Here is a 72,089-nt window from a genome sequence, read left to right on the forward strand (position 1 = left end):
CTATACATCCTTAACATGGCAAGCATAATATTCTAGTGCTAATCTGTTGTTGTAACTAAGCATTCAAAATGGAGAAATGGTAATTTTTGACCAAGTTAAAGTGAAATATTTTGGCTCCCCATAAAAATCACATGGGATACAGTGCATGAACTCATCCAGAAACTGCAAGATACCCTACAAATATGCAGCTCTACTCCAAAATAGCCTCTGCTATTTGTAATTTGACTATGTGATTGCCTAAGACATTTTGTAGTGTGCCTCAGAGCATCATCAGATGTTTAAAATCTACTTTGTTTGATGTGTATTTTGAGGTGCTTAACCCCTACAATTTGATGGCATGTATTAAATATGTTTATGCTGTCTCTTGGATGATTTTAGATCTGCACCATAGGATAATATTTTCAAACTGCAGCTTCATTAACCCCATCACTACCACAAAACATGATCTGAAAAGTTGTCTAAATTCATCTATTGATTGCAAGCAAACCATAAAAGATGTCACCATTATGAAAAAGATAACAGCACTACCAAAAACCCACAAATAATGAACCTACCAATATGGAGGACCAGGCTGTATGACAGAGAAGCACAGACTCTTTTGTGATGAACACTGATTACTGAAGAACTGACCTGAGCAAAAGGCCGTTGTCATGACAACAACAGTTTTGACCCAGAAAGTGGGATGAACCAGGCCAGCCCCTGCAGGTTTTTACGCAGAGCGACGGTCAATCATCTGGTAACACCTCTGGCAACAACAATAACAAGAATGATAATAATAATAATAAAAATTATAATTATAATAATAATAATAATATAATGAAAATGATGATAATACTAATAATAATAATACTGATAATAATAATAGTAATAATAATAATATTTTAATAATAATCATCATTGAAGTCTGTGACGCAGATAGCTTAAGTGGTCACAAACAAATCGCCTCCATTTCATCCTGTTCTCTACCATCAAGCTTCCCTCTCTCCAACTCACACCCCTCACCACATGTAACTCTCCACTTCGTCTCCACCATCTCATCCCAGTTTCCCTTTTCTCCTCCTCTTCCCTCTCTCCAACCTTCACACACTCACCTAGTCAGTCTCTCATTTCTCCTTTTTTTCTTAACACTTGGCCACACCATTTCCAGATACTTATAATGCTTTCCAGCACATCCAAAATCAACATGACAATGCTACTTAAAGTCAACAGTAGTCTCTCTCTCTCTCTTATGCCACATATTTCTCTCAAATATATCACTTCCACTCCTCTCACACTTGACTTGTTTCCTCAGACTATTAAAAAGCATTGATATACTGTATTGTAGAGGTTAATAATTTATCTGTGTCTATCTAGGTATCTGCAACTAAATGCCTTGGTCCCAGAATGGAGGCTGCTACTGTTTAATCATCCACATGTCACTGTATCCTCCCCCATCAGCCCCTGCCACTCTCTCCAGTTCACACCACTGTTATTCAAAGAAACTTGGTTTGTTGTACAAGTCTGTAACTTCTTCACCTATAAAACAGTCTAGCTATATCTATCTATTGCCATAAGAGTCATGTGCACTGTCAGTAGAATATTGCTCACCCTTGTGGAATGGATGTGGAGAGGTTGCACTAAAACAACTAGTCAAAGTTCAGAACAATGCTGTTGGAATTATTAATAACCCTGCTATTATAAATAAACTGCCTCTCCTACATGTAAGAAGGAATGTTGCATCCCATGCATTATTTTACAGGAACTTTTATGGCAAATGCTCAGATGAAGTTGCATCCATTGTGCCACCTCTCAATGCCTTCCGTCATGCTATACAGGCATCTGGTAGCGCGCATGACTGGAATGTCACACTGCCATGTTGTAGAACTTCTGCCTATCAGAATTCATCCATTTCCTGAACTGCATGTCTCTGGAACTCGCTTCCCTGGAGTTGTTTCCCCCCAGACTTCAACCTACAGCCGTTCAAGTCCAACTGTTACAGATATTTTATGAATGGAGGACACCAGTAGTCTGGCGTATGGATTGTTTTTTTTGGTTATTTACTTGTTTTTCCTTCCTCTGTTCTTTAGTTAAATCTATCTATCTATCTATCTATAGCCTGACGCCCTAATCCCGCAAAGGGTGGCCGTAGACAAAACGCCTCCAAGTCACTCTGTCACCCACCATTTGACTACCCTCCCCCCAACTCACCCCCCCTCCCTCATATACCTCTCAACTCCATCCCTCCACCTCATCCTCGGTCTACACCTCCCTCTCCCTCCCTCCACCTCACCTACATACATCCTCTTAGTCAGTCTTTCATTCTCCATTCTCTCCACATGTCCAAACCACCTCAGTGTATTTCTCCTAATCTTCTCAACCACATCCACATCCACCCCACAACGTTCCTTCACTTCTTCATTCGTCAACCTGTCCCACCATGTCACTCCACATGCTCCTCTCAAGTAACTCATTTCCACTGCTCCCACTCTTGACTTGTTCCCCTCTTGCAAGGTCCACGCCTCGCTTCCATACATCAGGGTAGGGATCACAATACTATCATGCAGTGACTTCTTAACTTCCATACTCACCTCCCTATTTCTCATCACTGCTTTCAGTGAACCAACAACCTTCCTTCCCTGCTGTACCCTTTCACGCACTTCATCCCCCAAAGTTCCATCCTTACTCAAGACACTACCCAAGTAATTGAATATATATATATATACCTCTCCAGTCCTTCCTTCCATCTCATCCTCAGCCTCCTCCATCCCCTTCCACCTCACCTACACTCTGCTAGTCAGTGTCTCTTCTCCATTCCCTCCAAATGGCCAGACCTTCTCAAGGTATTTCTCATAATACTTTCCATCACATGATACATTGCATAATAATTACCTTAAGCCATGCAAAGGAAGGCATGTTGCCTTGTGTTGTGGCCCCGTGTAGATAGATTAGTATGTAGTCCTCTGCAATTAACTGGTCTAGTGTTGTCAGCACATACCTGTACAAGTAATATATAAGTTTCATATACCTTTGTGCCATTAATGTATTAGGTGGTCCATCTATTGTGCTCTCCAGTCTTGTCTGTTGCAGGAAGGACTGTCTACTAATGTGAGGAACAAAGTCATTTTGGCTGCCTCATGAAATTATTAATTAACTGTACAGTCAGTGAACATAATAGAATAAACAGTAAAAGGCATGAAAAAGGCTATGGGAAGTAGAAAATGATGCAGGGTATGCACTATACTATTTTTACTATAACATGGCTCAGATTTTTGTCCTTTAGTGACTTATTTCATGTTGCTAGTGGGAGAAAAAGACAATACTACACCTGAACATCCTTTTCATAGCATATCTTTATAGGTGACATCATATTCTAGTGTTAATTTATTGTTACAACTCATCATTAATGATGTTGACATGGTAGTTTTAGGCCAAGTTAGAGTAAAAAGGATATAGTATTGCTGACTGAGCTGTCCCAGCAACACATGAACTTTGGTTGCATAATACATGGATCACCCTTGATAAGTTTCACTTATGTATTTTATTAAGACTTTATACAAGTTTCATATACTGTACTTGTATTTCCATTGTGTAAGTTAGCAGTACCAGTCATATAAAAGTAGCTGATACTTCATTTATATTTCCATATAAATCACTGTTCCAGCATTAGGCCTACATTATTTTAAAATACAGTAATTTCATTCAAGCTGGAAGAAAACCTACATGAAGAGGTTGTCCATGACATAATCATAGTCTTTGCGTGACCTGTCAGGGAGGAAGCAGGCAGAAAAGACGATGATGGCCTCATTAGCCCCTGGATAGTAACCCCCGTGGCTCAACACTTTCTTGTACGGCTCAATCACCTGCAACATTATCATCACCAGCATCATCATCATCATCATCATCATCCCAACCTCTTTTCCCATACAAGGGTGGGGTGAGGTAGGGTTAAGAGAGCAATAAAAAACACTAATAAACTAGAGGGAGAACTATCTAATTTCTGCCTAGTTAACTAGGCTGCACTCTCATTCACTCACCATTCATGCTCCTGGGATTCTGACTCCACCTTGCAGTCACAATCCTTACAGAGAGAGTGATGGCCTTGGGAGAGGGGGGGAGAACCAACAAATCATCCATTTTGGGACAAGATACTCTAGAAAATATGAGTATGAAACGTATTGAAGACGAGGAAAATTTATATAATTAATGCTGAACGTAGGAAAGCTAAAGCGACATACAGTTAACAAATTAGAAAATTGCCAAATTTCGCAACATCAAAAGCAGTGTTTTGGTGATGAGACTTACGGCAGTGTCTGAGGGGCAGGACTCCCATTGGATGGCATGGATTTCTAATTTTGAGCATCCTGTAAGTTTTTCAAAATTTCCCTCCATTTGCTGTGACAGATAATGATGCATTCTAGAAGATGTGGCAGCACATACAAGAGAGTTTGCTGCATATGCACAATATATATATATATATATATATATATAGAGAGAGAGAGAGAGAGAGAGAGAGAGAGAGAGGAAGTGAGGAGTGTGTGCTGCAGCACAAGCTATTGATTTGTGATATGGTGTTTAAAGAACAAGTGATGAAAAAGAGGACTTATGTACCTAGGAGGAAAATATGGAAGCTGGAAAATCAAGTAGTAAGGGATGTCTTCTATAGCGAGATGAGGAGAGTGGTGGCTGAACAAGGAGTCGTAGACCGAGGCGTTAATGAACAGTACAGAGCCCTTAAGAACAATCTCTTGAGAGTTACTGATGTAATGTGTGGTTGGACAAGAGGACCACCAAGACATAAAGTAGCTTGGTGGTGGGATGAGGGTGTAGAAGCTGCAATTAAGATGAAAAGAAGGCTTTTCTGGGAATGGAAGAAGGATGGTAGCAAGGAGGAATACTTGGCTGCCAAGCATAGGGCTAGAAGAGAGGTATACAGGGTGAAGTCTGAGTCACAGAGACTTTTTCTTGATAACCTAAACCAAGGGTCTATCATTAATTTTAGTATTTGCCCCAAGTAACTGTACTCCTTGACTACTTCAAGAATTTCTTCTGGTATACTGATGATGCTCTTTGGTGTGTGAAGATTACACATTACAGTAGTTTTAGTCCAGTTCATCTTTAGCCCTACTTTGAGCCTTTCTCTGTTCGGGTCATTTAACTTTTCTTGCAATAAATGTACCATCATGCAATCCCATTTTGCCCATATAAAAAGGAGCCCTGAGGCCCAGGCATAGGCTACCCATTCCTAATATTTATAGGCAATGGTGACCAGCCCCACTTTCCCGTGAGTGGCATTGTGCAAGCAAAGAGCCCCCAACTTCCTCCTCAGATGAAACCCATAGAGGCTCCATCTGGTCACAGTGCCTTAACCCACTAAACCACCAAAAACCATTTGGTTATACAGATATACTGACTGAAAGTATCCAAGCAGATGTTGCTCATAAAGGTGTACAGTACGTACTATGGGTGGATGGGGTTTACTGCTCACACAATACCATTCTGGGACAATAGATTGGTCATTCTCACTTCAAAAATCAGGAATTAAGTAGACCAACCCAGGGTCCCTATGTTCCTGGTGGGGCAATAAAAGATTGGATGATGGATAAATGATGATGTACTGACCTTCATGTCAATCCTCCGTTCAATTCCAGATATGACAACTGATCGCCATGACCGTTCCTCACTGGTTTCCTGCACTGCTGTGTACTCAGGTAGTGGCTCTATCCTTGGCTGAGGACCCAGACCTGAATCAAGATAGAAGGTTCTTGTTATCTATTCTTTTTTCTTCTTCTTTTTTTTGAGAAGGGATGTCTTCATGTTGTGTCACTGATATAACCAGGCAACTCCACTGCCTGATAATGCTAATGCCCCTGAACTCTCATCCTATCCCCTGAAAAGAGGTTGATGGACTGCAGGGGAAGGACAATGTACACCTGCAGTCCACTGGGTTCATGTTTCAGATGAGCATGATGGCACAACAACAGCAGTTTTTTTTTTTTTTTTTTTTTTCCCCCCCCCAAATAAAGCCACTGTAAGTTACAGAAAGATTGAGTGTTAAAGTTCTTTTGTCACCTGTAAAGCTCACTTGCCAATTTCCCTGTTTCGGTAGTAGATGGATGGCTATCATCAACTCGGGAGATACTACCATGAGAGTGGTATGTGATTACAAGCTCTGTAACAAGGCACATAATCATCACTCTCAGGCATGAAACTTTGACAAATTGTTAGAGTCCAGGATGAGACATTTATATTGTTACAAAGCTTACCGAACATCTCTGATATCTTTTTTCAGCAGTTATCAGCAACTGTAGGAAAGTAATTAGCTAGTTTTGGCACTTAATTTAGTTGCCAGTTCATATAAAACATAAGTAATACCATGATCAACCCTGTATAGTATGACGATTCCACGAGAGGAAACATGGCATCATTTTGCTTGTGCATGTACCTTATATATCCTACTGGCTGCATGGAAAAAACTGTGATATTATGGAACTTATCACTGTAGTGCATTTATTTTAGGTGAATAACCAAGGGGACGCATTCCTGCCTAATAACTATAGATTCATGAAATTCATGCAAGGTCACATGCTATAAAACTGCTTCAAAGAAACTTGGATTTTCATACAAAATCCATAATGTCTACCCTAATGAGCAGTTAGCTGTAATTTGCAAGTCATGTGCAGTCTCAGCATAAATAATGCTTTCCCATGTGGAGTGGATGTGGAGATGTTCCACTAAAACAACTGGACAAAATTCAGAGCAAAGCTATAAGAATAATTAATAATCCTGCAATTATAAATTAACTACCTCTCTTACAAGTCAGACAAAGTATTGCCTCCCTTGAATTATTTTACAGATACTTTTATGGCAAATTCTCAGACAAAGTTGCATCCATTGTGCCACCTCTCCATACATTCCCCTGTGCTACATGGGCATCTGGTAGCACCATGACTTGACTGTCACACTGCCATATTGTAGAACTTCTGCATATCAGAATTCCTTTATTCTCCAAACTACTTCTCTCTGGAACTTGATTCCCCAGATTTTTCCCCAAAACTTCAGCCTTCAGCAGTTTAAGTCAAACTGTTGCAGAGTTTTTATGAATGGAGGATACCTGTAATTTGGTGTATGATATTTTGTTTTGTTTGGTTTTTCCTTCCTCTGTTTGTCTTTTGTTTAGAAAAAAAAAAAAAAAAAAGGACAAGAACCCAGTAAATTGCAGGTTGAAGTTGCCCTTGCATTCAATCATCCTCCTTTCAGGGGATAGGAAGACTGGGAGGGCTTGTACAACTGGGCAGTAGTATCACCCCATTACACTGGTGTCACCTTGTGAAGTCATCCCTATCCAGAACCATGCAACCTTTTGATACAGCCAGACCAATTGTCAGTCAGCAATACTCACACTCCATGATGGATTTCACCATGGGTGTCTGGAGAGGGGGGCAAGGGGGGGCAGTTGCCCCACCTTAGAATTCCAAAGTGTGTCTGGAACTTTTCCGGACGTCACGTATATTTCCATTCCTTTGAGTTATAGCACATCAGCATATGAAGACTTTTCGCCTGCAATTTAAGTACATCTTGATACTATATTTTATAGTGAATTATATGTTCGGTCGGCACATATATGTATAATTTCTTTTATTTTGCCCCCCCTTACAAAAAATCCTGCAGATGCCCCTGGATTTCACAGTTCATCCAGTGTATCTGTGTCAACACGGGTGAGCACATTGGTGAACGCGCCACATGAAAGCATCTGTGTATCATCTTCATCATTGTCACATAGGTTCTTTTCATGTAACCTTTTGTTGTAACCAAACAGCTCTTAGCAATACTTACATTCCATAATGGATTCCTGCCGTACATCTAGTGTGTCTGCATCATCAATGAACTTGTCTTGTGAAAGCACCTGTGCGTGATTGTCATTATTTCATATAACCCTTTGATATATTCAGACCAGGTGATGACATAATTATGGAGGTATGCAAAATGTAGGAGGACTGCTTGATGTAACAGAATGGGTTAAGGTAAGCCTGTGCCCATGGTCAGACACGATGAAATGGCTGTTAATCCTTTGCCCAGAGTTAACACATAAAGAAAAAGAGAAAAAAACTCACGCTCCATGATGGATTCCTCTAGTTCATCCGGTGTGTCTATGTCATCTGGCGTAAGCATATCAGTGAACTCATCATGTGAGAGCATCTGTGCGTCATCGTCGTCGTCGTCATCATCGTCATTGGTGTGTTGGCTGAGGGAGGAGAGGGAGTGTTGGTCGTCCTCCACTGCCACTGTCAGAAGCTCCTCTGTCACTGTCAAACGTTTCTTCCGGGTCACCTCCAAGCTTGACGGACGCTCTGTAGAAGAGATGCTCAAAAATAAGAAACTGGGAGTGAGATTCTTGAACATAACTGTATTTATGATCAAGGCCCTGTTGTAACTGTGATATGTATTCCCAGGAAGGACAAAGAAAGGACAGTACAGTGTCTTCCCATGTCTCTTGTTCTTCCCAGAAAAAGAAATCTTGGTTATGAGAGATATTATCGTAGGTTAATATATATATTTTTTGAGGGAAGAACAAGAAAAGGGCAGTACAGAATCTCTCATATCTCTGGTTCTTCCTGTAAAATACATATAAGTTATAACAGGGAATCGATTGCAAATGTGTTTGAGAATCCCACCTTGGGATTGGATTCATAAATACACATAGCCCTGTATTTTCTTTGGTTAAGTAGGCCCCCCTAGATTTTATCTGTGTGTCTGATATAATGTACCATTGTATCTCTGTTTCTAATATACTGTTGATATATACAGTTAACTTTTGTGGTAGATGGGGGGGACAATCATCCTGTCACTCAGTGTAGGGATGCCCTATGGTCTCTACACTGAGTGACAAGCCTAAAGGTTTCCTGTACCCTGGAAACCATTTACTACACTGGGTGGTAACCATATAACTGGGGTTTTTGGCAAGGTTAAGTATACCCCAGATTCCCCTATCAAAAATCACTTATCATGGCAAATGTTTTGGAGAGCCTCAGAGGACCCAATACCAGCCAAGGACCCCAACCAAATGGACAGGTTTCATGGCCATGTGGAATGTGAGAGGTGTGAATCAGGACAGCAAGAGGGCGGAAGTGGTGAATGTGTTCAAGAGTGCGAGATATGCCATGATGACACTGTGTGAAACAAAGATGAAAGGGTGTGCAGTGGAGGAGTGGGAGGGTGTAAAGTGTGTGAGGTCGGGCATGAATGGGCGAGGAAGATGCAAGGAAGGAGTTGCTTTGTTGATGAATGAGGTGTGGCAGAATGGAATGAGAGATTACAAATGTGTCACCTTGAGATGTATGTATGTCATGTTCAAGTTTGAGAAGGTGAAAGTGGCTGCCACTGTGATTCTAGCATATGCACAGTGTGATGACAGGAGTGAGAGAGAGAAAGACAGGTTTTGGAATGAGCTGGATGAAGCAGTGGGAGAAATGCCTAGGAGCTAGAAAGTGATTGTAATGGGCAATATGAATGGAAGAGTAGGCACTGGTCCTGAGGATGACATAATGGGTTGTAATGGAGTACCAGGAGAAATTGATAACGGGAAGCAACTGAAGGATATATGTCAGGAAAGGAGGTCCTGCATTTGTAACTCGTATTTCAAACACAGAGATGCACATAAATATACATGGTATAGAGGGAATGGGGATCAAGTTGAATGAAGCCTGATTGATTATGTGCTTGTGGAGGTCGATGCTGGGAATGGTTGCTGATACGAAGGCAGTAAGAGGACGATGTGGTCTGTCAGATCATATGATTGTGGTATGCAAGATCAAGCTGAAAGGAGTGAGGTGGACCAGGAGAGAGAGGAGCAGTCAGGGAGAAAGTCTGAAATGGATCTGGACATCCTGTAGAATGCATATAGGGATTGCTTAGTTAGGAATGCTGAAGTGGTGTGTGGTGTGGCAAGAGTAACAACAAAGAAGAAAGGTACGGCATGGTGACGTGAAGAGATTAAGAGAGCGGTGAAGGAAAAGAGAACGAAGTGGCTGGAGTGGTTAAAGGACAGGGGTTCAATTGAAATAAGAACTGAATATATTGAGTGCAAGAAGCACGTAAAGAGACTAGTGAAGAGGAAAAGGAGATAAATGATGATCAAGGAAGAAAAATGAATGCAAATTCCTCTGAAAATAGGAAGTTATACTGGAAAGAGGTGCAGAAATGTAGAAGTGACAGTGGAAAGAAATGTGAAAGAGTGAAGGCCGTAAGTGGTAGATTTTTAACCCATGGGGATGAAGTAGGGACAAGAGGGAGAGAATATTTTGAAAGCTTGGTGAATAAATATAGAGAGAGCAGAGCCACTGTAAACATGATTGAGGATGCGCAGAGGAATGCAGTGATAGGAAACGTGACACTTGCACAGGTGAAGAATGCTGTGAAGTGGCTGAAACATGGGAAAGTAGCTGAGGTGTATGCAGAGATAATTAAGTGTAGTGGAGAGAGCAGAATGAAGTGCTTTTTGGAGATATGTAAGAAGGCATGGATGAGTGAAACTGTGCCAGCAGATTGGAAAAAGGCTGTGATTGTACCCCGGTAGTTGAGCAAAGTGGGTACAAGGATTATTGTGGCATAAGTTTATTAAGTGTGGTAGGGAAGGTATTTGGAAGAATTATTATAGAGAAAGTAAGAAAGATATCAGAAGTCCTAGTGAGTGGTGAACAGGGTGGCTTTAGGAGTGCCAGAGAATGTGTGGATCAAATATTTGCTGTGAGACAAATACTGTAGTGGAGAAGGCTTGTGAGAAGGACTTTAAGGTGTTTATGGCATTCAAGGATCTGGAAAAAGCATACAGCAAAGTAGATAGAGAAGGATTGTGGAAGATTTTGCACATGTACGATGTAGTTGGGAAACTGCTAGGTGCCATCAAGAGTTTTTATGATAGCAAATGAAGCATGTGTAAGGGTAAATGGGCATCTAAGTGAATGGTTCATGATCGGTGTGGGTGTGTGACAAGGTTGTGTGATGTCCCCATGGTTGTTCAGTATATATATGGATGGGGTGATGAGAGAAGTAAAAACATGAGTAATGGAGAGAGGGATGGCATTGGTATTGAATGATGATGGATGGAATATCTCAAATTTGTTGTATGCTGATGATAGAGTACTACTTGCAAATACTGGACAAGAACTTAGTAGACTAGTGCAGAGTTTTGCAGATGCCTGTAACTGTCGTGCCTTGAAAGTAAATGTAGAAAAGAGTAAAGTGATGGTTATTGAGAAAGAAGGTGACTCCCAGTGTGATGTTACAGTGAATGGAGAAAGACTGCAATTGGTGAGAGAGTTCAAGTACCTGGGTACAGTGATAGAAAAGAGAGGAAAATGTGCAAAAAAAGTGGAAAGTCAAGTGACACAAGGAAGTAAAGAAGCTGGTGCTATTAAGACCTTGATAACAAACAGAGGCTTGAGTGTTGCAGCTGTGCGAGGCTAACATGAAGAAGTGTTCGTGCCAACTTTAACATATGGATGTGAGAGTATGGTGTGGAATGAAAAATGAAAAGTCAAGAGTGATAGCGGTAGAGATGGGACTCCTGAGGATTGTATGTGGAGTACAGAGAGTGGATAGGATACAAAATAATGATTCGTGAACAATGTGGAGTGAGGAAGTCTGTGGACACCAGAGTCAGAGAGAGTGCACTGAGATGGTATGGTCATATGGAGAGAATGGATAACAATAGAGTGGTGCAAAAGGTATATCTGAGCAAATTTGAAGAAGGGAGGAGGCGAGGTAGGCCAAGGAGAAGGTGGAGGGGTATGGTGGATGAGTGTGTGAGGAAGAAAGGTATGGAAGTCAGTGAGGCTAGGTAACTGACAGGAGATCAAGCTGGCTTGATGAATGTTGTGAGAAGAAGCTCATGATCAGGGATTTGGCACCCCTTTTTAACGTGATAGCATCCAGAGTGATTATATTGGATACGTTTATGTGAAACTACAGAGTGTGGTGAATGTTTTTAACGTATCAGATAGATCCAGGATTCTGGAGGCTTGAATGATGAGTGAATGGAAGCATGGACCATTGTACTGGGCAAATTTGGGCTGTCTAGACATTGCTGCTCCTCACCCTGCCCTAGGGTGGGAAAAGAGGTCTGGATGATACTGACTTTCAGTTATCTGCCATCACAATATACGGCTGAAGGCAGTATCTGGCGCTGCTGGCTCAGCTCTGTTAAAGCAATATCATTCATGGGAAAGTTTTTAGGATAGAGGGTCGACAGGGATAGTAACACAGTATCCTGCTCGACGCTGAATGTCGAGCCGATGGAGGGTATTATGCAATATCTGGTGTTTCACTTTATTTGGCATAGGGCTTGGCTGAATTATGCAGGATAATTGAAAGTTTACTGTACACATTTACAGTCACACTCTTCAGCCAGTCATCTGGAACAACACACTGATATATAATTGAGTTTTTCAAATCAGCAACTAAACCCACTCATATATATCTCCTGAGGCCTTCAGCTTTTCAGCAGTAAATCCAGAAACACCCACCACCTTCCCCAACTGCATATTGCCTATCGCTCTGCTCCCAGTATCAGCATCAATCAAAGTTCAAGGGCCAAACTTTGGATCTGCTGACTCTAAACTTTCCCTGTTCCAGTCAGACTCCTCATTCAGCAAACAGTTATAATGCTCTCTCCAGGGATCTTTAATATCTTCACTGTCTACCATTACCATTTTTTCATCATTCTTCATATACTGCTTACCTATGATATCCCTGTTTTCCTTTTTTGTCTGATTTTCTACCTTAAATACCATGTTCTTCCTTTTCAGATGAATAATGTTGGCAGTGATGATGATGATGATGATGATGATGATGATGATGATGATGATGATGATGATGGTCCTTTATGTATTATAAGTTGATGATGATGATGGTGGTGGTGGATCCTTGATGCTTCCTAAGTTTATAGTGATGATGATGACAATGAGAGTGATGATGTTGATGAAGATTCTTTACATATCCTAAGTTGATGATGAGAATAATGATGATCCTTTACCTTTCCTAAGGGTGACCTGGCCGGTTGGGGGTGAGACAACAGCGGTGTAGAGAGAATAATCGTCCTCTGTAGGGGTGACAGGTGGCTGTGAGGTTTCTTCCCTCTCTGCAAGTCGCACTCCCCCACACTCCTCACTGCCAGGCTCCACCAGGTATCGGAGGGTTGTCGGGGAGCTTGGGAAGTCCACTGGGGGTTGACAGGAAGGGAAATTGACAGATAGACTGATGCTTTAGTTTACTGGATGAATAAGTAGATCAGACAGATTGGTAGTTAGAATTATAGACTGTTTTTTACAATTGACTTATATGATCACATGCTTTTATGACTAACATTTAGCACATTTTTTTCATTGGTGTTTTTCACTGCTACATTGCCCATTTTTCTCATTATACCTGTATGTTCATTTCCTCACTTATATGATTGCTAGGACACTAAATTCATTAAAAAATCATTTGTTATACAATCCATCCACCCATCCATCATCCAATCCTATATTGCCCCTTGAGGAGTGTAGGAGCCCGGGGCTAGGCAGTTGGTCCTGACATTTAAGATGAGAGTGACCAGCTTCACTCATCCCTGAATGGCACTACATGAGCAATCAACCCCAACCACCCCCTGGATATAAACCTTCACCGCTCAACCCCAATCACCCCTTGGATATAAACCTTCACCGGCTCAATCTGATTGGAGTGCAATAATTACCCACAAAACCACCAGGAGCCAAAATTTGGTTATATGGTTACCACCCATTGTAGTAAATGATTTCCTGGTGTACAGGAAACCATCTAGCTTGTCACTCAGTGTAGAGTCACCCACAGGCAGAAGGAAGAGGAAAGAATGAAGGAAAGAAAGACAGAAGAAGGAGTGTAAAGTTACCCATAGGCAGAAAGACAAGGAAAGAATGAAGGAATGGAAGACAGAAGAGGATGGAAGGAAAGAAGGATGGAGGAGAGGAAAGGGCAGACACCCAACAGCAGCACTACACTGAGTGAGTGGATGGTGAGCATTCCCACCCACTTTCAAAAATGCATCCCATTCATATAATGATGGCATGCTGTTGATAAATAAGTAGACATTTTGTTGACCACAATAACATTCCTCTGTAGGCATAAATTTATAAAACTGCATTTTTCTTTTCTCCATCCAGTTGACACTACATCAAACTCAGTCTGTAACTTGCTTAACATCATACATGTACCATGTCCACTAACATTTACAGAATATATAGAAGAGTATGTATAATGCATGAATATTATAACCTCTTTCATGTTGTCTCTATATCAGAAAGGGTGTACTCAGGGTGTGTGTGAAGTTGAAGGGCGTATTATTATTATTTTTATTATTATTATTATTATAATTATTATTATTATTATTCTGTGGTAGGTGGGGGCACTCACCATCCACTCATTCAGTGTAATGCTGCTCGCAGGTGCCAGCCCTTTCCTCTCCTCCTTCCTTCTTTCCATCCTTCCTCTTCTGTCCTTCTTTCCTTCTTTCTTTCCTCTTCCTTCGGTCTGCGGGTGACTCTACATTGAGTGACAAGCCAAATGATTTCCTGTACACCAGGAAGCCAAATGCTGCACTTGGTGGTAACTATATAACCAGATTATGGCGCCTGTGGTTTAGTTGGTAATTAAGGCACTCCAATCGGATTGAGCCGATGGAAATTTATATCCAAGGGATGGTTGGGGTTTATTGCTCATGTAATGCCACTCAGGGATGAGTGCGACCAGTCACACTCATCATCAATGTCAGGACCAACCTGCCTTGCCCAGGGCTCCTACTCTCCTCGTGGGGCAACACAGGATTAGATGATGGATGGATGGATGGATTATTATTATTATTGTTATTATTACATGATTGGATGATGGATGGATGGATTATTATTATTATTATTATTATCATTATTATCATGATAGAGAAGTTAGAAGGAGAGTGGAAGATAAAAATGGTAGATTGATGGTGGAGAGGGGAGAAAAAGTGAGTAGACGGAGAGAACGCTTTAAGGAACTGTTAAACATAAAGAATGAAAGTAATGTGAGTATAAGTGGCTTGGGAGTGGCTGGGAGCAGGAGGTAGGTGAGAAGGGAGGAAGAGATCAGTAGGATGGAAGTAGTGGAAGCAATGAAGTAAGTAAAAATGGGGAAAGCTCTAGGAATTGATGAGGTGTGTGGTGAAATGCTAAAGCATGGGGAAGAGATAGTAGTGAAATGGATATGGAAGATGTGAAGATTGGCTTGGTAGGAAGATAGAATCCTAGAGGATTGTAAGTCATGTATAATTTTTCCCCTGTACAAAGGAAAAGGTGAAAAAGAAGTGTGTATCAATCATAGGGGTATTTGTGTAATAGGAACAGTATATGGTAGGATGCTTACTGACAGAGTTAGAGAAATAACAGAGGAATAAGTTGGAGAAGAAGAGGGAGATTTTAGGAAGGGAAGAGGTTGTGTAAATCAGGTACTCATCCTTAGGTCTTTAGTGGAAAAGTTTCTAGAGAAGGGAAAGAAGTTGTATGCAGCCTTCATGGATTTGGAGAAGGTATATGACAGAATGGATAAACATAGCATGTGGAAAATATTAAAAATATACAGTAAAAGTCCTGTAATCTGAATGACAGGGGACTGAGGGTCTTTTGAACACCTTTTTTTTTTTTTTTTTTTTTTTTTTTTTTTGTATATTGAGAGGGACCTCAGAAAACATTAGAAATATGTACATGATCATTAAATAAACACTTAATATAATATGGGTCATTGTTTTACTCGCTGGAAATGCATAAAGGTGTAGCTGAATAGTTGCAGGCAGTTATTCCAAGTCCAAGAGCAAGTCCAAGCCAGATAAATCCTTTGATAAAGCCCAGACAAAGCCCAGAGAAAAAATCCACTTGATTTACTTAGTTTTCACTCAGTTCACTAAACAGTAACTTACTGTAATTCACTTAATTTTCACTTAATACACTTATATTTATTACTGCATTTAAAATTATCTGCCAGCTCAAAAAATTTGGAGTATTGGGATATTCAGATTATTGGTGGTTGGATTAAAGGACTTTTACTTAATAGAGTAAATGGGAAGCTGCTGAATGCTGTGAAGAATATGTATGAGGGTGCTAAGGCTGCAGTGCGTGTGGATGGTGAACTGAGTGAATTTTTCTATCTGAATGTTGGATTCAAACAGGGATGTGTCATGACTCCATCACTGTTCAATCTGTATATGGATAGGATTATAAAAGAGATGCAAGGTAGGGCAGTGAATACTGGTGCAGCCCTAATGAGAGAGAGCAGCATTTGGAAACTTCCTGTTCTGTTGTTTGCAGATAATACCGGTACTGTATTGTTAAGAAAAGACAAAGGGGAACTGCAAGGCTTGGTGAAAGAGTTTGGGAAAGCGTATAAGAAATGGAATCTAAAGGTGAAACATAGGGAAAAGTAAAGTTATGGTCTTGGAGAGAAATGAAGTCACTGAATGGTCTGTGAGGTTGGATGATGTGGAAATGGAAAATGTGAGTCTGTTTAAGTACAGTACTTGGGTAGTGTGATGAGTAACGGTGGAAGTTTGGAGGATGAAGTGCTTCAAAGGGTACAACAGGGAAGAAAGGTTGCTGGTGCTTTGAAAACGGTGATAAAAAATAGAGAAGTGAGCATGGAAGTAAAAAAGCCGCTCCATGAGAGTATTGTGAAACCTGCTGTAACATATGGAAGCAAAGCTTGTGCCTTGTTGGAAGGACACAAGTCAAGTGTGACAGCAGTGGAAATGAGTTATTTGAGAGGAGCATGTGGAGTTACATGGAGAGACAGACAAATGAGGAAGTGAAGAAGCATTGTGGTGTGGATGTGTATGTGACAGAAAGGATTAGGAGAAATACACTGGCCATGTGGAAACAATGGAGAGTGAGAGACTAATGAGGAGAGTGTATGTGAGTGAGGTGGAGGAGGGGAGAGGGAGGAGGAGGCCAAGAATGAGATGGAGGGATGGAATGGAGAGGTATGTGAGAGGGGTGTGTGAGCTGAGGGGAGGGCAGTGAAATGGCAAGGGACAGGGTGACGTGGAAGTGATTTGTTTGTGGCTACCCTTTACGGGATCAAGGCGACTGGGAGTTGATAGATAGGTAGATAGATTATTATTATTAGTAGCAGTAGTACTAGTATTAGGATTAGTATCAGTATTGTTATTACTATTATTACAGTACAGTAAATGTCCTCTAATACGAATCACATGGAACTGAGGGTCTTTTGATTGTTTTTTTTAGGACTATTAAGAGGGGCCTTTGAAAACATTTCAAATATGTACATGATCTTTAAATAAACACATAAATGATATGAATTATTGTTTTACTCACTGGAAATGCATAGAAGTGTAGATGAATAGATGAAGGCACGTATATCCAAGTCCATGGGCAAGTCCAAACCAGATAAATCCTTAGATATAGCCCAGAAGAATTGGAAAAACACCAGAAAAAATAGAAAATTTTTGCCTTGGCAAATTCTGAATATTGGGATTTTCGGATTATTGGTGGTCGGATTGGAGGACTTTTACTGTATTATTAATATTACTATTCTATCTATCCATCTATCTATCTATTGCCAGATGGCTCAATCCCATAAGGGGTGACCACAAACAAATGGCCTCCATGTCGCCCAGTCCCCCGCCATTTCACTGCCCTCCTCCTAGCTCAAAACCTCCTCTCTCATATACCTCTCCACTCCATCCCTCCATCTCATCCTCAGCTGCCCCCTCCCTCTCTCCCTCTCCCCTTCACTCACATACACTCTCCTCATTAGTCTCTCACTCTCCATCCTCTCCACATGGCCAAACCACCCCAGTGTATTTCTCCTAACGCTCTCTATCACATCCACATCCACACCACAGTGCTCTTTTACTTTCTTATTTGTCAGACTGTCTCTCCATGTAACCTCACATGCTCCTCTCAAATAACTCATTTCCATTGCCATCACTCATGACTTGTGTCCTTCCAACAAGGTCCAAGCTTCACTTCCATATGTTAGAGTTGGCATCACAATACAGTACTATCATGCCAGCATTTTTTTAAAATATCATGCTCAGTTCCCTATTTCTTATCGCTGCTTTCAAAGAACCAGCAACCTCTCTTCCTTGCTGCACCTTTTCAAGCACTTCATCCTCCAGACTCGCACCCTTACTCATCACACTACCCAAGTACTCGTGCTTAAATGCACTCACATTTTCCATTTCCTCGTCATCCTACCTCACTGTACATTCATTGACTTCATTCCTCTTGAAGACCATAAATTTATTCTTTCCTACATTATTATTATGGAGAATGTGAGTACATTCAAGTACTTGGGTAGTGTGATGAGTAAGAATGGAACTTTGGGGGATGAAGTATGTGAAAGGGTACAGCAGGGAAGGAAGGTTGTTGGTTCACTGAAAGCAGTGATGAGAAATAGGAAGGTGAGTGTGTAAGTTAAGAAGTCACTGCATGATAGTATTGTGATCCCTACCCTGACGTATGGAAGTGAGGTGTGGACCTTGCAAGAGGGAAACAAGTCAAGAGTGAGAGCAGTGGAAATGAGTTACTTGAGAGGAGCATGTGGAGTGACATGGAGGGACAGATTGATGAATGAAGAAGAGAAGGAACATTGTGGGGTGGATGTGGATGTGGTTGAGAAGATTAGGAGAAATACACTGAGGTGGTTTGGACATGTGGAGAGAATGGAGAGTGAAAGACTAAGAGGGTGTATGTAGGTGAGGTGGAGGGAGGAAGAGGGAGGGTTAGACCGAGGATGAGGTGGAGGGATGAAGTTGAGAGGTACCGGTATATGAGGGAGGAAGGGGTGAGTTGGGGGGAGGGTAGTCAAATGGTGGGTGACAGAGCGACTTGGAGGCGTTTTGTCTGCGGCCACCCTTTGCGGAATTAGGGCGTCGGGCTATAGATAGATAGATAGATAGATGATATGGGAGGAAATATTGTACTGAACAGCAGAATTATTATGACTCCTATGCCCACAAACGTCAGCTGTGTTTACAGCCACAGCCCTTGCATCTACTTCTTCCCCATCTGACCACTGTCACTCCATCCCTCACTCACCACTCAGCTGTTTTGCAGAAAATAAAATAAATATGTAGGAATTGCAGGCACAGTAATTTTGTCTGGCAAAACAAACATTTATTCCTGTCAACTAGATTTCTCTTCTTTGCCAGAGCAAATGCAATGACAAGTGAGTGCCCTGGGACACCACTTATCCCCCAGCCTCAAAGAGACCCATGATGATGGCTCAACAGGACCTGGTACTCAATAAGGTTAGTTACACCTGTTTGGTTAGTGTGTTACATCTACTCAACCTCTGATCACTCTTTCAGTCATACTCATAGGTGATACGGTGATGGAAAGTAGTCAGATAAGGCATTAAAGGAGGTCTAGGGACCAGTCTAAGGTTCTATCTATTTATCTATAGCCCGACGCCCAAATCCCGCAAAGGGTGGCCGCAGACAAAACGCCTCCAAGTCGCTCTGTCACCCACCATTTGACTACCTTCCCCCCAACTCACTCTCCCCTCCTTCATATACCTCTCAACTCCATCCCTCCACCTCATCCTTGGTCTACCCCTCCCTCTCCCTCCCTCCACCTCACCTACATACACCCTCTTAGTCAGTCTTTCATTCTCCATTCTCTCCACATGTCTAAGGTTGCTGTTGTTACTTTTATAGAGGGGGAAGGGTGTGGGTTCCACTTGGCCTCAAACATAGCCTTATTAAACCCATGTTTTAATTGTCCCGGTATCCCATAAATCATTATCCGATCCACTTTCCATAATTTAACCCCATCGGATAATGGTGGTGTGCTGTACTGGCATTATTCTTAGGCATCAGAGTATTGAATCACCCTGTAGAAACTTGAAGCCTGCTTTTAAATGCAGAACTTGGGGAGGCAGGAGGGAGGGTTGTACCTTACCTGTCACTGGTTCACAGATCGCTGTCTCTGTCTGTCTGTACCTCATAAATGTTCATTTAAAAAAAAGATCAGTATTACTGTCAGGAACTGTGCATTACTTGTCTCTGGCCGACAGATTTCTCTGTTAGGCACGGTGTACTGCGGGTGTGTGATGCTGAGGACAGGAATGAGAATTGCAGATGGATGCTGCAGATGATAAGATGTAAAGTTTTGCAAATGGCTGTACACAACCTGTCTGGGAATACATTACCTGTCTCTAACTGTACCTTACCTGTTTCTGGCTCATAGATCTCTGTGTCAGGTAGGGTGTACTCTGGATGTGTGAGGTTGAGAGGTGTGCCCCTGTGTGCGATGGGGGCCTCCGCTCCACTGAGGGCAAACATCTCCTCCTCCTCCTCCATCGCAGCGCCCACCAGGCGCCCATTCTGCTTGAACACAGCATTAATGTCTGCAGTTCACTGAGATGGTTAACCATGTTGAAAATATGGAGAATGACAGACTGACCAGGAGAGGGAATGTCAGTGAGGCAGAGGGTAGGGGGAGTGGGAGACCATGCATGAGATGAAGGAATGGGGTGGAAAGGTATATGAGAGAGGGGATATGAGCTGGAGAAAGAGAGAGCAGCCTCTTGGCAGAGGACAGGGTGACATGGAGATGATTCATTTGTGATTATGTTTTCCATGATTAAGGTGTCTTGCTATAGGCAGATTGATGGTGAATTGTTTAGCAATGAAGATAGTATTAGCATTAGAATAATTTAAAAGAAAGAAAAAACCTGTCTGACACTATACTGCTTTACTGTACACAACAAGTTCAAGTGTTGTATAAGAAACTTTAATTTCTTACTCCTTATTTTAATTTTTTACTCTTTATTTTGAATGTTTACCAGGAGTAGACTGTAGCACCAGTTGAACAGGGCGGCACTTCTGAGGTGGAGGGCAAGCTTATGCCAGGGAGAGCTGGAGCCCTCATTTCACCAGCCCTCAGGAATTGATCCTTACCATCCCCCTTTGCTGAACATTTTCAGTGCTTTCATTTACACAGAGAGTAGGCCAGCATATTCTCTTAATACCTGTACCTTCAACTGTCTACACCACACTATATGCATGTAAAATATCACACCTCCTATTTCCATTCCCTTTACCAATGGCCGCTACATTAACATCAGCAAACGAGGTGATATCTCGGATTGCCACCACCGGCAAGGTAGGGCTGGCAGCACAGGGTCCTCCTGGTTGCCATGAAGCGACTGTACCAGCAGCAACTGTTGCAAATTCTGTTCTTGCTTGTCAGCGGAGAAGAGCAGGTGCAGCCTTATTCTTCGCCAGTGTCCGTGCTTTTGGTACCAATTAGAATTCAGTTCATTTTTTCCTACAGTCCATATCCTCTCTAGCCTTGTTCCTCACAGAACCCCAAATTTCTCCCTCTACTGAATTTCCCCATTTTGTTTTCCTGGTTACCATCTCCTCACAAACTTCTGTAACAAGGGCGGCACCTGTTGTTATACCAAATCTGAATATGCAGTTGACACTGTTTTAAACTTCACCTCAACTAATTTTGATTACTCACTGTGTAAACTAAATTATCTAAATATTACCAAATGTGTCTGTGTAGTCTATCACTCCCCCAATGCTTCTTCAGAACCCAGTGTATTTGACTCCATATCCACACAGCTGAGTAACTTTAACTTTGTCCTTAGCACCAAGATTACCATTTTGGGTGATTTTAACGTACTTAATGTTGAATGGTTATTGCATTCTGCCAGGATTGACGATGCTGGTCTAGAGTGCGAGCCGTTTGCAGAATCATTTAATCTCACACAGTTGGTAAAGCAACTAACCAGAATACCAGATAATCCTGGCCATAATGCCCATCTCTTGGATCTGTTCCAGACAAATAATCCAGATCAATACAGGATAGAAGTACTGTCACCACTTGGATCCTCTGACCACAGTCTCATCAAAGCCTCATTAGTCAGCCCCCCCAGACCTCCCTATTCTGAACCTGTCAAGGTGACCCAATGGCACATTGATTATCTTGCTGACATTCCATGGCAGGCTATCTTCTCTAGTGATGTCAATTCTGTCCAGTCCCACATTAATGACTTAATACTGCCTGGTATAGATTTATTCATACCAGGTCAACAGTTAAGTAAAAGATCAAACTCTCCAAAATGGTTTGATAACAACTGTGCCAGAGCAATGGCCCAAAAGTCATTAGCATTTTTTTTTTTTTTTTACGTGTCCGACTCTGAGCAGAGGTTCAGGGCCTATTTCTTGGGGGCAGTGGCCTATCCCAAGGCCCAGTAGTCCTCCTACACCTCCACATGTCACCACTTTGGCACTAACACCCACTGTCCATATTGAATACATGCTAGGGCTGTCTCATACAGGACTGGTGTACTGGTATTAGCGGGGGTACTTTTATGACATGTCGGCGGGTCATCTGGTAGATCAGGAAAGTCTGCTTTTTAGGAAATTCAAATCCTTAAACTGTTCCCTGCCCCAGCCGGGATTCAATCCTGGGTCCATCAGGACTGCAAGCCGCCTCTCTACCGATTCAGCCACCGCATATAACTCTTACGTGTACGAAAAGTGTTAAGGATATGTATGATAAAAATGGTTTAATATATGGGACAGTACAAGTTTGACTCATTCCTGTGAAGATACAATTAGGTAAGAACACACACACACACACACACACACACACACACACACAATGTATACATTATCATTACCTCAGTGCAGTCTGTATCACTAAAGTCTTACCTGCATGGGGAACCTGAGAGGGTCTCGAACAGACTGCTGGTAGGAGTAAATAGGAGGTGGGATGGATGTGTGATCTGAGAGGGGAGACTGGTTGGCAAGGGTACCACTGCTGCTGCTGCCACCTTCAGACAAGTCCATGCTCTCTTCACTGCCTGGCTCTCCTGCACCTTCACCCTCCCACCTGAAGAAACGTGAAGCTGTAAGAGTTACTCCCCTCTTTGGAGTGTAGGGATTCAAGACCATGTTATCATAGTCCAAAACATTTAGAGATAGGAGAGAGTAAATGGTAATAGTCAATCCCATGTTGCCCCCTTTAGAATGTATGGGTCTGAGTCTTGGCTACCTTTTTGTATTGTATGATATTGATTACAAAGACATCGACATGCTTGCATTCATCGGCTTCGGTCGCCTAATGACAACTCTAGACACTACTTGATCTCATGCAGCCACTTTGTTGTATGCTTTTTCCAGATCCATGAAAGCCATAAACACCTTATGGTCCTTCTCACAAGTTTTCTTTGTTATCTGTCTCACTGCAAATATTTGATCCACACATCCTCTGGCACTCCTAAAGCCACCCTGTTTATCACTTACTAGGACTTCTGATTTCTCTCTTACTTTCTCTGTAATAATTCTTCCATACACCTTCCCTACCACACTCAGTGAACTTATGCCATGATAATTCATGCACTCACTTCACTCACTGTTATTTTTACAGGGGTACAATCACAGCCATTTTCCACTCTGCAGGCACAGTTTCACTCATCCATGCCTTCTTATATATCTCCAACAAGCATTTAATTCCTCTCTCACCACTACACTTAATCATCTCTGCATACACGTCATCAACCCCAGCTGCTTTCCCATTTTTCAGCCGCTTCACAGCACTCTTCACCTGTGCGAGTGTCATGTCTCCTGGCACTGCATTCCTTCTCTGCACACCCCTAAAACCAATCATGTTCACAGCCACTCTGCTCCCTCTATTCCCATTTATCAGGCTTTCAAAATATTCTTTCCATCTCGTCCTTGCTTCATCCCCATGGGTTAATAATCTACCACCTACATCCTTCACACCATCACATTGTCTTTCTTTTTTTCACTTCTACATTCCTGCATCGTTCCAGAAGGAGAGTTAATGAGACAAAAAGCCTTTGACTCCACCTTGTTGAGAAGAGTGTATGTGAGGAGCCTCCCCACACAAGAGAGTTATACTCTACACAGGGGCGAATAAAACATTGTGTGTGTGTGTGTGTGTGTGTGTGTAATACTCACACGTGTGGCCGCTACTCACGTGTCGTTCATCTTCACCTAGAAAGAAAAAAAAGAACAGGTTAGAGATAACTCTCTAAGTACAAACTCATTATGGGATCTGGCTATAGATAGATGGATAGACAATTTTTTGTTGTTTCCTTTTTGTCATTTTTTTGCTTACCTTTTGGGGTTCTCTTTTTATCAACTTTATTTTGCCATTTCCATTTTTCTTGTCTGTCTATTTTGTTTAATTTTCTCTATAAAGGCTCCAACATGCTTGCATGAGTCAGACTTAGTCACTTAATTACAGCTGTCTGTGCTGCTCAGTCCCTGGCAGCCTCCCTATTCAGTCCTTTATCCCAGAGGTCACACTCTATGACCTCATCCCAGGTCTTTTTTTGGTCTGCCTTTCACAACCCTACCCCCATCGTTCATACTTGTCACTTTCTACACCCAGTTGTCATCCCCCATCCTCTCCAGATACCCAGACCATCTCAGTATACCCCTCCTCACCACAACACCAATACACCTTTTATGTTTTCTCTTTATTTCGTATCATATATTTTTTCTCAATTTTCTTCATTTGTCTTATAATAATTTAGCATTGGTTAAGAAGAGGTACATGATTGGATAATAAGGTGAAAGTCTTAGTGTTTTCTTGGTGGTAGGTAGGGGCACCCATCATCCACTCACTCATTGCAGGGATGCCTTATGGTCTCTAAACTGAGTGACAAGCCAAATGGTTTCATGTTCCGAGGAAACCATTTACTGCACTGGGTGGTAACCATATAATCAGGATTTTTGGCCAGGTTAAATGTCCTTCAGATTCCCCTATCTAAAATCACTTAATCATGGCAAATGTTTCAGAGAGCCTTAGTGGGCCCAATACCTGCCCAGGACCCCAACCAAATGAGTAGATTCGCGTGGCCATGTGGAATGTGAGAGGTGTGAATGAGGAGAGCAAGAGGGTGGAAGTGGCGAATGTGTTCAGGAGTGCAAGATATTCCTTGATGGCACTGTGTGAAACAAAAATGAAAGGATGTGAGCTGGAGGAGTGGGAGGGTGTGAAATAAGTAAGATCGGGCATGAATGGGTAAGGAAGATGCAGGGAAGGAGTTGCTTTTTTGATGAATGAAATGTGGCAGAACTGAATAAGAGATTACAAATGTGTCAGCTGGAGATCTATGTATGTCAACTTCAAGTTTCAGTAGGTGAAAGTGGCAGTAATTGTAGCTTATGCACCGTGTGATGACGAGTGAGAGAGAGAAAGACAGGTTTTGGGATGAGCTGGATGAAGCAATGGGAGAAATGCCCAGGAGCTATAAAGTGATTGTAACGGGCGATATGAATAGATGGAACGGGGATCATGTTGAAAGGAGCATGATTGATTGCGTGCTCGTGGAGAGGTCGATGATGGGAATGGTTGATGATACGAGGGCAGCGAGAGGACGATGTGGAGTTTCTGTCAGATCATATGACAGTGGTGTGCAAGATCAAGCTGAAACAAGTGAGGTGGACCAGGTGAGAGAGGAGCAGTCAGGGAGAAAGACTGAATGTCGAGACGCTGAGGATCAAAGAAATGGCAGATGAATACAGGACCAAAGTAGGGGAGGAGTTAGAATAAGTGAATTGGAATGAAATGGATCTAGACAGCTTGTGGAATGCATATAGGGATTGCAATTGTTAGGAATGCAAGGATCTAGACAGCTTGTGGAATGAATATAGGGATTGCATAGTTAGGAATGCAAAAGCAGTGTGTGGTGTGGCAAGGGTAACAAACAAACAAGAAAGGTATGGCGTGGTGGTTTGAAAAGGTTAAGAGAGCAGTGGAGGAAAAGAGGAAGAAGTGGCTAGAGAGGTTACAGAACAGGAGTCCAGTTGAAATAAGAACTGAATGTACTGAGAGAAGAAGCACATAAAGAGACTAGTGAAGAGGAAAAAGGAGAAGGTAAATGATGATCTAAGAAGAAAAATGAATGAAAATTACTCTGAAAATAGGAAGTTATTCTGGAAAGAGGTGCAGAAATGTAGAAGTGACAGCGGAAAGAAATGTGAAAGTGTGAAGGACGTAAGTGGTATATTATTGACCCACTGGGATGAAGTAAGGACCAGGAGGGAAGAGTATTTTGTAAGTCTGATGAATGTGAATGGAGAGAGCAAAGCGACAATTAACATGACTGGTTTTGGGGGTGTACAGAGAAGGAATGCAGTGCCAGGAAACGTGGCACTTGCAAAGGTGAAGAACGCTGTGAAGTGGCTGAAAAATGGGAAAGCAGTTGGAGTTGATGAGGTGTATACAGAGATGAAAAAGTGTAGTGAAGAGAGCAGAATGAAGTGCTTGTTGGGGATATGTAAGAAGGCATGGATGAGTGAAACTGTGCCAGCAGAGTGGAAAAAAGCAGTTATTGTACCCCTGTACAAAAGTGAAGGTGAGTGAAGTGAGTGCAAGAATTTTTGTGGCATAAGTTATTGAGTGTTGTAGGGGAGGTATATGGAAGAATTATTGTAGAGAAAGTAAGAGAGAGTTGTCAGAAGTCCTAGTGAGTGATGAACAGGGTGGCTTTAGGAGTGGCACAGGATGTGTGGATCAAATATTTTCAGTGAGACAGATAGTGGAGAAGGCTTGTGAGAAGGACTATAAGGTGTTTATGGCATTTATGGATCTGGAAAAAGCATTCAACAAAGAAGACAGAGAAGGACTGTGGAAGGTTTTGCGCATGTGCGGTGTAGATGATAAGCTGCTAGGTGCCGTCACGAGTTTTAATGAAGGTAGTGAAGCATGTGTAAGGGTAAATGGGCATCGAAGTGGATGGTTCACAATCGGTGTGGGCATGCAACAAGGTTGTGTGATGTCCCCATGATTGTTAAATATATATATGGATGAGGTGATGAGAGAAATAAAAACACAAGTAATGGAAAGAGGGATTGTGGTGGTAGTGAATGGTGATGGATGAAATATCTCAAATTTGTTGTATGCTGATGATGCAGTGCTACTTCCAAACCCCGGACAAGAGCTTGGTAGTCTAATTCAGAATTGTGCTGATGTCTGTGAGTGTCGTGCCTTGAGGGTAAATGTAGAAAGGAGTAAAGTGATAGTCTCCCAGTGTGATGTTACAGTGAATGGAGAGAGACTGGAATTGGTGAGAGAGTTCAAATACCTGGGTACAGTGATAGAAAAGAGAGGAAAATCTGCTGAATTGGAAAGTAGTGGGACACAAGGAAGGAAAGTAGCTGGTGCAATGAAGGCCTTGACGTGAAACAGAGGCTTGAGTGCTGCAGCTGAGTGATGCATACATGAAGGAGTGTTAGTGCCAACTTTAACATATGGATGTGAGAGTATGGTGTGGCATGAAAATGAAAAGTCAAGAGTGAGAGCAGTAGAGATGTGACTGCTGAGGAATGTATGTGGAGTACAGAGAGTGGACAGGATATGAAATAATGTGATTCGTGAAAGGTGCGGAGAGAGGAAGTCTGTGGACACCAGAATCGAAGAGAGTGTACCGAGATGGTATGGTCATCTGGAAAGAATGGATAACCACAGGGTGGTGAAAAAGATATATCTGAGCGAATTTGAAGAAAGGAGGAGACAAGGTAGGCCAAGGAGAAGGTGGAGGGATATGGTGGATGAGTGTGTGAGGAAGAGAGGTATGGAAGTCCATGAGGCTAGGGAACTGACAAGAGACTGAGCTGGCTAGATGAATGTTGTGAGAAGTGCATGATCAGGGATTTGGAACCCCTTTTTAATGTGACAGCGTCTGGATTGACTCTTTGGATACGTTTATGTGAAGCTACAGAATGTGTTGAATGGTTTTGGCGTGTCAGATAGAGCCAGAATTCCGAAGGCTTGAACAATGAGTGAATGGAAGCGTGGCCCGTTGGGTTGGGCAAATGTAGGTTCTCTGGACGTTGTTACTCCTCATCCTGCCCCAGGGTTGGAAAGGGGGTCCAAATGATGATGATGATGATGATGATGATGATGATGATGATAATGATGATGATGATTATGATGATGATCATGATGATGATGATGATTGTTATTACTGTTATTATAATATCCCTACGCGACGCCTCAACAACCACTCACTCAATGTAGTGCTGCTTTGGTGTCTGCACTTTCCTCTCTTCCTTCTTTCTTCTTCTTTCATTATTTCCTTCATTCTTTCCTCTTCCTTCTCCCTATAGGTGACTCTGCACTGAGTGACAAGCCAAATGGTTTCCTTTACACCTGGAAACCATTTACTATGCTGGGTGGTAACCATATAACCAAATTATGGCACCTGGTGGTTTAGTGGGTAATTAAGGTGCTCCAATCAGATTGAGCCGGTGCATGTTTATATCCAAGGAATGATTAGGGTTTATTGTTGGGGTTTATTGCCACTCAGGGATGTGAGGCTGGTCACTCTCATCTTAAATGCCAGGACCAGCTTGCCTAGCCCCTGGCTCCTACATTTCTCGTGGGGTGACATTGGATTGGTTGATGGATGAATGGATGGATTGTTATTATAAAATTTTATTTTTGTTACTACTTCTGCTACTATTACTACTGCTAATATTTTTTTTCACTTAAGATCACCTCCATCCATATTTTATATTATAGTGTGAAGATCAGTACCAATCTTCATAATACGAGGCCCCATTTGGAGTTGTAATGTGAAGTACCGGTACTACTGCTACAACTGCTGTTACTATTACTACTACTACTACTACTACTACTATACTACAATTGTTATTGGCACCATAACAATTTTCATACTACAGACGAATCTCATAAATGATAATACCGTACATTCGAGAGAGAGAGAGAGAGAGAGAGAGAGTTTAATATACACATCCCAGGCCTGTTATTTTCTTGAACTGAATAACTTTTCCAGGATGAAAGGCCTCATCAACTCTGCTTAATTTTTACAGTAAAATATTCACGGGTCCAGAAAGATGACGGTAATATTTGGAGAGAGAAAAAGGGGTTGTGGGGTGGTGGTGATTATGATGACGTTGATGATGGTAACAATTATTATAAAGCTGCTGCAGCTGCTGGTGATGATGATGATAATGATGATGGTAATGATGATAATGATCTTTCTGCCACTGCTGCTGTTGTTGTTGTTGTTGTTGCTGCTGCTGATGATGCTGCTGTTGTTGTTGTTGTTGCTGCTGCTGCTGATGATGATGATGGTTGAACAGTAACATTAGGAGTGACACTAAAGAAAGGAACAAGGAAAGATGAGCAACATGAAGAGAGACCTAGCAATGACCCGAAGAGACTGGAGGAGGGATTGGAGAGGGAAGAGAGGAGGGGAAGAAAGAACAGAGGAGGAGGGAAAAGGGAGGGGACTCGAGAAAGAAGAAAAGGATGAATGATGAGAAATGTGAGGGGAGGAGAGACTAAAGGGAAGGAAGAGAGAAAGGGTAGAAAGAGAGGAGGGGGAGGAAGAGAGGAGTGACAGGAGGAAGAGAGGGAAAGGTAGATAAGGAGGGGAAAGAAAGAAGGGAAGCAAGTGAGAAGAGGAAGAAAGAGAGGAGGGAAACAAGTGAGAAGAGGAAGAAAGAGAGGAGGGAAGCAAGAGAACAGGGGGAGGATGAGAGGATAGACGGGGAAGGAAGGGAGAGAGGAGTGAGAGGAAGAAAGGACTGCGTGAGAGACGAGGAAATGAAGAAGGAGAGGAAGAGAGAAAATAAGAAGAGTGTAGGAGAGGAAGATATGAGATGGATGAAAAAGAGAGAAACGAGAGGAGAGTGGGAGAGGAAAAAAGAAGTGTGAGGAAGAAACTGGCAGAAGGGGAGAGGTGCGGAAGATGAAAGACTCAGGCTAGGAGGAATAGAGAAAGGGGGACGACGAGAGGAGAGGAATGGAGAAAGAGAAGGGGTAGGGAGCGAGCTGAGGGAGGAAAAGGGTTAAGAAGGGAAGAGACGAGGAAATGAATGGATCAGAGGTAGAGGTGAGGAAGAGAAGAAAGAGGGGCGGCACGAAGAGATACGAGGGCAAGGGGGAAAGGAATGAATGGAAGAGATAGCGAAGGAAAATCGAAAGGAGGGGGATGGAGAGGTGATAGAGGGAGGGAGCGCACAGGAATGGAGGGAGGGAGGGAGAGAACAGGGACGGAGGGAGGGAGGGAGGGAGAGAACAGGGATGGAGGAGAGGAGAGAGGAAGATAAGAGAAATGGTGGGAAGAAAGAAGGGAGAGAACGGAGCGGGGATATAAAGGGAGGACGGGAGAGAGGAGAGAAAATAAGAATGGAGAGAAGATAAGAAAACAGACAGAAGGAAAGGAGGGAAGACTAAAGGGGAGAGAGAGGAGAGGCAGGATAATGGTGGGAAAGTTGAAAACAGGAAACATGAAAAGGAGAGGAGATAGAAGGAAGTAGAGACAGAAACCGCAGAGAGAGAGAGAGAGAGAACTAAAGGACACGTATTGTTGACACCCAGACCCGGTACACAACACTGTACCCAGTCCGCGGTGCAACACACACACACACACACACACACACACTGTAAAAAACTGCATAAAAAGAGAGACGACAAAGACGTAAGGAAATTTAGTTTCCCAAACAGGGCAATTGATCAGTGGAATGCACTACCGAAGGAAAGAGTGTGTGCCAAAACAATTCATAAATTTAAGGATATGTACGATAAATATGGTTTAAGACACGGGACAGTACGAGCTTGACTCATTCCTGTAAAGATACAATTAGGTAAGAACAAACATATACTTGTACACAGAACAGGCGAAACTTGGAAAGTGACATCCGTAGACTGTCAGGCAGCAAGATTTTCTCATAGCGAATTTATAGCCGATCGAAAGTTAGGTTAGGTCACTTTGGGCAGGGTTTGGTCTGATTAGGTAATTTTTGGTTGGGTTGGGTTCACTTCGACTAGATATAGACGGATTAGGTTAGACTGCTTTAGAATACGTCCGTTTTGATAGGTTTTGGGTTGGGTTTTATTTGGTTGGGTTAGGCTGGGTTAGGTTCGGTTGGATTAGGTCATTTTAGGCTTGACTGGGTTGGGCTAGGTCAGGTATGGTATGGTTAAGTGAGACTGGGTAGGATTAGGCAGTGTTACATGCGGTTAGGCAGCGTCAGGATTAGTTAGCTTAGGTAGGGAGGTTACGTGAGATAGTGAGGTTAAATACAATTAGACTGGGTTAGGTGAGGTTAAGTTAGATTAGTTTGGGTTATTTTAGGTTGAATTAGGTCACTCGAGGTTAGGCCAGGTTCAGTTCGAGCAAATATAGATAGGTTAGGCGAGACTGGCCTAAAATAAGATTCAGACAACGTTATAAACACAACCCCCTCCTCCCATCTGATTCTGTGACCTACGTCTTGGCTTCAGTCTTTCTCTCCCTATTTCACTCTCTCGTAAAAGTCTTGGTCCCTGTCGAAACGCCTAAATTTACTGCATTGTCAAAGTGGTTTATGCATTGCGGTCTTTTGTTGGTCGGTCCTTCCAAAGTCAAGTATCGCACGAGGAGGACATGGTTTTGTGTGTGTGTGTGTGTGTGTGTGTGTTCGTGTGCGTGTGCGCTTGAAGCAGTGTGTACTTGAGTAATGCCCACATGCACACACAAAGGCCAGGACAGTAGTGTGTGTGTGTGTGTGTGTGTGTGTGTGTGTGTGTGTGTGTGTGTGTGTGTGTGTGTGTGTGTGTGTGTGTGTGTGTGTGTGTGTGTGTGTGCAAACGTGTGTACTTGACTGATATCCACATGCATACACACAAAGGCCAGGACACACAGAGTAGTTGTTTATGTGTGTGGGTTTATGAATAGACTACACTTAGACTCAGGCCAGAACAGACATAGGGTAGTGTGTGTGTGCGTATGTGTTTGTATGTGTTAACAGAATACACATACAGAGTACCATGTGTGTGTGAAAAGAATATGTAGAGTAGCATGTGTGTGTGTACGTGTGAATAGAATACACATGTAGACGTGTGTGCTATCCACACTGACACCCTCTAATTCTTTCAGCCAGGATTGGAGACGTAGCATCTATATGTCAGTACTCCATATTATAATTACAAATCATAATAGATAGCATGATGGATAGATAGATAGACAGATAGATAGACAGACAGCTAGAAGCAGCAAGTACGTGTGGACATTCAAGTGCATATACATACATACCAGTTCTCACAAACCACTTACTAAAGTCAGTCAATAATATCTTTACAAACACTCCCGACGCAGTGCCAAGCGACATAGGTTTCATATAGTCAGGGAGCCCACTGGAGTTCATTTACACTTTTGGGAACGAAAGGTTTGATAATGTTGATCGGCTGCTACTAATATGGGAATGAAAAAAAAAACATTTCTTAAGTTCAACATTCCTGGGGTTTAGAGGGGGCAGGCCCCCAAGCCCCCCAAAAAATAGGCCTTTATTTACACTTTGGTGAACAAGACTGAAAATAACATGGATCAATACCATTATACTACTGAGTTGAAATATGCAACTTAAGAAAACAAAATATCAGGGGTTTCCATTTAAGAAGGGTTCATTTGGAGGGTTCAATAGGTTTTTAATTACACTTCCGAGAACAAGGTTGAAACTCATACTGGTGAATGACCTTACATACCTTATCCAAAATACATCACTTAAGAAAATATATTCCCTGGCATTATTGTTTAAGAAAGGTCAGTTAGGGTCAAAAATAGGTTGTAATTACATTTCAGAGAACAATGATGAATTTCATATTGCTTATATCTTTTGCTTCCCTAATTTAAAATAACCAGCTTAAGAAAAAATATTTTCAGGGGTTTCCATTTAAGACAGGTTCTTTAGGAGGGTTCAATAGGTTTTTAATTACACTTCCGAGAACAAGGTTGAAACTCATACTGGTGAATGACCTTACATACCTTATCCAAAATACATCACTTAAGAAAATATATTCCCTGGCATTTTTGTTTAAGAAAGGTGAGTTATGGTGTCAATTGGCCTAAAACAGATTATATTAGGAACTTGGAGATCAATCCTATAACTTACTTTGATCATATCTTTTCTATTCCTAATAGAAAAAAGCAACTTAAGAAGCAATAGTATCAGGCGTTTTTATATTAGAAAGGTTCTTGTTGAGGGCCCAAAAGCATATCGGTTACACTTTGGAGAACAAAGTTGAAGCTCGTGTTGGTAGATGACTTTACGTAACATGTCCAAAGTTCATTAGTTAAAAATGACATTCACTGGCATTTTTGCATTCTCTGCAGGTATGGTGTGGTGATTTCAGTTTAAGAGACCTTCTACTAAAGACTGACGCTGTTTCAAAATGGCTGCACGAGAAGATTATACTGGTATGTTTATCACTCAGCTCGTATTCTTTTCTTTTCAGTCACAAATTGGTTATTGATGAGAACTGACATAAATTATTGATATTGTTCAACCATAAGGAGTCTACATGATTCCTTTTGTCTTTCTCTTACAGAATCTACCCAGCAGCCAGTGCCCTCCAGATGTCTTGTACATGTTCTGCCCATTGAATCAAAGATTCTACCCTGGGAACCTGACAAATGGAATGTAGTAACACGTGTTGCCGAAGCTAGGAAACAGTGCAAAAACTTCCAAACATCAAAGTACAGGGCAGTTATTGAGGTGTTACCAAGTGACCCAGGAGAGGATGATGGCTACCACAGCAAATGTTATAAGAATTTTACTGCTATTCAACCTGTGTCTAGGCCTATTCATGACACTTCAGGCCCAGAAAGAAAGATTTTGCGCTCCGAATCATCATCATCATCTGCGTGTGTTAGCCCTATTAGCTCTACTAGTAGAAGAGAGTCTACTGTGGGTATTTTTCCCAGTACATGTTTGTTTTGTGACAAGGTTAAAACACGCTCAGATGGAACAAAAGAGCTCCCAGGAAAACTACTAACTAAGCAAGCAGAAGAAAAGATCAGGGAGATAGCAAATATCCTCAAACTATCACACGTACTAGTCAAAATTAGTGGAGTTGACCTAATAGCTAAAGAAGCCCAGTTCCACCATAGTTGTCGATCCTTACACATATGGAGGGCAGATAGGGCAAGAGGATATGATCTACCACCGTTGCTGAGGAACGTGTTAGTGCCAAGTTCCCCCTTGACTGTATCTATTTATATGTCAAAGACAACATCATTGATTGCCAAAGACCTGAACGTCTTACATCCATCTAAGAACAGTATATAGATCTCTGTACAGAACTTGAAGTAGTCCCTACAGTAAGCAAACCACAATATCTGGGAGATCTTTTGACCAAAAAATTTCAGGGCACAATTTTATTGCATTCTCCAGAGTCCCGCCAGCAAGGGGTGATTGTCCACAGCACAGATATTGAGTATGATTCCATCAAGACAGTGTATGACTTTACATCATCTCCCAAGGGTCAGATCACAAAAGCTGCCTTACAGCTCAGACAGGCCCTAAAGGCTGTTACGAAAGAGCCACTCCCAGATCCACTAACTGTTGAAGCTGTGAACCATGGTGAGGGAGAACCTCCTGAACTTGTCAAGACTTTCTTTCAGACACTAATTGGAGGACCCAAAACCGGACAATATTCAGACTCAGTAATGTGCCGCTCTGATTCCTTGAGCCAGGATGTACTCTTTTTGGTCAAGAATGGTCACCTGAAACCGAGAAAGCATATATTGATGGGTTTGTCACTGAAGTCCCTTACTGATAGTAAGAAGATTCTTACACTTCTAAACCGAATGGGACACTCTTAACTACCATGCTGTTGAAGAAATTGAGACCAATCTTGCCTATGCTATACTGGACAGACAGCTGAATTGTCCAGCTGGTACGGTTTCTGGAGTACCGTGTGGATTGGCCTTTGACAATTATGATGAAGTAACACACACACTATCAGGGTCCGACACCCTGCATGACACAATGGGCATATTGTATCAGACTCAGAGCAGGTCGCCCCCTACAGAACCCTCCCCACAAAGAGGTAGGCAGAATGAAGATAAACCTAAAGAAGACATTTCCCTGCCAAAGATGGAAGGTAAGAAAACAAGGAGGAAATTAGATGTCCTAGATAAAGACCTGCCACCCTACAGGAAAAAGCCAAGAATGAATGACTTCTCCTATGACAACAAGGATTTCCGCAGCAACATGGATCTCTCAGTTCCATCAAGAAAGCTGGACTTTTTATGGATGGTGATGCATGCTCTGGGAATGGAAGGTATTCCCATGTGGACTGGGTTCAATGGTCAAACTTACATAGATGATCTTCCAAAACAGTCAGTCCTCTACATGCCTAACATCAGCCAATCCCCAACAAGTAGTGAGTTGTTGTGGAGACTCTTTGTATTACTCAGAAATGTGCAGAGGAATGCGGACAGCCATATGGTGTTGTGACATATGACCTGGACGTTGCCACAAGGGCCATAAAGATACAGATGACTGAGCAACCAAGGTTTGACAACATATTCATTATGTTCGGAGTATTTCATGTACAGATGTGCCTATTTAGAGCTATTGGAAAGATAATCAAGGAGTCTGGAATGCCAGAAATGTTAGTTGAAGCTGAAGTCCTCGTATCAGGGTCACTAAAAGGTTTCTTGGAGTGCAAGAACTTCAATAGATGCAAACGCTTACACCCAATGCTAGCACTTACCTTTCAGATACTACATTTCCGTGAATTCTGCAGGGAGCACCAAGATGAAGTGGACTCTCTCAGTGATATCCTAAAATCCTCAGCATCAGACAAGAAGGAGAGCAGGAATCAGCTCTGCACCACTTCAGAATTCAACATGCTCTTTGATGAATATACTCGTTACTCTCAGTCAACACTTGATGGAAAGCATGGCCCAACTGTCAGATTTTACATGCAGTACATAAATAGAATCAACCTGTACCACACCATCGACAGAGCAGTCAGAGAGTGTGATGTCAACCTGTACACATGGGCACTCACTCAAGCAGTTGACATCTTTTTCGGGACCAATCGACAAAATTATGCCAGGTGGATGTCAAAGCATCAACTTGATCTGATGAATCTACCTTCCACACATCCAGGCCTAAAAGAAATCCTGAACGCTGGACTTTTCAGTATCCGAAGAACAGAAAATTAGTTCAGCAGAATTCCGGTAGATCTGACTATTGAGCAAACAATAAATGCAGATGCTGCATCAAGGATGACAGGCTACACAGATTCCACCAACAACTTCACTGCCCGTCTCCGATGGAGTGCTACCAAAGGTGCCAGAGCTGGATTCATAAGTGCATTCCTTGAAATGGCTGGAATGAGTAAATCTGGTGACATGCAGGCAGAGCTAACACCAAGTCGTATCGCACGTGACAACAAGGACCTCAGAAAATTGCTAAAGACGATCGACCAAGACTTTGCCAATCCATTCACTGTAAAATTAGAGTTCCTTGTTAATATTCAGACAGGGAAAGCGGCTACAGCTGAAATTTCTGAGTCATTACTTAACATTGAGAGCAAAGGCAGAGAAAAGCATGATGATTTCATCTCAGAGTGTGTGGAAGATGCTGAAAGATTCGAGAAGCCCATCACCCAAATTTCCTTGAGGACATTTGGTGACCAAGGTGCAAGAAACAAGCGGGCAAGCAATCCACTTGTGAAGGAACTCAGGTGTACTAGGGACCTCTTTGGACGGATTGCCATCATCGCTGCAAAAAGGAAAGTAGACCTGGAATACCTCCTGCAGTACCCTCTCACTCCTGTACCTCTCACTATGTGTCAGACAGATGGCACTATGGTGTCCATTGCGCATGGGAAGAAGGCCGACCTTTTCAGAGTCCTTAAGGAAAGAGTAACAGTTCATGGTTCCCCAGTGAAAATAAAATCAAGCATAGTTGATGGTAACTTCCTCCTTCACTGTCTTCCACCAAATCTACCCCCAACATATGATGGACTTTCACGAGCTTTCCTGAAGTTAATCCTGACTCAACCTTCAAAACGGGTAGACATTGTCTTTGATACATATGAAGAACCTTCCATTAAGGATAATGAGCGTGAGCGCCGTGGGGTGGAGGACACCATTTATGTCATCACTGCAGCAGAACAAATTCGTCCACGCAACCTTCAGAAAGCTCTAAAATCCCGATCCTTCAAACAAAATCTACCCCGCTTTTTTGTGAAAGATTGGGCAGACAAGCAGCATTTTGCAGAGCTGAATGGTAGGGAGCTCTATGTTGGTGTAGACACAAGCTGTGTGCGGTTCAGGGGAATCAGTGGGTATGTTGAAGTTACACCAGTAACTCACTTGGATTGTAACCATCCAGAGGCAGACACAAGAATCTGTCTCCATGCAATTGATTCAGATATCTCTCTCCAGCAGCCAGGTGACATAGTTGTGAGGGCCTCAGATACTGATGTTGCTGTTATCCTCTTACACCATTGCCATCGTATGAAAACCAATGTGTGGATGGACACTGGCACCAAAGGTCAAGGCAACAGGTGCTACGTCAATATTTCAGCCATAGCCAGCAAGATTGGATCCAAAGTCTGTGAAGCCCTGCCAGGTTTTCATGCTCACACAGGATGCGATTACACCTCATCCTTCATTAGGAAAGGAAAGAAGCGCCCTCTGAAAATTGCTGAAGACAGTCAAGTCTACCTTGGTGCTCTCTCTGCATTGGCAATGGGTGAAGTAGATAAACCAACATACAAACTTCTCGAAGAGTATACTGCCAAGATATATGGTGCAAAGAAGGTAATGCCCCTGAACAAGCACATGTTCCTATGTTTCGAGAAATCGTTTGGACCAAAGAAAGGCAAGGGGCTGTTTGCAAGTCTGCAGGGTGTAGATGCAAGCAGTATTCCACCCTGTGAAAATGTCATTCAGCAGAAGATACATCGCAGCAACTTTGTGGCAATGAAATTTTGTTTTCTTAAGTTGCATATTTCAACTCAGTAGTATAATGGTATTGATCCATGTTATTTTCAGTCTTGTTCACCAAAGTGTAAATAAAGGCCTATTTTTTGGGGGGCTTGGGGGCCTGCCCCCTCTAAACCCCAGGAATGTTGAACTTAAGAAATGATTTTTTTTCATTCCAATATTAGTAGCAGCCAATCAACATCATCAAACCTTTCGTTCCCAAAAGTGTAAATGAACTCCAGTGGGCTCCCCTACTAATAGCACCCTTTTTTTTTTTTTAGGGATTTATGTGTATTAAACCTTAAGGATTCTTTAGTATGTTGCGTTTATTGTTTTGATATAGACACAATTTCCATCAGTAACCTTCAGAATGACACCAAGGTATAATGTACAAAATAATTCGCTATGGAAAAGGTGTTAGGAAATCTCGAGAGTCACATATAATGTAGGCCAAAACCTTATGACATCTAACCTTCAATCCGATGACCTAACAGTAATGAGGGGGAAGTGAAGACTAAAGCTCTACCTTTCAATTAGGAAAGTCTGCTTCCTAAATGAATAAAATTGCTTGTCGGTATCCACACTATAATGAACCCCTTCAATACGATGTCTACTAGATTTAATTATTGCAACTACCAGGAGATTTTATTCAAATTATGACATCTCAAAACTCTTCACCTTAAGTGGAACTGCCGAGACAGACAAAGAAAGAGACAGACGGAAGCAGAGACTAACAAACAGACAGAGGCACAGGCAGAGGAAGATTTAGAGAGAGAGAGATTGGATCAGTTACAAGGACAGGGAAAACTGAGGAGAGGAAATCAGGTAATGAGAAGGGTAGAAAGACCGAGAGAGAGACTGAGACAGAGAGAAGCAGGCAGAGACAGAGAACATGATGCAGAGGTGAGTGCATGCAACTGAATGAGGTAAACGTGAGAGGATGCGGGGTTTGGAAGTGGACGAAATGCAACGATTCTTCCAGTCCAAAATGGAAGAGGCTGAAAGACTGCGCACATATTCATTCACGCAAACACTGATACAAGCACTGATCAGCGCATGCACGCACACTAATACAGGCAGGCACTGATACACGCAGGCACTAATAGGCACTGATACACACGAGCACTGAATCACACAGGCACTGATACACTATCTATCTATCCATCTATATACCTAGGCTGCTTCCCCCAAGGAAAGGGAGGTAGCAAAGACAGGACGACACACTCCCCATTTACTCATCCATTCAAACACGTTCATTCGCATCTTAGCCCCAAAGGGGAGAACGGACAGATCCTCACCGCACCACACTGCACAAGGGTCAACTGCACAATGCAATCAGTGACATCCGCAGCAGGGCCCAACAGCAGAGCTGCTTTACCCCTGCCACATCATAACAGACTCATCCCCTTACCCGCACCTGACCTGAAAAAGCTGATCAGACCAACTGGGGGAGAATATCCCCTCAGGGCTGCGTCATCACTTATTCATTCACAATTTCTCTCCACCCATTTCTGTCACGCACAGCCACTCTTCCTTGCTCAACAGACGTCCCTCTTGCATCTAGCGCTCTCTTCACACTGTCCATCCATCCTATTTGTGGTCTTCCTCTCAGCCTTACACCTCTCTCATCAGATCTAGTTATCTTATTCACCAATCGCTCATTATCCATTCTCTCCATATGCCCAAACCATCGCAACACCCTCTGCTCAACTCTACCAGCCATCTCCCGAACAACTCCAGTTCTCCTTCGCAATTCATCATTCCGCACTCGATCCATACGCGTCACTCTACACATACTCCTCAAACACCTCATCTCCATTACATTCAAACTTTTCCTCTCTGCTACACCCATATTCCATGTTTCAGCCCCATACAATGCAGTCGGTACCACAACACCCTCATACAGCCTTCTCTTTACGTCCATTCTAAGCGAATGACATCTAAACACTTTTTTCATTCCTCCCAGCACCTTTCCTACTTCATTTATTTTAAACTTCACTTCTGCATCTATTCTTCCATCCACAGAAACATGTGACCCTAGATATTTAAAACACTCTACCTCCTCAAGCAACTCCCCATTCAAAACTATATTCATCCCCCTACCATCTACCAACCTCGTACACTTCATCACTTGACTCTTATTCCCATTTGCTTTCAATTTCCTCCTTTCACACACACTTCCAAACTCCTCTACCAACTGTCTCAATCTCTCCTCTGAATCAGCCACCAGTGCAGTATCATCTGCAAACAGCAGCTGCTTCAGATTCCACTCTCCACCATCAACATTCACCAGACTCAGACCTCCACCTAAAACTCTTGCATTCACCTCCCTTACAACACCATCCATGTAAATATTAAACAACCAATGCGACATCACACATCCCTGTCGCAGCCCCACTCTCACAGGAAACCAATCACTCACAGCATTTCAAACTCTTACACACGCTCTACTATTTACATAAAAGCTTTTCACCCCTTTTAGTAACCTACCATCAAGTCCATACAATCTTAAAACAGTCCACAAAGCCTCCCTATCAATTCTGTCATACGCTTTCTCTAAATCTATAAATGCCCAAAACACATCCTTACTTTTCGCTAAATACTTTTCACACACTTGTCTCACAGCAAACACCTCATCAATGCATCCCCTCCCTCTCCTAAAGCCACACTGCTCATCACCAATCACTCACTCTGTACCCTCTCTAACTCTCATAATTAACACTCTACCATACACCTTACCTACAACACTCAACAGACTTATATCCCTAAAGCTAGTACATTCATACTTATCACCCTTGCCTTTATACAACGGGACCACACAAGCACTTGCCCAGTCAATTGGCACCATACCTTTCTCAAAGCACACATTCAACAATCTTACTAACCAGTAATCAATAGTCACTCCACCACCCTTCAGGCTTGAGATTTTATTAGATCTTGTGGTATTATTCTTACAAAGCTCATGGCCTAATAGTGCCAGGGATTGATTCCTGGCACTGCAGCATCCTATCCTATCATCATCAGCATCATCATCATTGTCGCTGTTGTCAATGAGCAAGTAATATGAGTACCTAGATTAAGTTAACTGGCACTGTACACTCTAGTGGTGGAAAGATCTACTTAGCCTACAAAGCCTGGCACTGCCACTAATCCTAATTATCATCATTAGGCATTATCATTAGCTCTCATCATTAGGCATTATCATTATCAACAGCTCTGCCTCCTTTTCCCACCCAAGGATGGGGTGAGGAATTCTCAATTAAAATTTCATAAGTAGGGGAGCAACTGTAATACTCTGTACATCTCAACTTGGCTAAGAGTGATTTAGAAAGGATGCAACACAGTATTGCCATCCTTGTCTTACTCTGGTTCAGGGCTTTGGGGATTGGCCTGCAAATGACACAAATCTTTGCCAAGTCAAGGTGGACAAACCAAAAATTTTCTAACTCACTTTTCAGAAGGGCGGTAATAGCCGTAGTTGTAGTGGTAGGTGTAGTAGTAGCAGTAGATAAGATTTGAAGACAGATGGCCTAGGGTAACCTCTTCTGACCAGTTAATTTCCCCACAGGTTAAAGGCCACTGTGTTACAAGGAGCCTGCAGCACCAACCCCAATGTAGCATTGTTGCCCATCGCAGAATCGACATCGATTGCTGCATCGCTAACCCCATCACAGCAACGACATCGATTGCAGCATCACTAATCCCACTGCAGCATCGACATCAATCGCAGGATCACTAACCCCATCGCAGCATCGACATCAATCGCAGCATCACTAACCCCATCGCAGCATCACTAACCCCGTCGGCAGTGGTAACACCAACACAGCAACAATGGAAACATCAACACGAGTTTCACAGGCAGCCCCTGAAAATGTGGCAGGTTTTTAGGAGATAATCTCAGCTCTGTTGATAATTTAACTCTTTGTCTGTGGAGGTGTTCAATACAGATCTTAGTTAACTCTTAATGTATTAGTGGTGGAGTGGCACTACTAGGATGAATGGGGGGAGATTGCCTTCCCTATCCCCCAACAGGAGAAAGGTGGACTACAGAAGGGTAACTCAGCCTGCCATCCACTGAATTCATATTCTGATGGGCCTGGGGTTGCAACTACTACAGCTACTAGTACACGAGAACAAATATGAACAAATCCATTTTACATCATTTGTCTGGCTCAATTCCCTGGTAATAATCCCTCATATACTTCCTTATTCCCAGAAAGGAAGATTGTGGACTAAAGCAGAACATGACAATCCTATGGTTCTGCATTATTTACATAATTCTTAATGACTAGTATTATTCTTGTGTTACTCTTTTGTTACTACTCAAGACTGAATATGAAAAGATAGCAGTTTAGATAAATAGGTAGTAGGAAACGGGGTTGTAGATAGACTTAATTTCTTCACAGAGAGGGCTGTCTCCTAATATGAATAAAACAGTCTGGTAGTACCAAGTATAAACTATATGACATCAGCAGAAGGCCCCATACTACAGGTCCCTTTGGCAAAATAAAAGATGTCACAGCCAAAAGAAAAAAAAAAATCCTGCACTTTTCCCCCCATGTAAGATGAGGTACTTTAACTGGTTATAATAATAATAATAATAATAATAATAATCTATCTATCTATCTATCTATTGCCAGACGCCTCAATCCCGTTTGGGGTGGCCACAAACAAATCGCCTCCAAGTCGCCCTGTCCCCCGCCATTTCACTCCCCTGCTCCCAACTCACACCCCCCTCTCTCATATACCTCTCCACCCCATCACTCCATCTCATCCTCGGCCTCCCCCTCCCTCTTTCCCCCTCCATCTCACTCACATACACTCTCTTTGTCAGTCTTTCACCCTCCATCCTCTCCACATGGCCAAACCACCTCAGTGTGTTCCTCATAACGCTTCCTATCACATCCACATCAACACCACAACGCTCCTTTATATCCTCATTCGTCAGCCTGTCTCTCCATGTGACTCCACAGGCTCCTCTTAAATAACTCATTTCCACGGCTCTCACTCTTGACTTGTGTCCTTCCAACAACGTCCAAGCTTCACCTCCGTACGTTAGAGTTGGTATCACAATACTGTCATGTAGTAATTTTTAACTTCCATGCTCACTTCCCTGTTTCTTATCACTGCTTTCAAAGAACCAGCAACCTTTCTTCCCTGCTGTACCCTTTCAAGCACTTCACCCTCCCAACCTCCATCCTTACTCATCACACTACCCAAGTACTTAAACGTACTCACATTTTCTAATTCCTCACCATCCAACCTCGCTGTACATTCACTAACTTCACCTCTCTCAAAGACCATCACTTTACTCTTCCCTACATTCACCTTTAGATTCCGTTTCTTACACACTCTCTCAAACTCATCCACCAAGCCTTGCAGCTCCCCGTCGTCTTCACTCAACAACACAGTATTATCTGCAAACAACAGTACAGGGAGTTTCCAAACACTATCCTCTCTCGCCAGGGCCACCACACTACCCAAGTACTTAAACGTACTCACATTTTCTAATTCCTCACCATCCAACCTCGCTGTACATTCACTAACTTCACCTCTCTCAAAGACCATCACTTTACTCTTCCCTACATTCACCTTTAGATTCCGTTTCTTACACACTCTCTCAAACTCATCCACCAAGCCTTGCAGCTCCCCGTCGTCTTCACTCAACAACACAGTATTATCTGCAAACAACAGTACAGGGAGTTTCCAAACACTATCCTCTCTCGCCAGGGCCACTGCAACATCCACTACCCTACCTTGTACCTCTTTTATTACCCCATCCATGTACAGATTGAACAACCATGGAGACATGACACATCCCTGTCTCAACCCAACTTTCAAAGAGAAAAAATCACTTAGTTCACCATCCACACGCACTGCAGCCTTCGCACCATCGTACATACTCTTCACAGCATTCAACAACTTCCCATCTACTCCATATATTCTTAACACTTTCCACAATCCTAGTCTATCCACCCTGTCATATGCTTTCTCCAAATCCATGAAAGCCGCATACAATTTCTTTCCCTTCTCTAGAAACTTTTCCACTAAAGATCTGAGAATGAATATCTGATCTACACAACCTCTTCCCTTCCTAAAGCCTCCCTGTTCTTCTCCAACTAATTTCTCTGTTCTTTCTCTAACTCTGTCAATAAGTATCCTACCATACACTTTTCCTATTATACTAAGAAGACAAATAACCCTATGATTACCACACACTTCTTTTTCCCTTTTCCTTTGTACAAGGGAATAATTATACCTGACTTCCAATCCTCCGGGACTCTACCTTCCTCCCAGGCCAATCTGCACATCTTCCACATCCATTCTACTACTATCTCTCCCCCATGCTTCAGCATTTCACCACACACTCCATCAATTCCTGGGGCTTTCCCTGATTTAACTTTCTTCATTGCTTCCACAACTTCTATCCTACTGATTTCTTCCTGTCTTCTCACCTCCCTCCTTCTCCCAGCCATTCCCCAGCCACTTATACTCCCATTACTTCCATCCTCCACGTTCAACAATTCCTTAAAGTGTTCTCTCCATCTGCTCACTTTTTCTCCCTTCTCCACTAGTAATCTACCATTTTTATCTTTCACTCCCCTGCTAACTTCACTTCCACCCTGTCTTACTCTTTTCACCTCTTTCCAGAACATTTTCTTACAGTCCCTCCACTTTACACTCAAATTCCTTCCAAATTCCTCATCCACTCTCTTCTTACTCTCTCGTACTAATCTTTTCACCTCTCTCTTTCTTTCTACATATAACTCTCTCTTCCGCCTCTCAACTTCTTCCACGCCCCTATTTCTCATCCATTCATTGCATGCTTTCTTCTTTTGTGCCACAGCCCGTTTCACCTCTTCAGTCCACCACGCTGTTCCTTGCACCCCCCTCCGTCTTCTCTTCCTTCCACACACCACATCACATGCTGCACATATTCCTTCTGTAAATATTCTACACACACCTTCCACGTCCCCCATCTGCTCCAATTCATATTTGCCCAATCGTTCCTCCACTTCTCTCTTACACTCTGCCTTTTTCTCATCCTCTTGTAACCTTTCCAATCTCCTTGCAACTACTCCTTCCTCTCGTCTTTCCCTTCTTCTATTCCTCCATCTTACTTGAACTTTAATTCTGGCCACCACCAAGTAGTGGTCAGAAAGTCCACTCCCCCAACCTCTATAAACTCTTGCATCCAATATACATCTTCGCATCCTTTCATCCACACACACATAATCAATCATTGCCTTCCTTTCACTCAGTTCACCACCCACCCTTCTCATCACTCGCCATGTATACCTGTGGATCATTTTATGCCTGACGAGGGTATTGGCTATCAAAAACCCCCTCCCAGCACAAATGTCCACTAACGCACTCCCATTCTCATCTACCTGAGCAGGCACACCCCACTCACCAACTATTCCATCCACCTTCACATTCCCAACTTTACCATTCATATCACCAATCAAAAACACTCTCTCATTCCTTCCAAACTTTTCCATGCACACTTCTACATTTGTCCAGAACTCTTCTCTCACTCTTCTAGCACGATCTTGCGTTGGCGCATACACACACACAATCGCCCACATTTGTATTCCAACTTTCAACTTTACCCACACAATCCTTGATGCAACTGATCCATACTGTCATATGCTCCTCTTCCATCTTTTACTCACAACTATACATACTCCTTCCTTTGCCCTCTCATTCTCACCTACTCCTGCACATATACCCCATCCATACTCCCATTCTCTCACACTTTCTCCTCTCTATTTTGTTTCAGTTATTCCACGTTCATCCACTTTCGCATCCTCAAGCACGTGGACAATCTCTCTCTCTTTCACCTCATCATTTGCTCCCCTTACATTCCAAGTTATATTATAATAATAATAATAATAATGATAATAATAAATCATCCATCATCCAATCCTACACCGGCCAATGAGGCAAGCTGGTCCTAACATTTAAGATGAGAGTGACCAGCCTCACTCATCCCTGAATGGCATTACGTGAGCAATAAAATCCAACCACCCCTTGGATATAAACCTTCACCAGCTCAATCCAACTGGAACATCACAATTACCCACTAAGTCACCAGGCACAAAAATTTCGGTATATGATTACCATCCAGCACAGTAAATGTTTCCCTGGTGTACAGGAAACCATTTGGCTTGTCACTCAGTGTAGAGTCACCCACAGGCAGAAAGAAGGGGAAAGAATGAAGGAAAGAAAGACAGAAGAGGGGGTGTAAAGTCACCTGTAAGCAGAAGGATGAGGAAAGAATTAAGGAACGAAAGAGAGAAGAGGATGGAAGGAAAGAAGGATGGAGGAGAGGAAAGGGCAGATCCCCGAGAGCAGCTCTACATCGAGTGAGTGGATGGTGAATGCTCCCACTTACCACAAATAATAATAATAATAATAATAATAAGTACTTTAATAACCCTGTCTCCCGCCATTTCACTGATCCCCCCCTCTCATATACTTCTCCATTCCTACCTTATCCTCAATCTCCCATTCCTTCTCCTTCAACTCCCTATTCCAAATGAGGAGGATGGTGGACCGTAGGAGAAAGGGAACTTCTGGTTTCCTGTCCAGGCAGCTGGCTGGTATTTATGTGGCAGCTGGTTGGTATTAAATTAGCTTTCTTCTCCCCCACTGCTCCCTCTTTGTAGGCAGTTTCCATGGCTCAGTCAACTCACACACCTGAAAATATACTACACATTAGTTCTTTTTTTTCAAACATTGATTAACAAAAGTAACTTGTTGGCAGCAAGAACATTATCATCTGGAGACAACATGAGTTAAATAACTTGGCAATACCAAATGCAAGATGTTTTCAATAATAATTCATCCATCCATCCATCATCCAATCCTACATTGCCCCATGTGTAGCATAGGAGCCCGGGGCTAGGTAATTAGTCCCGACAATTATGATGAGAGTGACCAGCCTCACTCATCCCTGAGTGGCATTACATAAGCAATCAACCCCAACCACCCCTTGGATATAAACCTTCACCGGCTCAATCCAATTGGAACATCACAATTACCCACTAAGTCACCAGGCGCCAAAATTTGGTTATATGGTTACAACCCAGCATAGTAAATGGTTTCCTGGTGCACAGGAAACCATTTGACTTGTCACTCAGTGTAGTCACCCACAGGCTGAAGGAAGGGGAAAGAATGAAGGAAAGAAAGACAGAAGAGGGAATGCAAAAGTCACCCGTAGGCAGAAGGACAAGGAAAGAATGAAGGAAAGAAAGACAGAAGAGAATAGAAGGAAAGAAGGATGGAGGAGAGGAAAGGGCAGACACCCGAGAACAGCGCTACATCGAGTGAATGCATGGTGAGCACCCCCACCTACCACAAATAATAATAATAGTAATAATAATAACTACTTTAAGAATAACGAGAACTACTCTAAGTCTCAATGGCATGCCTAATGGGCCACATCCCCACACATCATTCAAGCCCCTGAAATCCTGATACCACAACACAGGCATAACTATCCACACATATGCTATCTATCTATCTATCTATCTATAGCCCGACACCCTAATCCCGCAAAGGGTGGCCGCAGAGAAAACGCCTCCAAGTCATTCTCTCACCCACCATTTGACTCCCCTCCCCCCAACTCACCCCCCCCTCCCTCATATACCTCTCAACTCCATCCCTCCACCTCATCCTCGGTCTACCCCTCCCTCTCCCTCCCTCCACCTCACCCACATACACCCTCTTAGTCAGTCTTTCACTCTCCATCCTCTCCACATGTCCAAACCACCTCAGTGTATTTCTCCTAATCTTTTCAACCACATCCACATCTATCCCACAACGTTCCTTCACTTCTTCATTCGTCAACCTGTCCCTCCATGTCACTCCACATGCTCCTCTCAAGTAACTCATTTCCACTGCTCTCACTCTTGACTTGTTCCCCTCTTGCAAGGTCCATGCCTCGCTTCTATACGTCAGGGTAGGGATCACAATACCATCATGCAGAGACTTCTTAACTTCCATACTCACCTCCCTATTTCTCATCACTGCTTTCAGTGTGCCAACAACCTTCCTTCCCTGCTGTACCCTTTCACGTACTTCATCCCCCAAAGTTCCATCCTTACTCATCACACTGCCCAAGTACTTGAATGCACTCACATTCTCCATATCCTCACCATCCAACCTCACTGCACACTCTGTGACTTCATTCCTCTCAAACACCATAACTTTACTTTTGTTTACATTAACTTTCAGCTTCCTCCTCCTACACACTGTCCCAAATTCATTCACCAAACCTTGCAACTCCCATTCATCGTCACTCAACAATACTGTATCATCAGCAAACAGCAACACCGGAAGCTTCCAAATCTCACCCTCATTCATTAGGGCCACCCCCACATCCACTGCCCTACCTTGTACCTCCTTTACGACCCCATCCATATATATATTAAACAGCCATGGAGACATTACACACCCCTGTTTCAGTCCCACATTGAGATCAAAGAACTCACTCAGCTCACCATCCACTCGCACCGTAGCCCTAGCTCCCTCGTACATACTCTTCACAGCACTCAACAATTTCCCCACCACTCCATATATTCTTAATACCTTCCACATACCTTTCCTATCAATTCTGTCATAAGCTTTCTCCAAGTCCATGAAGGCAGCGTACACTTTCCTTCCCTTCTCTAGATACTTCTCCACTAAACATCTTAGAACAAATATCTGATCTACACACCCTTTTCCCTTCCTAAATCCCCCTTGTTCTTCTCCAACTATCTCCTCTGTCATATGCCTAACCCTATCAATGAGTATTCTACCATATATTTTACCAGTCACACTAAGAAGGCAAATACCCCTATGGTTACCACATACTTCTCTCTCCCCTTTTCCTTTGTACAGAGGAACAATTATACCTGATTTCCAGTCCTCTGGAACCCTTCCCTCTTCCCAAGCCAATCTACACAACTTCTATATCCACTCCACAACAATCTCACACCCATACCTAAGCATTTCACCACACACTCCATCAATTCCTGGGGCCTTTCCCAGCATAATCTTCTTCATCGCTTCCACTACTTCCGACCTACTGATCTCTTCCTCCCTCCTCTCATCTCTTCTTCTCCCAGCCATTCCCCAACCACTTATACTCACACATGCATTTCATAAAAACCATCCAATAATCCATCCAACTTTTCAAGTTAAATAAGTGCTGTCAACCCTCATCATGTACTCCCCCATACAAATGTCATCCAATCATCATCTATCTGCTCAGCAAAAAATCAAACACACACCAAAATGAGATACTGGTCTCTGGTTTGAATAAATCTACACTACCTGTCTACCTAAAGCAGGACGTCTTAATCCTGTAAGGGGTGGCCACAAACAAATTGCCTCCAAGTCACCCTGTCTCCTGCCATTTCACTGCTCCCCCCCCTCTCAATATACCTCTCCATTCCTACCTTATCCTCAGTCTCTCCTTCCTTCTCCCTCAACTCCCTATGCCAAATGAGGAGGATGGTGGACCGTAGGAGAAAGGGAACTTCTGGTTTCCTGTCCAGGCAGCTGGCTGGTATTAACGTGGCAGCTGGTTGGTATTAATTTGGCTTTCTTCTCCCCCCCTGCTCCCTCTCTGTAGGCGGTTTCCATGGCTCAGTCAACTCACACACCTGAAAATATACTATACATTAGTTCTTTCCTTTCAAACCTTGATTAACAAAAGTAGCTTGTTGGCAGCAAGAACATTATCATCTGGAGACAACATGAGTTAAATAACTTGGCAATACCAAATGCAAGATGTTTTTAATAATAATTCATCCATCCATTCATCATCCAATCCTACATTGCCCCATGTGGAGCATAGGAGCACAGGGCTAGGCAACTGGTCCTGACATTTAAGATGAGAGTGACCAGCCTCACTCATCCCTGAGTGGCATTACATAAGCAATCAACCCCAACCACCCCTTGGATATAAACCTTCACCGGCTCAATCCAATTGGAACATCACAAGTACCCACTAACCCACCAGGCGCCAAAATCTGGTTATATGGTTACAACCCAGTATAGTAAATGGTTTCCTGATATAGACATAATTTCCATCAGTAACCTTCAGAATGACACCAAGGTGTAATGTACAAAATAATTCGCTATGGGAAACGTGTTAGGAAATCTCAAGTCACATATAATATGGCCCAAAAGCTTATGACATCTAACCTTCAATCCGATGACCTAACAGTAATGAGGGGGATATGAAAACTAAAGCTCACCCTTTCAATTAGGAAAGGTTGCTTCCTAAATGAATAAAATTGCTTGTCGGTATCCACACTATAATGAACCCCTTCAATATGATGTCTACTAGATTTAATTATTGCAACTACCAGGAGATTTTATTCAACTTATGACATCTCAAAACTCTTCACCTTAAGTGGAACTGCCGAGACAGACAAAGAAAGAGACAGACGGAAGTAAAGACTAACAGAGAGACAGAGGCACAGACAGAGGAAGATTTAGAGGAAGAGAGATTGGATCAGTTGCAAGGACAGGGAAAACTGAGGAGAGGAAATCAGGTAAGGAGAAGGGTAGAAGGACAGAGAGAGAGACTGAGACAGAGAGCAGGAGGCAGAGACAGAGAACATGATGCACAGGTGAGTGCATGCAACTGAATGAGGTAAACGTGAGAGGATGCGGGGTTTGGAAGTGGACGAAATGGAACGATTCTTTCAGTCCAAAATGGAGGAGGCTGAAAGAGTGCGCATGATGGGAGCAAGAAAGAGGAAGGAGAAAATAAGTTACTTAATGACCAAGTGTAAGATGGTGAATTGAAGTAGGAAATGCAAATGTGGAAGACAGGAAGACAAAAGATTATTAATGAGAAGCAGTGGAAAATAGTGATTTGAAAGTAGGAAATGCATACATGGAAGGCAAGACAATGCTTGATAGTGTCCTGGTACCAACACAGACGTCAGGCAGTGCAATCTGAACAGTGATAGCAAGGTAAACAAAGTATATTTACACTCCCACTATATTTTGCATTCTGAAGTAAGGCGAAGAGCTGTGAAATACACTTTCTGTTTAAATTTTAACAATTGAACAGAAGACAGAGCTGTGAAATGACTATGCACCTCACATTTCAAGAAATATATTATATTTTAACTTTTTTTTTTTAGCATAAACATATATTTTGGCTACTGAGAACTATCATACACGCTGAAATGTATGGGAATATACTGTTTGGTTTCAGTTTCATGGATGGGAAAGAGTTCGTTACCTTTCTGTTTGATTTAGTTCAGGAAGACAGCTGTTCAGGAGAGGAGCATAAACACCCCAAAGAGGGGAGAGAGAGAGAGAGAGAGAGAGAGAGAGAGAGAGCACAAAAACCAAACACAAAACAGCCAATGAGAACTACAACACTGTGGAAAAAAAGAGAAAGAAAAAGGAACTCGAGAGCATAAAAACATGTAAGTCTTCGTACATGCAGCTGTCCCTGAACACATAAGGCCACACCGTCCCACACACTACTGCTCTTACACACATGCTGCAGATTCACCTTAGACACTGCTATATTTCCCCCCCCCCATACACACACACAGACATATTTATTAACATACATACCCAAACCTCCATCCACAAAGGATCACTATGAACTCGGCCATCCCTCCAAAAGCAGTGTCCCTCCACGACGCATACACAGGCTCTCCTGCATTCACACAGACAATTCAACACACACACACACACACACACACACACACAGATACACACACACACACACACACACACAAACTTATACTTGTACAAAGAACCGGCGAAACTTGGACTTTTACACCCGTAGACTTTCAGAGAGCATAATTTCTAATATAGCGATTTTATGGGCGACCGAAAGTTAGGTTAGGTCACTTTGGGCAGGATTTGGTCTGATTAGATAATTTTTGGTTGGGTTGGGTTCAGATCGACTAGATATAGACGGATTAGGTTAGATTGCTTTAGAATACGTCGGTTTTGATATATTTTGGGTTGGGTTCTATTGGGTTGGGTTAGGCTGGGTTAGGTTCGGTTGGATTTGGTCATTTGAGACTTAAGTGGGTTTCGTTAGGTCGGGTATGGTATGGTTAAGTGAGACTGCGTAGGATTAGGCAGGGTTAGATGCAGTTAGGCTGCATCAGAATTAGTTAGTTTAGGTATGGGGAGGTTACGTGAGATAGTGAGGTTAAATACAATTAGACTGGGTTAGGTGAGGTTAAGTTAGATTAGTTTGGGTTATTATAGGTTGAATTAGGTCACTCGAGGTTAGGCCAGGTTCAGTTCGAGCAAATATGGATAAGTTAGGCAAGACTGGCTTAAAATAAGACTCAGAGAGCGTTATAAACACAACCCCCTCCTCCCATCTGATTCTGTGACCTACGTTTTGGCTTCAGTCTTTCTCTCCCTATTTCACTTTCTCGTAAAAGTCTTGGTCCCTGTCGAAACGCCTAAATTTACTGCATTGTCAAAGTGGTTTATGCATTGCGGTCTTTTGTTGGTCGGTCCTTCCAAAGTCAAGTATCGCACGAGGTGGACGTGGTTGTGTGTGTGTGTGTGTGTGTGTGTGTGTGTGTGTGTGTGTGCGCGCGCGCTTGAAGCTGTGTGTACTTGAGTAATGCCCACATGCACACACAAAGGCCAGGACAGTAGTGTGTGTGTGTGTGTGTGTGTGTGTGTGTGTGTGTGTGCAAACGTGTGTACTTGACTGATATCCACATGCATACACACAAAGGCCAGGACACACAGAATAGCTGTTTATGTGTGTGGGTTTATGAATAGACTACACTTACACTCAGGCCAGGACAGACATAGGGTAGTGTGTGTGTGCGTATGTGTTTGTATGTGTTAACCGAATACACATACAGAGTACCATGTGTGTGAACAGAATATGTAGAGTAGCATGTGTGTGTGTGTACGTGTGAATAGAATACACATGTAGACGTGTGTGCTACCCACACTGACACCCCCTAATTCTTTCAGCCAGGATTGGAGACGTAGCGTGTATATGTCAGGACTCGATATTATAATTACAAATCATAATAGATAGCATGATGGATAGATAGATAGACAGATAGATAGACAGACAAATAGAAGCAGCAAGTACGTGTGGACATTCAAGTGCATATACATACATACCAGTTCTCACAAACCACTTACTAAAGTCAGTCAATAATATCTTTACAAACACTCACGACGCAGTGGCAAGCGACACAGGTTTCATAGCACCCTTTTTTTTTTTTTTTTTTAGGGATTTATGTGTATTAAGCCTTAAGGATTCTTTAGTATGTTGCGTTTATTGTTTTGATATAGACACAATTTCCATTAGTAACCTTCAGAATGACACCAAGGTGTAATGTACAAAATAATTCGCTATGGAAAACGTGTTAGGAAATCTCAAGAGTCACATATAATATGGGCCAAAACCTTATGACATCTAACCTTCAATCCGATGACCTAACAGTAATGAGGGGGAAGTGAAGACTAAAGCTCACCCTTTCAATTAGGAAAGTCTGCTTCCTAAATGAATAAAATTGCTTGTCGGTATCCACACTATAATGAACCCCTTCAATACGATGTCTACTAGATTTAATTATTGCAACTACCACGAGATTTTATTCAACTTATGACATCTCAAAACTCTTCACCTTAAGTGGAACTGCCGAGACAGACAAAGAAAGAGACAGACGGAAGCAGAGACTAACAGAGAGACAGAGGCACAGGCAGAGGAAGATTTAGAGAGAGAGAGATTGGATCAGTTACGAGGACAGGGAAAACTGAGGAGAGGAAATCAGGTAAGGAGAAGGGTAGAAAGACCGAGAGAGAGACTGAGACAGAGAGGAGGAGGCACAGACAGATAACATGATGCAGAGGTGAGTGCATGCAACTGAATGAGGTAAACGTGAGAGGATGCTGAGTTTGGAAGTGGAGGAAATGGAACGTTTCTTTCAGTCCAAAATGGAAGAGGCTGAAAGAGTGCGCACATATTCATTCACGCAAACACTGATACAAGCACTGATCAGCGCATGCACGCACAGTAATACACGCAGGCACTGATACACGCAGGCACTAATATGCACTGATACACACAGGCACTGATACACTATCTATCTATCCATCTATATACCTAGGCTGCTTCCCCCAAGGTGTATGGTCTCAATTAATTATGGTTTATTAGAGCCACGACAATAAAGTAATTAACTTAGTATTCAATATGTATTCGTATATAGTTATTCAATAAATCGCTCTTCAGCTACCCTAAGGTATTCTTCCATACAACAATATAAACAAATAATTCAATCCCTCTAATATTATGCTACATATAAAAAAATTCAGGAGAGAAAATTAATCTGCTTATGACTGTACAATGAATGTGAATATGATCATTTGTATTAAGGTATGTGTATCATCAATGCAGGTATGCATTTGTGTGTGCGCATGTGTGTGCATGCATGTACTGTGAATACAGGCATGCGTGCATGCAAGTGTACGAGTGTGCATATATTGTGAATGTACAGTGAGCAACAGTAGTAGTGTTGCGGTTTTGTCCGAAGATTAAATGAAACTCGTGAAACATTATGAACCGTCTGTATGACAGACGGCCGAATGTATCAGACGCTTAGCCCGTTAGCCTATGTTTTCACCAAATTTCACGACACGATTATTGTTGCTTACTGTAGGTGTGAATGTTTGTTTTGGTGAGTGTTCTTGCCTATATACCGTACTTATTTGTGTTAGGTTTGCTTATCTTTTTAATTTATTAAATACTTTTGAAATAGCCAAAACAGAGAGCAGCAACCCAAGAGTGTTGCAAATCAGGTGCCTTTTACGAGAGTTTTTCTCTCAAAAGGCTCAGCCAATGAAATATTCACGTTTTTTATTGTTCTTAATGTATACATGTTTTTGGCTAAATAAAACATTTTCAGTTTCAGTGAGCAGATACAGGAAGGTGGTTCGAAACAGCTCTTAAAAACATCCACACACAGCTGGGCCAGGCTGTTTCCTGCAGTCTCATATTTATAAACTCGTTCACAGAATGCTACGCATGGTACTAATAAATGAATATTAAAGATTCTGAATATTACATATGAATATAAGCATTGTGTATCGGCCACACGTAACAAACCATATTGAAGGGGTTCACCTGAGAGAAACAGTGGCGGCAACAACACAAACAAATTAAGCTGAACGTCATCGTACCGAAAGGATTTAATGTCAGGGAAATGTAATAATGCACTTAGAATATTAGGACTACGCGTCACAATATATCCTCAATCAAGTGGATTACACATGGAATACTAACACACAACACCGTGAAAGGCCTTAATCCCGTCACTACGATGATCGCTATTCATTTTATGCTGGCTAACTCCGGATAATTTTATTCAGAAGAGTTCTCATATTCAGGGTGTTGTATTCTACCTCAATTACCCCATTACCTACGATGGCAATATATACATCAGCCTCTAATGGAGGTGACGTCTCGTGTTTATCTTACCTACGCTACTGACTGATATTCTTCGGCTTAGGGGAGGCAATTTCCATAACCTATCCCAATGATGACGTCCTTCATATTTTACTTGTTATTCACACATGATTATACTTTAGGTTTGGGGAGCTCTCACGTAGAAAAGGTGTTAAATTCGGTCTGGCTCTCTCCTGTCGACTTTATTCGGCTTTTTAAGAACTAGTTGATTCCAAGAACTTAATCGCACTCCCTGCTCCTCAAGTGCTCCTTCCCCTCCTCAGCAAACTCCTTGGCATCACTTCTTCCCTTCCCTCAGTTCACCTCCCATTCCTCCTAACTCCCCTTTCCTCTCTCCACTAGCTCTTCTTTCCTCCTTCCACTCAAACCATTTCCCTTCCTCCTCCTACCATCACCAAAGACGACTGTGAATCCAACCAAAAGGGCCGAAGTAAGTTAATAAAGGGGAGTGAGTGTTAACTGACAGAATTACCATCATATTAGGCTAACTCTCTTGCCCAAATACATGGGACGGGAGGGATCCAGAGACAGGAACAGGAGAGTAAAAGTTAGGAAATCTATCAACAGAGTCCCTTCAAAATCTGCCTATTTTCAGGAAACATTTCGTTTGGTATTTTTCTTTCGATGGGGAGTGAAATGGAGGAGAAGGAGGAGGAGGAGGAGGAAAACAGAAACGAAAATAAAGATGAAAGGAAACAAAAAAGGACAAAGAAGGAAAAGAAATTAGAACGAAGAAAGAGCAAAGGCGAAGAAAAAAAGAGAAAATGAGAAATAAGGAAAACAAAGGAAAAGGAAGAAAGACGAAAGAAAAAAGAAAGAATGAAGAATATAGGAGAATGATGAACGAAGAAATGAGAGAAGAAAGGAGAGAAGAATGAAGAATGGAGAGAAAAGAGAAGAAAGAGAAGGTAAGGAAGATGAATGAAGGAAAAGGAAGAAAGGACGACGAAAGGAGAGAAAAAAGAAGAAAGGAGGGAAGAAAGAAGAAAGGAGAGAAGGAAGACTGGAGGGAAAAAGAATGGAAAGAAGGAAAAGAAAGGAGTGAAGAAAGGGGAGGTAAGGAAGAAGAATGATGGAGCAGGAAGAAAAAGGAAAGAACATGAGAGAAGAAAGGAGAGAAAAAATAAATGAGAGAAGGAAGGAGACAACGGAAGGAAGAAGAAAAAAATGGAGAGAAGACGAACGAAAGGAGAAAGGATGGAGAAGAAAAAGGGAGCCAAAGAGAAAGAGGAAAGAAGAGAAGAAAGGAGAAAATACAAAGAAATGAGATGAATGAAAAAGAGAAAGAGAAAAAAAAAGACGGAAAGAGAGGAAGAGAAGGAAGGTCAGGAAGAGGAGGAAGATTAGGAAGAGGAGGAAGATTAGGAAGAGGATGAGGAAGAACAGGAGGAAGAAGAGGAGGAAGGAGAGGCAGAAGGAGGAAGGAGAGGCAGAAGGAGGAAGGAGAGGCAGAAGGAGGAAGAGAAGAAGGAAGAGGTGTAAGATGAGGAAGAATAGCAGGAAGACGTGGAGGAAGAGGAGGAAAAGGAACAGGATGAAGGAGAAGAAGAGGAAGAGGTAAAAGCAGAGGAGGAAGGAAAGGAAGAGGAGGAAGAGGATGACGAGAAACGAGAAGAGGAGGAGAAAAAAAAATGGAAGAGGAGGAAGAGAAAGAGGAGGAGGAAGGACGAAATGAAGGAAGAGAAAAGGGAGAGGAAAAGGAAGAGGAAGAACAAGAGGAAGAGAAACAGGAAGACGAACAAATGGAAAGGGAAGAGAAAGATGGGGTAGAGGAAATGAAAGAGGAAGAGGAAAGGGAAGAGGAAGAAGAGGAGGGAGAAAGAGGAAGAGGAGGAACAGAAAGACCGAGGAAAAAATGGAAGCAGAAGAGGATGAGACAGAGGGAGAAGGGGAAGAGGAAAGAGGGAGAAGAAAGATGAAGAAAAGAACAGGTAGAGGAAGAAGAGGAAGAGGAAAAGGATAAAGAGGAAGAAGAAGAATAGGAAGAAGAGGAAAAGGGGGAAGAGGAAGAAGTAGAGGAAGAGGGGGAAGAGAAAGAGGAGAAGAGGAAGAAACAGGAAGAGATAGAAGAGGAAGATGAGGAAGAGGAAGAAGACCAAGAAGAGGAAGAAAGTGAATATAAGGGAGGGGGAAGAAAATATATAAAATCCAGCTAATCATTTCTAAATTGTCATTATCACATTTAGAAAATAACACGACACAAGCCGGCAGGTAGGCTAGGGAAGCGTTTACTATCGTAAACGATGATTTAACTGTACAGCAATAATAATAATAATACCTCCCCTATTCCACAGAACATCCAGATAATAACGACATGATGAATGCAATCAGTTTAAACCGGTAAGGAAGTTACAGTAAGAGGTAATTATCAAGAAGCGTGAGCTTACAAAATGTAGGACGATCAAAATGGCTGACCTTGCCGGTGGTGTCGGGGTGGCGGCCGGGCAGTTCACCTTAAGAGTCTTCAGGACCTCAGTCAGGCCCCGTCTCTTCACACCAGAGCGAGGCCATCAGGTCCACAGTCACTCTTGTTCTCGAAGTTCACGACAAGACGCATATCACACACAAATTAAAGAATACTTTCTTCTGCGACGCCACCTGCGGGAAGAGACGGGAACTAGTTTTTTGGTTGGAGCAGAGTAGGTGGCACGTGGTGGGCAACGCAGGTGTGCCAACCGTCTCGTGTCACAAGTCAGTAACCTCACCTGCAACAATCCAACGTGCTATGTAATCCACAAGCATTAAACACAACCACACAGGCTACTGACTAATCTATCTGCATTTCGGGATTAATACAAAGTGGTTCTGAGAGTTTCACAAGCCTAGACAACTAATATTAGAAAATAAAATTAAATATCACCTCTCAATCACTGAGTGCATCGGAAGCATTGGTACACTTGATGCTACAGACATGCGCGATGCACAAGCTCAACTGGAGTTGCTACCGATCAGATTTACAGCAAGACTAATAACAGTCAATAATCCACTTTTTACGGCTCAGTTATGTATAGTTTTTAGCTATATTTAATTACAACACGATGAGTTCGTTAAGAAAAGATGATAAGAATTACTGGAATACAATATTTAATCGCACTAAGCAACCGCACTTGTTCATTCCGCCTTTGAAAGAATAGACAGGAGGGGGGGCAGGGGCTGGGGGGAGGTGGGGTGGCTGTGGCAGGGGAGAGAGGTTGGGGATGTCTTCGTCTTGTTTCACTATTCATAGTACAAAAGATACACCCTTAGTTATCGGGGATGTGAATGATAGAAACAGCCTCAGGACAATATGATGGAAATGAATGACAAAGAGGAAGGCGAGCTACAGAGGTGAACGATCAGTGTGCACATCCGAACACTGTTTAGGATACAGAACGTCTAATTTCTATCCCGTGTGTTATTTTCCATTACGGTTCGCACTCGGTGGAACTAGGTTTGAAAATAATGCGGTTATGGTTTACACCAATTTAACAAGACATTAATGTGTTCAAGTGATACATCGATTAATGTGTGTGTGTGTGTGTGTGTGTGTGTGTGAGGAGATGGAGGGAATATGAAGGAAGGAGGGATGGCGGAGAGAGGGAGAGATGCCGGTGACAGCCCCTGGCCCCATCCCCTCCCCCTCTCCTACCAGTCCCCCTCCCCCTCAATCGTGTGCTCCGGTAATGTACAGAACATACTGACCCTCCTCCTTCTTTCCTCCCCTTCCCCCTCCATCCCTTCCCCACTTTTATTCCTCCATGTTCTACAAACTCTCCCCCCCAACCCCTTCGCCCCCTCTATGTTTCCTCTCTTTTTGCCCCCACTTTCCAGTCTACCCTTCTTCTTTCCTTCCTTCTTCTGTTCTCTTCTTCCTACCTTTCACCCCACCTTCCTTCCCCAACCCCACTCCACAAACCGTCTCCCCAACCCCAAACCTTCCCCTCTCCCCCCGCCCCGCCAAGTTCATCTACATATACGCTCGATTGTCTGGCTGGGGTCGGGGTGGTCGTGAGTCGGGAGTTATATGGCGAGAGAGAGAGAGAGAGAGAGAGAGAGAGAGAGAGAGAGAGGTACACACAAGTTATCGTACGTAGTTACACGGATACACCGAACACACAGACTTTACTACCCTTTTTTTTTTCACATAACTTGGCCTTAAACTTAAATGAACAACTTACTTTTCAATTTAAGCTTCAGAATGGGAGAGCAAAGCAGATGAAAGGAGGAAAATGGAGCAAGGAGACGAGAAGAGAGAAGGGAAGAAGACAGGACAAAACATGAAAAGAAGAGGGAAAGACATGAAGGAAAAGAAGAGGAAGAGGGAGACGGAGGACTAGAAGAGAGACAGGAAGAAGAGAGGACAACAGATGAAAGGAAGATGGAATGACAAAGAGGAAAAGAAAAGGAGGGAAACAGAAGAGAAATAGCAAGGAGATAGGAAAAAGGAAGAAGGAGAAGGCAGTAAAAAGAAAGAGGAAGAAGAAGAGGGGACAAGGAGCAAGCAGAGGTGAGAGAGGACATGGCCAGTTCAAGTAGTTTATGGCGCAGTGAGGAGAGAGGAAGGACGAGGAAGTGGCGAAGAAGTGGATAAAAGGTGAAGGAAGAGAGAAAGAAGGACAAGAATTATGAAAGACGAAATAAGAGAGACAGAGAGAGAGAAGAAGATGAAAGATGAAGGAAGGGATGAGGATAAGACAGAAGAGGAGGCAAAGTGAAGGAAAAGAGACACAGGGAGTGAAATGAAGAGGATGAAAGGTGAGGGAAGGGTTGATGATAAAGGAGAGTAAGAGGACGGACGATGAAGGAAGATATGAGGATAAAGGAGAAGAGGGGAGGATAATGGGCGATACACTGGCTTGCATATCCAGCTCGAAATTACAAGAATCTCTCTCTCTCACTCACACACACACACACACACACACACACACACATACAATTTATATACTATTCTCGGCATAAAAGTTGCATATATCCTTCAGTATTTAATCAGTCAGCATTTCACAACACACATAACTTGGTGAATCAGGTATATAATGTCTGAGATGCACTTTTCCCAACCCTGTCCATTGCCAACACAATTAACATTATTAGGCGTCAGAGCTGCACATGTAATTGCACATTTTACACAGGTCGCATTACACCAACAACCATGCCCTTGAAAAACTTGTGATATTTGGGGGATCACACACACACACACACACACACACACACACACACACACACACACACAGAATACTACTGCTTTAATGTATATCTTCAGTATTTCCTTTTCCCTCATCCTTCCACCCTTTATGCATTGTTTCCAGCTACTTTACCACTATTTTCTCCTTCATTCTTGTTGCCTACGGACGATTTTATTTATCTTCCATGACTCTTTTCTGTCTGGCTGGGTTTGATGCAGCCTTCATTAACCCCTTCACTACCAAAGGCCTCTCATGTACTGAATATCATCGTGTGAAGGCAGCGAGAATACACCCAAACAACACGGCATTGTAGTGAATGGGTTGGGTGTATTCATTATCTGTACTACTTTATTTAACCTTTCATTCTTCCCTACACTTTGTCGTTCTTTTATTCTTCCCTGCATTTTGTCCTTCTTCCATTCTTCCCTTCACTTTGACGTTCTTTCATCCTTCCCTTCATTTTCATTTTTTCATTCTTCCCTCCAGTCTGTCCTTTTATTTTTCCATTCATTTTGTCAATACATTCTCCCCTTCATTCATTTTCCCTTTATTCTTTCACTCTTCCTTCAGTACATGTCAGGGTCTCTCCCAGTAACATTCTAAGGGTTCTAACACTCACTCTTACTGAATAAAATCCCGTGAAGTCAGCTGGGGTGAAACACCGGAAATGCCCCACGTTGTTATGTTTACATCATCTCATTTCTTAACACATACTAAATTCCTTACATTCTACCAGATTATATTCCACCATATAAGTTCAGCAGTAAAAATATTAATACATGTTGATCAAGGGTCCAGAGGGATAACAATGATTAGTATTCATTTTCTGCTAAAAAATATTGTTAAGAAATTCTTTCGGCAGAGGTCGATTCTTTACACCATAATACAAGCTTTGATAATCTGGTTCACTGGGAGGGAATATCTGATGTCGTTATTTATCACAACACTTTTAAAAATATCTTGAAACAGAAATGTGGCGTAATGTGTGAAAATTCACTTGATGTAATGGAAAAAATATATATCAACATCAACACAAGGAGGCCATCCGAACACTGTCCATAAATCACAGAGTTGTTCGTCGGGAAGAATGTGTTTATGTGCCCTCTGAAAATTACCACAAAAACCTCTAGGAATAAGCTATTTTCACCATTAAAAGTGTACGCTATAACGAAACATTAGTATCTAGAGTACCCGAACGAAGACTGATAAGGAAATAAGTGTATAAACACTGATTTAGAAGTTTGTTTACGTTCTCATTCGTCAACCTTCTCCTTTAAATGCCTCATCATAACATGTGAGTAAAGGACTGCAGCTGCTAGTGACTTAACTCTGGCCGTGTGAGTAAAGGACTGCAGCTGCTAGTGACTTAACTCTGGCCGTGTGAGTAAAGGACTGCAGCTGCTAGTGACTTAACTCTGGCCGTGTCCACCTCTTCACCAAGTTATCTACCATCCATGACTGAACTGCTACACATTCTTGTGGCTGGGACTCTCGGCAGTACACATTAACATGCCACAGTGGAATCAAGGTTGGTACTGCTGTTGTTTTTTTTTTAGTACACATTAAAATTAAGCCATAGTGGAATCAGGGTTGGTATTGCTGTGGTTTTTCATTAATTCATTACCAAACACGCGCGGCCTTTTCATATTTTCCATCGACATGAGTCTTTCACAGGTTATTTGTTATTTTTCCTGGAGTACCGTGCCATAGCTACTGGGCATTTTTATAAAGACAATGAACGCTGAGGATTTAGAATGAATAATTATTCCACTGACGTCTACCAGTAGCTGGCCATATCTTGCGTCCCCAACACTTGCTTTTAAAATTGAGAGATTGCTGTCATAGGTTGGATTAGGTTTGGTGGTAGGTGGTGGCGACCGTCATTCGCTCACTTGATCTTTCCTCTCACTTTTCATTACTCATTCCATTTTAGGCGACTTTACATTGAGTGTCAGCCTAATGGTTTCCTGTAAGCCAGGAAACAATTTACAGCGCTGGGTGGTAACCATATAACCAGCCTTTACGTGTTGCCTATGTGTTAACAGGTGGGTTGGCGTAGGATTAGTGTTCCTCCCCGTAGGTGGGAGGCGTATGACACTGTAGAGGAGGAGGAGGAGGAGGAGGAGGAGGAAGAGAAGTAGAAGAAGGAGAAGGAGGAGGAGGGGATGAAGAAAGAGGAGGGAATTAGTTAGCTAATGATGAAAGGAAATGATGATGATGATGATAATGATGATAATTATGATGATGATGGGAGGGGGAGAAAATCCAAAAGAGGTTCAGGAAGAGGAGGTGGGAGGAAATACTGAAGAGTGGAAAGGTATGAGTGGGAGGAGGAGGAGCGGGGGAAATAAGTAAGAGCAGAGAAGGGTGGAATAAGTACGTACGAGGAGGAAAGGTATAAAAGTACTCATGATACGTAAATCACCTGAGCGTAAATGAGAAGCGTAGGAGAAAGACGAAGAGGAGGATGCCTAAAGGGTGAAAATGAATGAGGCACTGCTTGAGATGGAGAGACGGCAACTTTACGCCTAGCTGAAGTGAACAGGGTGTTGTGTTGGTTAAGGGTAAAGACAGGGATGATATCAGGTAACCGGTATTGTGTAAAGTGTAGGGAAGTGTAGTGTGGTGTTGTGAGGCGGACAGGGAGACGCATACATCCACTTGAGGCTCCTATGACTCACTATCATCTCCATATTATCGTCTGACATTACACGTAGCTAGAATGTAATGCTAGAGGAGACGCGGCCATGTGAGGGTCTGAGGTAGAATATCAGGCAACTGGTGTGGTGTAAAGGTGTAGTGTGGTGTTCCGAGGCGGGCAGGGAGACGCATGGTGTGGTGTAAAGTGTAGTGTGGTGGTTTGAGGCGGGCAGGGAGACGCATGGTGTGGTGTAAAGTGTAGTGTGGTGTTGTGAGGCGGGCAGGGAGACGCGTGGTGTGGTGTAAAGGTGTAGTGTGGTGTTGTGAGGCCGGCAGGGGAGACGCGTGGTGTGGTGTAAAGGTGTAGTGTGGTGTTGTGAGGCGGGCAGGGAGACGCGTGGTGTGGTGTAAAGGTGTAGTGTGGTGGTGTGAGGACGCACGCTAAGACGCATACCATAAATCCTCGTACAGTCTTGGACAGAGAAACCTGGACCCCCCATCCCGTTTACCCTCTCTTCATAGCACCTTTCCAGGCTGCACTCCCCTCCCCCTTCCCCTGCCCCCATACACCCCAGTTCGCTAATCCGCCGACCTTGAACCGTGTGTGTGTGTGTGTGTGTGTGTGTGTGTGTGTGTGTGTGTGTGTGTGTGTGCATCCTTGACACAAGCAACTCCCTACATTTTTTTTATCACAACCCATCCCTCCCTCTTCCCTACGGCTACTCTGCTATCACACACACACACACACACACACACACACACACACACACACACACACACACACGAGAAGCTCGTCTTCATTCTTCGTATACGCAGCTGCTCTCTCTCTCTCTCTCTCTCTCTCTCTCTCTCTCTCTTTCTTTTTCAAGATTCTGTAGGAGTGAATAGTAATGTCAGTGCAAAGTATGCCTTTATTATTGTGATATAAGTATTGCAAAATAAAACTTAAGAATATATTTAAAAAAAACAACTGCAGTAGGCTGGTTGGCCCATGAAAGGCGACTCCTGATTTTGGATCTGCATACGAGAGAGATAGATAGAGAGAGAGAGAGAAAAGTGAGGAGTGACCACTTGTCCCTCTCTCTCTCTCTCTCTCTCTCTCTCTCTCAATAATCTTTAGCAGTGAATAATAATGTCAGTGCAAAGTATGCCTTTACTGTGATATAAGCATTACAAATTAAAACACTGGAACATATTTAGAGGAAACAACTGCAGGAAATCCTCTCGAGACGTCAGCATATGGAACTGTCATTATTTCCCTGCGGGCCAATTAACGTCCACCATCATACTTGCCTACTCCCTTCTGCCACCATTTTCGCCAATTCTCCTCATCTTTACTTTCCAGTTCAGAGCATGCCATTTGTTATGATAATAATTGCACACACACACACACACACACACACACACATATATATATATATATATATATATATATAAGACAGACAGAGACAGAGATGGTAGATGGGGGGGAAGGAGGGGGAGAAGAAAGGATGGAAGCAAGTGTTTAGTTTGAGAGAGAGAGAGAGAGAGAGAGAGAGAGAGAGAGAGAGAGAACATAAGAACATAAGAAGAGAGGATAACTGCAGTAGGCCGGTTAGCCCATGCTATATAGGCAGCTCCTAGAAGAGAGAGAGATGCCGCCATTTTCGCCAAAGACTCCACTATATTTCTCCTCATCTTTACTTTCCGATTCAGATCATGCCAATAGTCATGAAAGTCATGATAATAATTGCACACACACACACGCAGATATATATATATATATATATATATATATATATATATATATATATATATATATATATATATATATATATATATAGCAGGGGTTGAGAGAGAGAGAGAGGGAGAGAGAGGTGAGAAGTGTCCACGTGTCCCCTGGGAATGGCCAGCCTTCCCGGGTCATATGGGTAGGACTGAGAGGAGGTGAGGGAAGGAAGGGGATGGGGGGGTACGGTTCATATGGACGAAGATTTACTGGAAAAATCGAAAAGGAAAAAGAAACTATTAGCTCAGCCCCTGAGTGTCCAGGTTTCTTTGTCCATGACTGTACCAGCTGAAGAGCAGGGAAAGGGGGGTGGGGGAAGGGGAGAGGAAGACAAAGGGATCGGAAGCTGAGGAAGATTGAGAGAGAGAGAGAGAGAGAGAGAGAGAGAGAGAGAGAAGGGGGAGTAGTGTTGGAGGCCGAAAAAGTGTGAAATTATACAGTACAAACAAGAAGAGAGATGAATCAGATCGCCTGGTGGTAGAAAGAATAAAAGAAGCAAGCCAACACTAACATGCCAACACCATCATGCTGAAGCGATTAATTCAGATGTGAGGGACGAATCTTACACGTTATTCTTGGTATTTGCAGACGATTTTTACTCAGCCGTGGCAGTAAAGGAACGAGGTAAAGAATGACCCCTGAACGTGAGATAAATTAATTCAGATGTGAGGGACGAATCTTACACGTTATTCATGGTATTTGCAGACGATTTTTACTCAGCCGTGGCAGGAAAACGACAAAGTAAAGAATGACCCCTGAACGTGAGATAAATTAATTCGGGGACGGGAATGGATTTCTTCTTGAGATTATCCATGTTAACTACAAACGGTTTTATTCAGCTTAGGAAGGACTGCTGGTACTGACAGGATCGAACACTGTTTATTGCTTTACTGTAGTCTCTTATTTTACCTGTATATTATAGGATCGAACACTGTTTATTGCATTACGGTAGTCTCTTATTTTACCTGTATATTATAGGATCGAACACTGTTTATTGCATTACGGTAGTCTCTTATTTTACCTGTATATTATAGGATCGAACACTGTTTATCCCATTACTGTAGTCTCTTGTTTTACCTGTTTATTATTCTGGCTACCTGCAGACGGTTTTATTCTGCTATAGAAGGAGTTGACGTAAACACCTCAGCTTACTCCAGTACTCTTGCATGTACTTCGTATTATTCTTATTATCTACAGAAAGATTTACTCAACTCGCCAACAAAAGAACCGGGAGGGTAAAGAATGATCCCCGAACGTGAGATAAATTAATCCAGGTACGGGGCCGGGTTTTTGTGGACGCAGCAGCAGCCGCCAAGAGAGGCCAAGACAGCCACACGGAAAAAGGCCCCTCGCCCTGCCCAGGAAATGTGCGGGTAAAGGACATCCTGAATTCTGGACGGGTGGCCGCGAATTTGGCGATAAGGAGTTTGCGAAAAGAAATCAAGGGGCTGAGATAGAGGTTAAGAGGTTGAGACAGGAGTTGTTAGGGGTTGAGAGAGGGGTTACTGGGAGTTGAAGGGTTGTTAGATTTGGGTTGTTGGCGGAAAAGTAGGTGGAGCAACGGGCAGGGGATTTGTGTGTTAATGGTGAGAAAAATGTGTTGAGAGAGAAAACGAATGAGAAAAAGGCTGGGACTGGGAGAGTAGTTACGGGGGTTAGAAAGCGTTATTAGGGGATGGAGTGAAGGGTTATTAAAAAAAAATGAAAAAGAGGTTACAAGATTAAGGAGGTTGAAAGAGGGGCTGAGGAGGAGAGAAAGAGACTGAGAGATAAAGGAAGTGCTGAAATCTGGACGGGTGAGTTGAACTTTGGCCGAAAGGAGGTTGAGAGATTGGTCATTAGGGGATTGAGAGAGGAGTTATTTTGGGGATTTTAGAGAGAGAGAGGGGGGGAGGGGGTATACGTCTTGATGGTGAGTGTGTATCAAGTAAGCAGATTGCATACCGTGGGAGTGGCATCCTTCCCGAAGTGTATGGCACCACCAACACAAAAATGCCGACCAGATTTCAATAACCTAAGTGCTCGGGCTGGGGGGAGAGAGGGGAAGACATAATAGGGAGAGGGAGAGAGAACGGAGTGTGGGGAGGGGAGAGGGGTGTGGGAGGTTGTGATGGTGATGCGAGGGGGTGTAAGGGTAGGGGGAGGATAGGGCAAGGAGACGAGGAAGACTGAGGGATTAAAAAGAATGTGAGGTGGGGGAATGACGAGGAAGGAAGGAGAAGCAGGATGAGGATGAGAGAGGAAAGAGAGAGGGGAGGCTGTGGGGGAGCAAAAAAGGGAAAGGGGTGTGGGGGAAGGGGTCGAGAAGGGAAAGGGAGGAGGAAGCTGAGGGAGCGATAGGAGGGAGAGAAGGAATAGGGAAGAGAGGGGAGTGGGGAAGTTAGAAAAGTTGAGAGAGGATGAAGAAGGAAGAGGGAAGAGAGGTGGAGAGAGGGAGATGAGTATAGGGGAAGGGAGAGGAGGGGGACAAAGACAGGTGATACAGAGATAGAGGAAATTAGTTGACATGGCAAAATAAAAACAGGGGTGAGAAAATAAAAATATGCAGATGAGATGGATTGTCATTACGTGGAGTGACTACTGGTGGAGAGAGAGGCGAAGTACAAGAGGAGGGATGGAGGGCAGGAAGGAAAGGAGGAGAGGAAAAGTGCAGGAGGAAGAAAGAAGGGTGGGAGTCTTTACGTGGGAATTTTGTAAGAAGGTAGGCAGGGGAAAATACTGCTGGTTGATGGGCCTGTGAAAAGTAGGTAGTTAGGTTGGCCAGTAGGTAAGTAGGCTGGTAGGTAAAGAATCACTATGTATATGCATGAAGGAAGGTAGGTAAGTAGTAGACAGAAAGGCAAGTAATCTAGTAGACAGGTAGATGGTTAAATCGATATAAACAAAAGTGTGAGAGACAAAGGGAGACGTGGGAGGTCAAGGCCTTCTAAAATTAGAAGGCCTCTCCAATCCTCTTGTGACGTCAGCCGCGTAGGTCAGGGGCAAGGTGCGTGGTCAGGTAGCGGTCAAGGTTCTGCCTCACTAACTCTTTGTTGTGTGTGTGTGTGTGTGTGTGTGTGTGTGTGTGTGTGTGTGTGTGTGTGTTGTTTAAATATTATATATTAACAGACTTATTGGTACTCAGTAATTTAATTCACGTGAAAAATTTACAATGGTAAAAGAAGAGTTACTACAAAAGAAACGTATGTAGTGACATCTGAAATCTGGCATAATTTATTATATATATATATATATATATATATATATATATATATATATATATATATATATATATATATATATATATATATCATATACGTATTGGGGCTGTTATATTGGAGGTATATTGGGGTTGTTATATTGGTGGTATATTGGGGTTGTTATATTGGTGGTATATTGGGGCTGTTATATTGGTGGTATATTGGGGCTGTTATATTGGTGGTATATTGCGATGTTATATTGGTGGTATATTGAGGCTGTTATATTGGTGGTATATTGCGATGTTATATTGGTGGTATATTGAGGCTGTTATATTGGTGGTATATTGCGATGTTATATTGGTGGTATATTGGGGTTGTTATATTGGTGGTATATTGCGATGTTATATTGGTGGTATACTGGGGCTGTTATATTGGTGGTATATTGGGGCTGTTATATTGGTGGTATATTGGGGCTGTTATATTGGTGGTATATTGGGGTTGTTATATTGGTGGTATATTGGGGTTGTTATATTGGTGGTATATTGCGATGTTATATTGGTGGTATATTGGGGCTGTTATATTGGTGGTATATTGCGATGTTATATTGGTGGTATATTGAGGCTGTTATATTGGTGGTATATTGGGGCTGTTATATTGGTGGTATATTGGGGCTGTTATATTGGTGGTATATTGGGGCTGTTATATTGGTGGTATATTGGGGCTGTTATATTGGTGGTATATTGCGATGTTATATTGGGGCTGTTATATTGGTGGTATATTGGGGCTGTTATATTGGTGGTATATTGGGGCTGTTATATTGGTGGTATATTGGGGCTGTTATATTGGTGGTATATTGCGATGTTATATTGGTGGTATATTGGGGCTGTTATATTGGTGGTATATTGAGGCTGTTATATTGGTGGTATATTGGAGGTATATTGGGGTTGTTATATTGGAGGTATATTGGGGTTGTTATATTGGTGGTATATTGGGGCTGTTATATTGGTGGTATATTGGGGCTGTTATATTGGAGGTATATTGGGGTTGTTATATTGGAGGTATATTGGGGTTGTTATATTGGTGGTATATTGGGGCTGTTATATTGGAGGTATATTGGGGTTGTTATATTGGTGGTATATTGGGGATGTTATATTGGTGGTTTATTGGGGCTGTTATACTGGTGGTATATTGGGGCTGTTTTATTGGTGGTATATTGTAATGTTATATTGGTGGTATACTGCGATATTATATTGGTGGTATATTGGGGATGTTATATTGCTGGTATTACATTGGGGTGTTATATTGGTGGTATATTGGGGTGTTACATTGGTGGTATATTGGGGCTGTAATATTGGTAGTATATTGGGGTGTTATACTTAGAATCTTACTGTGTATTGGGGTGTTATATTGATGGTATACTGGAGGTATTATATTGGGCCTCTTATATACGGGGTGAACAAGGTAATGCAGATTTCGTTTGAATTCGATTCAGTTTCTTTATAGAGGAAAGCTGTGGAGATATGTAGGAAAAATGAAGGGTTATATATTCCTCTCTTATCCAGCTCCAGCCACGTCTGTGTAATGGCTTTGGTCCTACACCCTAGCATGGCTAAGGCCTCATTTTTCTTATATTCAGTACAACTACGATGACTTAAAGCTTCTCACTGTACTCTCTACACTTTTCTGATAATAATGAACAGAAAATAATGTTGTACTTACCCTGCTGTTCCGATTTGGAGTGAACTGGTCGCGCTTAATGGCACGTAGCCACTTGGAGGCAAGGTCTTTATCTTGCGGGAAGGATAATACACTTTTGGTCCACTTTTATAATTTCCCTTACATCTGGGAACACAACACATGTAAGGCATTATTACCTTAATAAAACATACAAATAATGTAAATATCAATATATAATACAATGTTTTTCCGTCCTTATTGTCATTGAACACACAGCGTGACCTCTCCCGACCATAGCTGACCCAACACTACCGAGACCTACGTCACGCTTACCGTCCCCCCGACCGACGAGGCCTTCTAATTTTAGAAGGCCTTGGGGGGGCTGGTCATTCCCAGTGGACAAGTGGTCACTCCTCACCTCTCTCTCTCTCTCTCTCTAGCATGCAGACCTACCCCCTGAACTCAAAACATCATCCTTCCTGCCTTCCTATCCATCCCCATCCCCTCTCTTCACCTAGCTTTTTGCCCACACACACACACACACACACACACACACACACACACACACACACACACACACACACACACACGTTTTTTTAAATAACTGACGACCTACCAAAAAATCTATCATTCTATCAGAATATATATATATATATATATATATATATATATATATATATATATACAACTTAGAACTATAAAACTTATATGTAAACTTCAGGAAACTGGCAAATGGGGACCCCCCTTAGAAAATTCCTTGGTGCGCCCCTGCTGGGCACTGATAGATAAATAGAGACTTCACATTGTTTTATTACTTAAGCGTCGTGTGTGTGTGTGTGTGTGTGTGTGTGTGTGTGTTTTCATAGTGATAGCCGAGTAGCCTAGGGAAGAGGAGGGATCGGATTACCGGGATGGGGTGTGGGGGATTCCACCAGTGAAGAAGAAGGTTTAGATGAGGGAGACATGAATATCGAGTGACTGAGAGAGAGAGAGAGAGAGAGAGAGAGAGAGATTGTAATTTCAATGTAAATTTTAGAATATAATGAATATTTATAAAGGAAATGCTACTGTTGATCCTTCGATCAGTAATACTATTGTAAATCAGTTTATGTTTTTTCATAAAGAATAATAATAAAACAATTAAATAAAATAAAATAATTTTTCTTCATCTTTCATGGCTATTTCGATTGGCCTTTTTCTCTTTACCCAACCCCTCCCCACATTCCGACCCGCCACTCCCATCCTCCATCCCTCCTCATATGGACCGATATCAGGACACTGACAGATAAATAGAGGCTACACATTGTTTTATTATTTAAGCGTCGTGTGTGTGTGTGTGTGTGTGTGTGTGTGTGTGTGTGTGTGTGTGTGTGTGTGTGTGTGTGTGTGTGTGTGTGTGTGTGTGTGTGTGTGTGTGTGTGTGTGTGTGTGTGTGTGTGTGTGTGTGTGTGTAGAGGAAAGAAAAAGGAAGAGGGAAGGAGGAAGGTCCAGAATCCCGAGGGGCCCTGTTAATCCTTCACACGGTCACTCGTGTTCCGAATTTGGCAAAGGCTTTGTAAAATTCTCTCCTTCGCTCGCTTGAACAATAAATCACTGAAGAAAAGGTGGTATAAAGCCCCCTAAGCCGCCGTAGTATTACACCCTTGGTATCCAGTTCGTTCCCTGTTGCCTTGTAACTTTGTGTAAATTCAAAGCTCTTACAAAATAACTGGAAATGATTTTCCTTTCTGTAACTGGACTCGTTTCACTTTAACTTGGCCTGAGTTGTTGTTGTTGTTCTTGTTACATCTTAGGCATTCCTCTGGATGTGAACCCTGTGTTATACTGATGATGGTGTGGTGCAGGAAGTGAGTGCTTGTGGTGTGGTGTGGTGCAGGAAGTGAGTGGGTGTGCTGTGGTGTGGGGGTGCTACTTTGCAGTATGATCACAGGGGATTGTATGTGTGTTATATTTTGCAAGTTAGTATTGTAGCGGGGAAGGTTGGTGTACTCGTGTTCCTGGGTTCCCGGTAGTGTCTGAAGGGTGCATGTCTGGTGATGGCACATGAAGGATGCTGTTGGCTGGCTAAAGTGTCTGTGTGTTTATGTACGTGTTGGGTATAGAAAGTTTTGGCTGGCTGGGGTGTCTGTGTGTTTATGTATGAGTTTGGCAGAAAGTTTTGGCTGGCTGGGGTGTTTGTGAGTTTGTGAATGTGTCTGGGAAGTGTGGCGTCGGGTGGAGGGGGGGGGATGTGTTGCAAAGATACTCTGTGTAGTGTTGGGCGGTTGTTCGATTTTGTTTGTGGAGAGGATGATGCAACATAAGGTTACAAGGGTGGGACGGATCTTGAGCTGAAGTGATGAACTGTGTGCCTCTTATATTCACTTGGTCTCTGACTGAAATTAGTTATGTTTCTTGGTGTAGGC

At 42.6% G+C, this 72,089-nt stretch overlaps 1 protein-coding gene across 1 annotated transcript; it reads right to left on the minus strand.

Annotated features, from left to right (window-relative positions):
- Nucleotides 1-2,868: 2,868 nt before the first annotated feature.
- Nucleotides 2,869-32,941, minus strand: LOC145389992 (uncharacterized; the record flags this gene model as incomplete). Its single annotated transcript, XM_080265087.1, has 9 exons — nucleotides 32,933-32,941; nucleotides 23,997-24,013; nucleotides 22,706-22,886; nucleotides 20,209-20,362; nucleotides 13,010-13,195; nucleotides 8,091-8,327; nucleotides 5,599-5,720; nucleotides 3,700-3,839; nucleotides 2,869-2,974 (listed from the first exon to the last, which is right to left on the minus strand). Coding segments are annotated over exons 1-9 (1,152 nt in total), but the record flags the coding sequence as incomplete, so codon positions are not given.
- Nucleotides 32,942-72,089: the final 39,148 nt, after the last annotated feature.

The sequence above is a fragment of the Coenobita brevimanus genome, unplaced genomic scaffold (genome assembly GCF_032717465.1).
Source record: "Coenobita brevimanus isolate Jiangsu-jjx unplaced genomic scaffold, ASM3271746v2 jjx.HiC_scaffold_2685, whole genome shotgun sequence".
Classification (NCBI taxonomy): domain Eukaryota; kingdom Metazoa; phylum Arthropoda; class Malacostraca; order Decapoda; family Coenobitidae; genus Coenobita; species Coenobita brevimanus.